Source organism: Nelumbo nucifera, chromosome 2 (assembly GCF_055504915.1).
Source record: "Nelumbo nucifera cultivar China Antique chromosome 2, China Antique-T2T, whole genome shotgun sequence".
NCBI classification, from domain to species: domain Eukaryota; kingdom Viridiplantae; phylum Streptophyta; class Magnoliopsida; order Proteales; family Nelumbonaceae; genus Nelumbo; species Nelumbo nucifera.
The window spans coordinates 28,728,583-28,800,671 of NC_142650.1; the positions used below are offsets into that span (position 1 = coordinate 28,728,583).

At 36.4% G+C, this 72,089-nt stretch overlaps 3 protein-coding genes across 3 annotated transcripts; 2 read left to right on the forward strand and 1 right to left on the reverse strand.

Moving 5' to 3' along the window:
- Nucleotides 1–6,013: 6,013 nt before the first annotated feature.
- Nucleotides 6,014–14,155, forward strand: LOC104586155 (uncharacterized). The gene is made up of 7 exons (XM_088899005.1): nucleotides 6,014–6,154; nucleotides 8,094–8,220; nucleotides 9,176–9,625; nucleotides 9,824–10,584; nucleotides 11,236–11,389; nucleotides 13,070–13,255; nucleotides 13,714–14,155. The coding sequence occupies exons 2-7, from the start codon at nucleotides 8,182–8,184 to the stop codon at nucleotides 13,948–13,950; spliced, it is 1,827 nt and encodes a 608-aa protein (XP_088755131.1). The 5' UTR covers nucleotides 6,014–6,154; nucleotides 8,094–8,181; the 3' UTR covers nucleotides 13,951–14,155.
- Nucleotides 14,156–28,766: 14,611 nt separating this feature from the next.
- On the forward strand, nucleotides 28,767–39,214 carry LOC104586156 (putative transporter C405.03c). The gene is made up of 8 exons (XM_010243310.3): nucleotides 28,767–29,144; nucleotides 30,414–30,812; nucleotides 31,132–31,349; nucleotides 32,401–32,471; nucleotides 32,579–32,680; nucleotides 38,336–38,453; nucleotides 38,536–38,671; nucleotides 38,814–39,214. Exons 1-8 carry the CDS (start codon nucleotides 29,064–29,066, stop codon nucleotides 38,874–38,876), a joined length of 1,188 nt encoding a protein of 395 aa, XP_010241612.1. The 5' UTR covers nucleotides 28,767–29,063; the 3' UTR covers nucleotides 38,877–39,214.
- An 8,127-nt stretch (nucleotides 39,215–47,341) lies between these two features.
- Nucleotides 47,342–53,274, reverse strand: LOC104586157 (ubiquitin C-terminal hydrolase 22-like). Its single transcript, XM_010243311.3, has 3 exons — nucleotides 51,964–53,274; nucleotides 50,925–51,049; nucleotides 47,342–48,630 (listed from the first exon to the last, which is right to left on the reverse strand). Exons 1-3 carry the CDS (start codon nucleotides 52,851–52,853, stop codon nucleotides 47,858–47,860), a joined length of 1,788 nt encoding a protein of 595 aa, XP_010241613.1. The 5' UTR covers nucleotides 52,854–53,274; the 3' UTR covers nucleotides 47,342–47,857.
- Between the last annotated feature and the right edge of the window lie 18,815 nt (nucleotides 53,275–72,089).

Below are 72,089 nucleotides of genomic sequence, written 5' to 3' on the forward strand. Positions count from 1 at the left end.
CTTTGTCTACAACTGACATTGCTCCTCCTGTAGCCGCATCAAGTCGTGCGGCTGACAAAGGGAAGAGTGCAGCTTTCTCGACGTCTTCTTCAATGTCAGTGCCAGAACATACTTCTGATCCACTTCCTCGGAAGTTGGAGTTGCCTATTTTTGATGGGGAAAATCTAAACGACTGGCTTTTTCACGCGGAGCGCTATTTTGAGATTAATGGCTTGCTTCCGACGGAATGACTGCGGGTGGCCGTGGTCTGTTTAGAGGGTGATGCTTTGGCGTGGTATTATTGGAAGGATGGTCGGCGACCTTTTCGGAGTTGGGCAGAATTCAAGGAACTCCTCCTTGAACGTTTTCGATTGACTCAGGAAGGTAATTTACAGGAGCAGCTCTTCTTGTTACATCAGTCTTCTACTGTTAAGGAATATCGTCGCCAATTCGAGGTGCTCTCCGCTCTCTTACGTGACCTGCCAGAATCAGTCCTTGAAGCAGCCTTTGTTAATGGGTTGCGCCCAGATATCCAGGCCCAACTCCGACAGATGGAACCCGTTGGGCTGATCAGAAAAATGGTTGCAGCCCAGAAAATTGAGGAGAAGAATCAGGCCTTATGGGCTTATCAATCAGGTTCATTTCCTCTTGGGCCCACAACGTCCCTCTCTGGAACCCACTTTAACTCACGGGTTTCGCAAGTGACTACTCCTGCTGTCACCCGACCTGCACGTGCCGCAATCCCTCCTTCTTCATCAGCCCCTATTATTAAGGCCCCACCTCCTGCTTTCAAAAAGATGACCGGTAAAGAGATGCAGCAGAAACGTGCGAAAGGTCTATGCTTCCGTTGCGACAAGAAATACAGCCCGGGATACCGTTGTGCTCAAAAATCACTTCAGGTTTTATGGGTTCAAGATGATGTGGAGGAAATTACTTCTGATGCGTCTAATTTGGACTGCACTTCCGGGGACACTGAAATTGCTCCGGCTCCAGAATCAGTTGCGCTTTGTGTTTCGTCTCTTGTTGGGTTGTGTGTGGCAAATTCCCTTAAGGTACGTGGACGCATTTTGTCATGTGAGGTGGTCATATTGGTAGACTCAGGTGCATCCCACAACTTTATCTCCAAAACTTTAGCGGAAGAATTGAAATTACCCTGCACCCCTATACACGAATTTGGAGTTCAGGTGGGAAATGGTGAGGAGGTGAGAACTTCCGGAGTCTGCCGTCAAGTTTGCCTCAACTTACCCGAATTGGATGTCATTGCTGATTTCTTTCCTTTAAAGTTGGGCTCTACGGATGTCATTCTTGGTTTTCCTTGGTTAGCATTCCTCGGGGACTCAGTGATGAATTGGGGCAACATGTCTATGAAGCTCAATTTGGGAGGTGTCCGAGTGAAATTACAGGGCGATCCTTCTCTCTGTTCTTCTCAGGTATCTTTGCATGCTATGATACGTAACTTACAACATGAGGGACATAACAGGGGTTTTCCACCTGGATATGATTTTGATGTTTATATCCACTATGGGGCTGATGCTTACATTTGTGGAGAAGAGACGGCATTGTTGGAAAGCCTTGAAGGAAAACAAGGAAAACCAAGGTTGAAGCCTCCTTTTCCAGCTAAGGCAGGGCTATATGGAGGTCCAACAACTGTTACAAATGTTGAAACTGTGGCTGTTTCCCCCACCATGTTAAGGTGTGGTCCTGAATGGTTTTCTAGTTTTGGCAGGAAGAATAATTCCGGGACAAAGCTATTCTGTGTCTCAGGCCAAGTGAATTAGTCTTGTACAAATGAAGAGGAGATGAGTATTCCATTGAAGGAGCTGATAGAGAGGCACTGTGGAGGAGTTAGAGGTGGATGGGATAATTTGCTTGCAGTGATACCAGGGGGTTCTTCTGTTCCACTGATTCCAAAGCACATATGTGATGATGTGTTGATGGATTTTGATGCACTTCAGGCTGTCCAAACGGGTTTAGGGACAGCTGCTGCAATTATGATGGACGAGTCAGCTGATATTGTGGATGCAATTGCTAGGCTCTCTTACTTCTACAAGCCTGAAAGTTGGGGGCAGTACACACCATGTAGGGAGGGGACAGGATGGCTGTGGAGGATCATGGAGAGGGCTGAAGGTTGGAAACGTGAAGCTGGAGGAAATAGACATGCTTCAAGAGGTGACAAAGCAGACACACCATCTGTGCATTGGGCGATGCTGCTGCTTGGCCTGTGCAGGGACATATCAGTACGTGGTGTGCGTCCATCCACTATGCCTGGAGCTACTGGTTTGGGAGTTCTTATTCATTGGCTGGGCCTACCTGATTTTGAAGATTCTTGGGATTCTTTTGACTTACTTCGAGACCAGTTTCCTCATTTTAACCTTGAGGACAAGGTTAGACTTTGGGCGGCGGGTAATGATAGGCCCCAATTAATGCCAGGAAGAGGAAAGGTCAACAATCAGCTAAGGGGGGGAAATAATTGAACAATTAATCACATGAGGGCAATTATAGCTGGAGGGAATAAGGAGAGTCTTGGGGCATTTATAGCTATGTCAGGTATGCATAAGAAGAGTTTTTGGGCATTTATAACTAGGCCAGCTGGGCATTTATAGAGGGAGTCAGTTATGCTATCAGTAGAGTATAAGAAGGGGCTTTGGGGGATGGGGGTGGTATGTTTTCTTTGGGAGAGCCGGCGGTCTCTCGAAGAACCGACCAACTGTTAATGTTTTCTGCTGAATGAATACTAGTTTCTTTTGTTGATGTTCGAGTGTGTGAATGCTGCTGTAAGTCTGTGAATTGCGTGTCAAATTTCTGGGTCATATCAACACCCTGTTTCTCTTAACAAGTTTCCTGTAGGTCTCGACATCATTAGTGGTGTCCCAGGCTACAGCTTCTATCAAATCAATTTCTTGCCATAAAGACTTCAGTATTGAGAAATACACAACTAATGGTTTCTCCCCCTGTCTCAAATTCTTCACATCACTTCTCAACTTGTAAACCCTGGTCACATTTAATTTATGGGAATAGGTTTCAACAACACTATCCCAAATTTCCTTTGCTGAATTCATCCACAAATAGTGCTGACTAATATGCGGTTGCATTGAGTTTACAAGCCATCCAATAACAGTATAATTTTCTTGCATTCATTTTTCATATGATGGATCATCTTCCGAAGGAGCCTTCTTGCTCCCGGAGATAAAACCCCATTTGCCTCTATTGTAGATATGAATTTTTACTGATTGTGATCAAGCCAGATAATTGGTTTCATCCAGCTTGGTTGTGGTCACAGCTAGTAGAGAGTCTACAGAGGATCCCGAAACCTGTCTGGATTCAGCAACATGCTTGTTTTCAACTTCTGAAGGGTTCATCTTCTTAAATACTTTGAAAATGACTTTTCACAACTTCAAATAACAACAAATGAGACATAACAAAAACTGTGTTGTGAGCCAACCTCTGTGCAGCCGTACTAGCTACCTGTGTCACACCCGGAAGCCGGGAGAAACAGAGAAATTTCAGCCGTTCCTTGTAGATTTCACAGAACACCAATCCACTTGGTTCGATCTTCAAGATGAAGGATGAGAAGACCTTCAGTCACTGAGCGCCCGGGTCAAACACCCTGTGGGGCCCGCAATCAGATTTCTCTAGAAAATTAGGGTTTCGGGCAACACACTTGAAGCTGTCAGGAGGACGACAAAACCAGTCCCCTTCTCTCTAGAAACCACTAACAACTGGGCTGAAATAGGTTTCTTTTAACTATTCATACGATTCAGTTCTCCATACACTGCTTATGGGAAAAAAGAGGTGAAAAGAGGGAAAAGTCGAGCCTTCTCTGATACCAAGAAGAAAAACAGCCTTTTGAAAAGAAAGGACTGTTTAAAAAGTTGCAGAAAATCAAAAGAAAGTAGCAAAAATCAGGTTTCAAGAAGAGAGAAGAAGAAGAAGGTGGCGGCAACTAGGGTTCAGAGAGAGATTTTCGAACATAACCTTCTCTCTTACACCCCTAATTCCATTTCATTAAGTTAAACTTTAATAATTTACAGAGAGGCCCCTAGTTGGGCAGAAAATTAAAAACATAACACAAGAAAGAATAAAGCCCAGATTAAGGCCCATTACAGCAAAGAACATAAAAAATAAAGAAGGATAAACAGCCTATGGGCCATTCATCCGATCTTCTCTACAATCACCAAGCACATAAAGCTGTCCAGTTCACACACCAAGAAAATATGCATAAAGAAAACTGATTACAGCCAATTGAAACATGCCACATCTATCATCAATCAGAATCCCTCTTGGTAGCTACCAAATAGAGGGGAAAATTAAACCATCACATCACCACCAAATCTGTCTTACATGGTGACTAACTAACCAAATGAGGGACTTATTGCAGCCTTCTTCAGAGAAGATTACAGTCCTTTAATGCGCTGATTCCATGCAATAATGGTTCATATCTATTCTGCCCAGAAGTTGAAGTAGAAGACAGCTACATTGGAGTGTTTTCCAAGAAGAAAAGAAGCAGAAGAAGAAAAAGGAGAAGATGGGAGAAAGAATGTTTGACTGGAGAGAAGAATATCTCTCCACTTCCCCAGTCCAGTCAGCCAATATTTATACATTACTAAAAGCAAATACAATGACAACTATGCACCTAATTAAGTATGGGCCACACAACTTAAAAAGGAGAAAAAAAGACTAATGACACTGTAATAAATAAAAAGGAAAAGACTAAAACGCCCTTAATGGGTTGGCTGTTAACAAGATAAAATGACTAGTTTTTTGTGACAGGTAATATTTTACTAATTACATATGTTTCTTGCTACTTATAGGTTATATTTTGGCTTCGTGCTCTTACTTGTCCTGTTGATTCCTCTGGAAGTAATGACAAGGGTCAATACGGTAACAATCTTATGTATAAACGGAGATTTGATCTGGGAATTGCCTTTCTTTTTCTTGTTCCTGGATTCCATGCTGGTCCATTGACAGAAAATCTGTTTCGTGATTGTGTCCATTTTTTTCTTGGATCTGCTATATCTAATCTGGTGTCTCATGAACAAAGATCAGTAATTGCTGTATGGCTTGTTGTTCAACTCCTATTGCAGTGCTATGATCAAGTTTGCAAGGTATTATGCATAACATTATCTTAATGTTCTTTTTAATTTTTGTTGCTAATGCTGCTATGGTTATTGTTGTTGTTTTTATTGTTAGCATAGCTGTTTTTCTTCTTGTTAAGGAATCCACCAATTAGTGGACAGATATTGGTTACCTGGCATTGTTTCAGATTCCACTTTGCCAAAGCACAATTTTGTACACACATGCATATTAGTGCCTGTCTTTTCAAAGCATAACTTGTGATATATTCACTAAGGGCATGCCCCCTTATAAAAAATGGGATGTTTTCTAATCACAACTCGATTATATAAATCATGAGTAAAGTAATGCTTTGATGTGCCAAATGCAGATACTCTGCTCTTTGAACTAGGGTGATCAGGGGCCAGACTTAGCACTATAATAAGGGTCAGCCTGAGCACCTGAGCCTGGCTTCTGGGCCTACAACCTTAAATATATTATATGTAATATATCAAATGTACCATATCATAATATATAATATATAATATATAATATATTAAGCTGCAAAACTGTGCCTGGGCCCTGGATGGACTTGGACACAAAATGTAGGCCCAAGCCCAGTAATTTGCAGGCTGTGCCAAGCTAGAAATGATTACCCCTAGCATGAACTGTATCTGTTACTTTGTCAGATTTATGCTTAATGTGATGGGATTTTCTGGCAATGACTTCATTTTATCATATGCAGTTTAAATAGAGTAATGAACTTCTCCTTTTAATTTCTGTCTTTAATATTTCATAAGATTCTTGATTGGTATAGATTGAAAATTAAAGCCTACTGTTTATTTGGTGCCTCCATAAGCCCAGATACACTTTTAGAGAAAAAAAATAAAAAGGTTACTACCTATTTAAGTACACATGGTATTTGCTTATTCAAGTTAGGTTGCTGAAGATTTTACTTGGTTGCCTGATTAGTATTGCAGCAAAGCCATTGGGATGAATATAAGAATTGCCAGTATGTGTTGGGAAGATATTTGTTGTGTTGCCAATGAGACTGGAATAATATCAGATGCCAAAAGTGTAATTGAAGCTGCAAGTTCTCTCCAACCCACTGGTCCTATCTGTAGTAGGTTGATGCCAATTCCTCTTCATTTTGTTCTTTCCTTTGGTTTGCTTTATTACTCTAGCTGTGTATTGGTTCCTCAACTTTGTTCTAGTGCATGTGATTTCTTGCTATCCATGTTCTTTTACATCTGCATCTGTCAAAGGATTATAAAAATGTGCCTTGAGATGACTAAAGATCACAAAGAGAGCCTGTGGTTTGCACTTCGCAATTAAGATTACTGGATGGTAATAAGTACATTGACATGGAGATGGAGATGCGGTTCTCTATTTCCTACAAATATAGGGCATGAATTTCTCAGAAATGTTTGGGGAACTCCATGACTGGGGGGAAATTTGTACAGAAGTGGAAATGTATATATAACTTGGGTGGCAGCCATGAGCTGTTTTTTTTACTGGATACATATGTGTAAGATACTATACATATTTGTAAGATATTATGCCAAATATACAAGATATTATACTATATGGAGCCTAGGGCTTGCATGGACCGGGCCATCCAGGCTAGGCCATAAATGACCATCCCTACTTGAAACTGTTTTATAAAGTTTTCCTTGAGTGGTAGTTTCCTATCACACAAGACTTTGGATGCACTCCTCCATTTTGCCTATCCTGCTCTAATTCTATGGATGACATCCTCCTCAATTCTTCCCTTGTATGTAGGGGTGTATAAAATGATGGTTTTATAATTGAACCTGATGGTAGGAATAAAAAGAACCCAGATCATAGTTGGGCTATACAGTTGATTATCAAAGCTCTTCACTTAGCCTACTCTGCCTTTTTTGGCACTTGAGTAATATAGGTTTGCCTGAATTTTATATCTTATAGTACATAGATGAAAAGTTGTCCAATATCTGTTTTTGATGAGAATGCTTCTGAGCCTCCCTCTGCCTTCTTTTGTAAGTATAAGGACATCTAATATCATATAAGGACATCTAATATTTGTTTTAGGAAAATAAATACTTCTTTGAGGATCATGGTTAATACAGGACTCTCATTTTTTTTTCAGTAAAAAGAGCAAATTTGTTAATAAAAGAAAGGTGTCTTTACAACATTTGAGTAGCCTCGGCTACCCCTTACAGCAGAAAAAGAAAAAACCCCAGTGGCTTTGCTCTTCAAGGTTACAGCTGTGCCCAAAAAACTTGAACACCGTTTACACCTTGGTTTGCTAACTGATCGGCTAGATTGTTGGCTGACCTTGGAACCCAATAAATTAATAGCTGCATGTCTTTTGACAATTTTCTAATTTTTTTATCTCATTTCTGAACCACCATGGGTGCTGTTCTTCTTTTCTCAGCCAGCTTAGAATCACTTTGGAATCACCTTCAATTATCAGCTTCTAAATACCTGACTCCACAACTTTCTGTAAACCAAACATCACAACCTTCAGCTCTGCTCTTGTGTAGTCTCCTTACAGGATTATGCAATCATCTGTATCATATCTTTAGTGGTATTTAAATTGTTTATAAGTTATAAATGAGCAATCATCTGTCAGATTTTACAGAATTTACATTCCACTTAAAAATCTTGATGTTGTAGAAATAATGACTTTAGATTCATCAATCATCACTATTTTTTTTTTAATTTTCTTGACACCCTAAGTGTTTTACTTTCCAATATATTTTGGAGACTAAGGCCCTACTGGATACAGTAATTTGTAAACTATCACCGACTCTATTCATGGAAAACCTTACAAACTTGAGTATGTTTTTTGATGAAGAACTTTTTCATCACAGTCTGTCCAACTAATATGACTTTATGCTTTCTATATTGTTGCACCAAAAATTTATTTATGTCACAGAAAATGTGTCTTCATATTGGATGAACAGCTCTGAAACTATACCTTGGAATAGTAATACCCGAGTAGTTCATTTTTTAAATTATTTCGCATGCTAAAACTCTGTTTCCTTAAGTTACAATGTCAGATGCTCTTCTCTGTACAGGAGCGATCAGTTGGAGCTTGAATGCTTATTTCAACTTCTCAAATCAGGTCACTTTATTCGCTTCAGGGTTGACATAACTGAATCCATTATGCAATGCATTCTTTTCTCTGTGGAGCCTATTCATCCAGTATGTTGTTCTTTTCACATAAATATTTTATTTTTGCTCTCGGGAAAGTTTAGATATATTAAAGTCTCAGAAGATTGAGGATTATTTTCTTTCACAGGAATTTCTTCATCATCTTTACCTTATACCAAGTTACCAACCATTTAGGGCTCGCCTTGTTAAGACAAGTGGAACAGATGGTTGTATTCCTTTGAGTTTGTCGATTTAATAAACCTTTTGGTTTGGTTACCTATGATACATACATACATGTTCTATTAGATGATGAATTTAACAGAATATGGTGGGGTCTTCTATTAGATGACAAATCTTCTAGGTTATCCTATTACTTCAAGTCTTCAAGCTCCTAGGTGCTGTAATCAGTCCCCTTTGTTTGATCCATGTGCTATCATTGGTCTGCATTGCACATGAAATGTAAAAAGAAAATTCTCAGTTGATCTTTCTTTGATTTTGTCTTCTGTTGGGGTTCCTAAGATCCCTTGAGTGCATATATATTTTTGTTAGGTTTCCACTTATCCATCTCAAGTTCTCAACATCCTCAACTTAGCTGAGCTCATCATTTGAAAATCTCGTGTCCTCTCTTGCAGTGATGCCTTGATGAATTGCTGTTTCACATTTTCTCTGTCTGCTTACTTTTGAAGCCCATAGATTTTAAGTGCCTTACCATAGTTCTAGCTTTACAATTACACACTCCTTCAACTCCAAACAACGACACTGCAGTAGTAAGGTTCCCAAATTCCAAGAATATCTTCTATTGTTAACTTTACTTTTCATTAGTGTCTCCCAATATTACTTTTGTTTTGGTTGAGGTCTTGACAAGTTTCCTCAAGAGTTTGTCATAAAATTCATTACAATGAAATGACATCAAATTATAACATAGAAATTATGTTTCATTCTTTTATATATATATTGATGTTCTGGAGTCTTGACAATCAATGAACATGAATTCTTGTGAATGCAGATGTTAGTAGAAGTGATAGAGATTTTTGCTGAAGCTTCTTGTACTTCAGCCTCTGTAAATTCATCAGATACATATAAGATGAAACCTCTCCCTTGTAACTTCGTGGCCGCTGCTATCAAGCCATTTTCTTCATGTTCCATGCTTTTTGATCCAACACTTATGGAGATCACAGTAGGATATTCTTGTGAATCAACTGGTGGAAGAAATTATTTCTCAGATTTTGTCAGAACTAAATCAGCTGCCCCTTCTATATTGGCTTCTTTTTATGTACTTTGTAGGGGGCATTTTCTCCAGAGCCAAGGGCACTTCCTGGGAGATTCTTGGTACAATCTAAACAATAGAAGTGATGAGGAGATCTCATGGTTGAGGCTTCTGAGATTTTTACCTGTAGACAAATTACTTGCATATATGGAATCTCACTCTCATTCTTGTGAGCATATATATCCTCGGGTTGGCATTTTACATCCTCTTCTTTTACTAGATAACCTTAAGTAAATATTTTTCTTGTAATGTCCACTTTTCTTGTTCTTTTTCTGTACCTTGGTCATTTGAAGTTGTTGAAAGCTTGCACATATCATCACCTTGAACATTATTTCAATGGACAAGATACATTTTCTCATCTTTCAAACAACTTCTCTTCTATTTCAGTGGGTTGGTCTTGCAATATCCATCTTTCCAGAACGTTTCCGTGTTGCTCATATGGCTCAAATATTGGAAGCGCCAGAAGGAGATCTTCTTTGTAAACAGGAGTTTTATCAGTTAGAAGGAAAAACACATGTGCATGACAATATTCTTTCCCAAGTTTTTCAGAATGGGGAAAATAACTGCAAGGTTAGTTCTTTTGATGAGAATTCCTCAATTAGGTTTGCACGGGAGATCTTCAGGAATTCTTTTGCAGATCCTGTTCCCACTATTAAACTTCTCAAGGCAATTCGCATGGGCAATTTCTCTGGCGAAAAAAAACTTGAGTTGCATGTAGCAGTTGTGGAATGCATGGTTCCGTTGCTTCTAGAAAAGTTTTGTTCAGACTTGCTCTATGAGGCCTTTTGTGATTGGTGGTATAGTCTGGACCAAGTTAATATTGAACACCTTATACCATTTTTCTGTCGCCATATAACAGTTTCAGCCATGAACATTGATGAAGGAAGCTTGACACAAATACAGAGTATTGGAACTACTAGTGCTGATGAGTTATTATCAGCATCAAATTTATATCATCAGCTCATTGAACAACCTCTGTCTATACTTGCATGTAGAACAGAAATATATCACACTCCTCTTTTATCAATCCTTTTAGATATTCTGATGCAACTTTTAGTTAGAAACAGAAGGATGTGCCTTATTGCTTCAATGAGTGATGGAGAAAGGAAGAAACAAGAAACCTTGAGAGCCCTTGATACTCGAGATAGGTATGTCAGATTATATCTGTAGCCACACGAAAAGCATGTGATTGATGCACATCCTTTTTCTTGGTTTCTACATCACAGTTATACTTAATAAGAAAACTAGGCAATTGATGGCTGGACAGTTGGATGTATATGTAAGGCATGCAAGGGGTCAGTTCAATTTGATGGTTCTTATTGAACATTTTCTGCTGGGTTATTTGACAACTGCTAAGATAGGTGCTGAAAGTAGAATGCTAAAATATTCCAAACTTGAAAAATCCAGGGATATTGTTGGTATATGGTAAAAATTTTAGGGGTAGCATAATCACCACAATAACTGTGCTTCATAATTTTGCAGTTAAGTAGGTCTTGGTATCAAATGCTGAATGACACATTTTTCAAAAATTTCAGCATTCTACTTTCAGCACCAGCAGTTATACCTCCTGTCATAGTTGGTAAATAGCTATTTTCTTGCACTCTTTTCTGGACCATTTTCTAAAGTGATTGGATTATTATTGTCATCCAATTGGGCTGATTTTGGCGTTAATCCCTTGGATGCATCCTCTCAATTCTGGCCTACCTTCTTTCATGTGAATTGTGTCCATGACATATTAGAATTGACTGCTGTTTTGCTCTACTCAAAAGGTGCTTCAGATTTTGACTTGTATTTGGTAGTGCAATCTGTCAGGTATTACTTGAGAATTGGTCAAAGATGTCTTCTCTCGATATCACTACAGTTTCGGTACTTAAGACAGGGTCACTTATCTGTGGGTTCATTTCGTCATTGTTTTATTCAAGTCCTTTCATTTTCCGGGTTGTCCATTTCCAGGTAATCATTCTTAACTTGGTTGCTTGATTTCAATGTGACATCTTTCTTGAATTTTAGTTCTTAAAACTACACATTGCTGCTTGAGCAAATGTATATACCTTTGTGTTCCTGAAATTGTGAGTTGTTGTCTGAATCAGAAAATGTAATGTGTTGGTACTTTTCTTTAAACTATGCATATTTTTGCTTTGTTCTTACCAGTTCCACTACAGGAAGCATTGGTTTGCTTTTAAAATTCTTCTGTGTTATTTCTGATTTTCAATATGACATTCTTCATTATTTTTTGTTTAGTTAATTCTTCTCACGTTTAATTAATTTGTTGGCTATATACTTTTACATCAAGTAGTGTCACATGAATAGCTAAATACTTTCATTTCTAGCTTTTGCAGTTTCTATTTATGCATAACCGTTTTGTAATGCCAATCGGTTATTGAATTTTTATGTACATTTTAGTGTTATTTTATCACGTGCCTGGGACTTCCCTTTGTTGAATTTGATCTTTTGCTCCAATTTGAAACCTTCTAAACTCTGATTCAATGTTGTCATTTCTTACTCTTCAGTCTTCACCTAACCATGTTCCATTACAATGATCTAGAGCTTTTCTAATAAGTTGATTGAGATCAGTATTGAAGCCTACTGCAATTATGAATATGGGCTTTGACATATTTTAAAGATAAAATTCAGCCATACTCATCACTGGTGTAAATATAACCTCTATATAACAAATTAAATAATTGAAGTTCTAAACACCACATTTTACAGTCTTTACCATGATCCACTGTATGAAAATCAAATGAACTCCATTTTGTGATGCCTATTTATGCAATCACATATACCCACCAAACGATGGTGAATAAAAGTAAGTGTTTATTCTTTCCATTTGTCATCCTAATATGTTTTGGTTACTATACATAAGTTATGCTTTAAAATATCATTAAAATCTATGCCATTGCTGTAACAAAACCATAAAATTTGTGGATATGGATCCTTCTGATCTTATATATTCTCCAGATGAACCAGATCCCTGACTATATGGAGTCAGCCACATGAATCCTGCTTTTCCATTTCATTCTGTTCAGTGCCATATAGGATGGCCCTTGCAAGCTAGCAAAAAAGTCTATTATTCTTTTAGTTTCTTTCAGATCATAATTTACATCAAGTTTCAAATAAGTTCCTAAATGTATCAATTTATTTACAGGTTATCCTCTAACGTCCTGCATTCTGAAACCCTCATCAACATGTAGTGGGTGATGGGAGAAGAATCATTGACAACCACAAGCCTTTGAATTCCAAGCTATACGTGGTTGTTGTAGGCAGAATGCAAATATCTCCCCATGTTTCACACTGCATTGATTTGTTGGCTTGTTTTTACATTTCTCATCACTTCCATTGGTACTCGATTTGTGTTATTGCTTCACTCTGTAGCTTGAGGAAGCATTTTATACTGTCCATTGTATTAGACTGATGTTGATAATGACAATTTACTTGTCCTGCTATTTAGGATCTCCTTGTCAATTTTATTTATGATATGGATTTCCAACGTCATTCTTTGTATGAATTTGCTACTTCGGAAAATAATGATGTTTGGGATGCTATCCACTCTTTTGGTGTCTCTGTATTCAAGTTTGTATTTTTTTTTATATATACTTTTATAATACCTAACAACTTCATGTTGGATGCCAGGGGTATGAGATGAAGTTGATACCTTCTGTGGTTAAAGGTGTTAACTTGATTATTCACTTTCTTGAATTCTTTGAAGATTCTCCCAAATTTTTTGAGTTGTCAGTGCTTCCTTTCACAGTCATCCTTCTCTCAAATATAATCAGAAAGTATCCTAATCATTCTCGAAGTTTATCTGCTGCTCGAAAGGTACTTTTATTTGATACAAATGGATATTATAAAATCTGTTACTACCATATCTCAGGATTTCTTTGAGGTACCATTATGTCATTTTTACATGTGTATCAACTTTATGCATGGTAACTTTTCATGATTATATTGCTAGAAGAAAATATTTGATGTTGTTTCTGGTTGTAATTGACCCATCAAATTGTGTTGATGAAAATAACTATGTTGCAGCTTAAACAGTTAAACTATTGCTAGAAACTTGTTTTGTGGTTGGTGCACTTTGAACAGAAGTTCAATTTGATATAAGGAACAACAGTAACTATTATTTTTTCTGATGAGGCAATCAGTGGACTACATTCCAATGCACGTGGAAGTTCAGATGTTTATACTCTTCTCTTTGTAGAAACTTCAAATATGTTGACAAGCGAGAATAACTCTGGGCTCTGCCTTACCATATTCTCTGTTGTGTTATAACTCAGGCTGTAATGCACATCAGATGCATCAATTTGGAGGTGGCTATCAGCTTCTTGGAAGGGATCTTAGAGCCTCTGGCATGGTTTGCCATTACATTCCCATCATTAGAGCAGGAAGTAAGAGAAGTCCTAGAAGGCTATTTGATCACGATGGGTTCAGGTAAAATCTCTCCTGGAGTTAATTTTGAAGGATTCCATTCTTCTGTGGTCTCAGCTCTTGATCTACTTCCAAAAGGTGGTTGACATAGCATAAGGTTTTCACAGTTATGCCCTAATCACACTTGGCTATGAGCTAATGCTTTTCCATCATATTTTCATATTTTTTGCATTCAAAATGGTTCTCGGAATTACCTATGTTCCGAAGTCCCAAGGTATGGATAGGACTCAGTTAAAAACTTTCTCAAATTTTTCTGAGAAAATATTGTAAATATATAGTTTCATGCACCAATACGGACCCTCCAAAGGAAATCCAAATGTGCATTCCATCCCCATGAGAAAGCAATACTATGTTCGGCAAAGGAACTACATTGCTATTATACATCTTGTGAAGTTTGTGCTAGGTGTAGTCAGGGGCTAAGCAGAATGGCTAAGACTCAATTGTTTGGTGCAAATTCATGCATACCCGGGCAAGCACTTGGTATAGGGTGCGACCCACCATGAACAGTCATGTGGCTACATCCAGACTTTGAACAGGGTTGAACCTTTCAAATGTTAGGTTACCTCTTTGATTTACATTGCCCACAAAAAATAACAATGGCTATTAGTTTAAACTTAATGAGCTAAAGGTACTGCTGTACCATCCATACATGATCAAAATCGCCTCCATTTTCGATTTGAGGGTTCTAGGCATCTCAAGTAAATGTCAAATGTTTTCATGTTTCATAGCTTCAGTTACAAAATGGAAAGACTTGTATGATAGCCCCACAGATGAGATGCAATTAGCCTTGTCAGTTGGGTATTCTATTCATCCAAGTTCTTTAATTGTTGACTTCATGGCTAATGCTGAAGAACAATACATAGAAGAATCGCATTGATAAGATGAGAAAAACTTGATTTGACCATCCTGCCCTTGAGCATCATCCTCTTATTGAGGGAGACTGGCTAATCTTTCTTGGGTTTGGGTTACTACTTGCACAAATGAAATGTCAGCGGAGTTGCGTTGAGCATTCTCCAACCGATACTTGGCCTCTGTTTGGGATGACTATTGGTACCACAAACTGCTTTTAATAGATACATTGGTAAACCAACTTTCATTAAAGAGGGCAAACAGATTCAAAGAGTAACATCCATACTAAAAAGATTAAGATGGCGTTTGATAACATTTTTTCAGACCTCTGAAGTCTGAAAACATTTGTTTTTCAGACCTCGAGCACCATTCAATTTCTCTACTTGACGCAGCGGCGGTGAGCTTCCTCCTCCGGTGAACACTGTTCACCTTCTCGGGCACCATTCTTCTATAGACTTCTTCTTCCTCCTCCTCTCTGGTCCTGTGGCTTCCACCTTCTCTACTTTTTCATTTTCGATTGCCGTTTCAACTCTCAGCAGTGGCAATCTATTTTCTTCTCTTTGGCGGCAAGCTTCCTCCTTCAGGGGCGAGATTCCTCCTTCAGTTGCAATCTATTTTCTTCTCTTTGGTGGCGAGCTTCCTCTGCCTCTTCTTCCTCTTCTCTTGTCCCATAGTTTTTGCCTTTGCATTTTCGTTTTCAATCACTGTTGCAACTCCCAGCAGTAGCAATTTATTTTCTCCTTTCCGGTGGCAAGCTTCCTCCTTTGGTGGTGAGCTTCTTCATTGACCTGTCTTCCTGCCACCGCTGTTGCAACTCTTGACAGTGGCGATCCTGTCTTTAACCATGGCTCTGCAACTCTTGGGCGTTTGATTTCTTGACCAACTTTTGGCTCTCTCTCTCTCTCTCCCCCCTCTCTTGACCACTATTGTTGTCTAACCCATTCTTTGCATCTGCAACTAATGTAAAATAGAACATGCTACAACTGATGTAAAATTAATTATTAATTATTTTAGTTTCTATTAATTATTAAATGTTTTAATAGTTGTTTAGATATTAATTTGCTAATTATTAAATATTTTATTCTTATTTTAATAAATAACATATTAATAATTTGCTAATTATTAAATATCCTAATAATTTATTTTTAATTTATAAGTTTATATGTATTTTTCAATTTTATTCTTATTTTAATAAATTATTATTTTTTTTTATAAATTACTCATATCTTTTAAATTATTTTGAATTTAACAAATTATTTTTTATGAAATAATGCAAATTGAACTCAAAATTACCAAACAGTCTGTTTTAGGGGTAAAATAATAAAACCAAGGAATTTCAGATATGAAGGGTTGATTTAACACAAACAACTTTATGTATTCAGAGTAGAAAAGCATTTATGTTTCTTTTTCGGATTTCAGACATTTTTTATATCTTTTTAACTCTTTACATTTATCAAACGCTACCCAATTGCAAGTTGGCAACAAAGCAGAGGAAACAAAGGAGCAAGGACTACAAGAAGACAGCGCAACCTAAAAGCAACACAAAAGCCAAAAAAGCAGACCAAAAGAGCCAACCAGGCCCATCAACCACGGGCCCACAAAATGTCAAAAACCATCCATACAAAGCCAATTCAACGCCCAATCAAGCTGGTTGTCCACGCACCCTCCATCCAAACCTTTCTCGGTCACAGTGGGTTACTTGATTCCCTTCTCGACCGACCAGTAAAAGAGAATTGAAAATGCCCGCTATTCTTGAAAGCTGTAAAATGTCTGTAGTAGTAAACCAACTTTCCCCATCACAAAGATTATCCGATTACGATAAACATTTTATCAAACTTTTACAATATCCTACTATTGTGACCCTATCTGCCGGGGCGTTCCCGAAAGGCATCATGTTGATGCTTACAGTGTAGTAGTGACATATGGGCTTTTATGTATAGGCTTCTGGCTTTGTACGGTAGGCATTACTTACAAGGAAAGCCTAGAAACTATGGTGAAAAACCCAGGAAATCCAAATATATTTTCATTCACCTCAAATTTTGAAGAATCATCGACTGTTCTCTTTGAGGTTGAGCATGAACCCATGAACCTCTGCTCTCTTATTATAAAAAGCTTGATTAAGGGCCCGTTTGGCACATTTTTCTGCGTGGTCTTTCGGATGTTTACAAGTCAAGAAGACTGAAAATCGGTCTATTTTCATTTGACATGTGGAAGATTTAGCCCCAAAAGACGGAACGCCGAAAAGACGCAAGAAGCCCATTTTAGGCTGATTTTGGGAAGCTCCAAACAAGGTTCAAAGTATCGACACGTATTGACCCGTATTGGCTGATACATATTGTTTCGGGACCCCTCCGATACGCCCCTACAGTGGGTGTATCGGGGGTCTGACCGGTTCAGGGTGTAGAGGAGGCCTAAACCGGCTCCCCTGAACCAGTTGCGAAAAAAAATAAAAAAAAAGAGCACCAAAAGTTTTATTGATTCACCCGATACACCCATACTGACATATCGGGAACATTGGCTCCAAATGAAGTTTCTTGCATCTTTTACATTTTAATCTTGCACGGAAACCCAAAACGACGCACGAAAATATGCACATTTGCTAAACGGTCTTCAAACTCAATATGTTTTTTGATTGTTAGAACTACAAGAAGATCTTCTAAAAAAATTTGTCGAACGGGCCTAATTTTCTTTGAGTTGATCTAGGAATACCACAAACTGAATTTTGATCGGGTCAGATATGTTATTCTCCAGCTCGGAGTCCCGTGCACAGGACGCAGGTGTCAATGTCTTCTACAGAGCCCTCGTACATTTGAAAGCATCTTCGGAGTATCTCCTGTCAAAATATTAACAAAATAATATTTGGTGACCGACACTCTTACATGGTTTTAATTTAATTGAATAAGACTTTGGAAGCTGGAATATCGCATCAAATCCTTTTGGCATCAAACTTGAGACAAGGAGCATTGTACAGGAGGACTGTACAATGTCATTGTCATTTCTGATGGGGTTGACTCTGTGGACCTACCATTGTCCATTATATTGTTAGTTTCTTATTTGTTCTCATTTTTTAATTATGGGAATATTTGGTGTAGCGGCGTTGCATTTCCATATTGTTTTGGGCTCATCAATATAAATTTATGAGAAATATGTGTTGCTACAAATGTCATTTCAACTAAAAAAGTAAAATTTAATGTTTTAGACAGAAATAGTAATTTGTTTTGATAAAATCAAAACGCAACCATATTTTGATGAGAACCCCCTGTACAAGAGGGGGTTATTTGTTGTTGGATTGGAATCTACTTCACTACCTATATGCCACCCTGTATTATCTTTGACACCAAATATCCCCCCTCCTCCCAACTCCCAAGCTCCCCTGATGAGTGAACAAGTTCATTTGGAAACCATCCTCTACAAGTCATCTATAGTGAGGAACTTAGGATCGTTTGTTCTAATATAATCTGAGTATATATGAGATTCATGGGTGTTAAATCCCTCAAAAACCATCTAATGTGGATAGAGATTTGAGAGCAGGCGAATACTGAGATATTATCAAACAGGACAAATCAGTAGCTTGGATGGTCATTCGATATCCCTCCAAATATGAAGATGTGGGATTAACCCCATAAATGCATATTTTCTATGTTAGAATCAATGGACCTTATATGCACCCTACTCTTTATTCTCACCCCATAACCCTCCAGTAAAGTGTGATCTGTGATATTAAATAATAATAATAATAATAATAATAATAATAATAATAATAATAATAGGGCAAACCAATCATTCAACATGTTTCAATCAATTCTTTATAAAGAATTGATGTTTGAAAAGCATTTTTGCTGAAGACTTGTATATTAGTACTCTTTGTCCAACAGATTTCAATTTAAAATTTCAAATTTAGGGGAAATTATTAATAGGGAAAATTCCCGATTAGTACTCTGTACTTTAAGACTAGTGCCACTTTGGTCTTTGAACTTTAAAATGCGACAATTCAGTATCTGAGCGTCATCTAATTATCTTTATCAACCATCTAAATGTTGATTAAAAATGAACAGTATCAGATCCTTGCCTATTCAAGAAAGATGGGGTTTTTTCAAATGTCACTAAAAGGGCATTTGGAGCTGTTCATTTTTTATCAACGTTTGGATGGTTGATAAAGATAATTAGATGACACTAAAAGGACATTTGTGTTTTTTCAAATACCACTTAACGGCTGATTAATAGGCTAGCTAACGACAGATACTAGATCGACATGTTTTAATAGTTCAAGTACTAAATTATCACATTTTAAAATTTGAAAACAAAATGACACTAGGCCCAAAATACAGAGTACTAATTGAAAATTTTCCCTTATTAGATATCCTGGGTAGGAAATACTGTCCTTTTTGTTCCGTGGTTATACTTCAAATTTGTTGAAGTTATTATTTAGATTTTAGACTTCAAATAAACATTGTCATTCAGAATCAGAGTTGACTTTGATTGTCAGATATTTCATATCATTAATAAATTAAATTGAAAAGCAAGCAACATATTATATATCTATACTATATAAAGCTGATATTTTTATTGGGTTCCATGGATCGAGGTTGGAGAAGTTAAATCCAAATAACATATCTCATATACAGTTAATACTTACTTGTATATGTATATAGCATGCATTCTTACATAAATTATTAATAAAATAGATTGAAAATTACTGTAATACTATATATACTTCTATATAGGGATGTATTGATTAATTTAGATAGATTTGAGACTGAACCCTACTCATTGATATAGTGAAAATCATCATCATCATCATCATTATCATCTAATCCTTGTCACAACTATATGGCATTCGCTACATTGAAAATTTATAAAATTGTTATCAATAGAGATACTGTTTATGAGTTTATTGATGGGGTGGATTGGGTTTGTTAACCCTATACCAACTAGTCAGGTTAGGTTGGGTCGGAGTGAATTCAAATCAAATTCAAATTTTGATCTAAGCCAAATACCCATACGGAACCCAACCCATTTGCATCCTTATTGGGATCCAATAAGATCGGGTTGGAAGTTGGAACAGACCCAGATTTGATCTTATAAGAACCCATTCAATATTGGACAAACAAATATCCTTTTGCAGCGGTGCAGCCCTATCACACAACTCATCGATCATCATCTCTAGAAAATATTCGCAATATGGTCGTTCCACTCCACATCAAAGTAGCGAGCATGTCCACTCATGAGAAGCTGATCAACTAAATGCCTTAAACTTAGTGGACTGGATTCAAAGATCAAATATTTAGACAAGGCTCAGTTTGGTTGCAGTATAAATTTTCATTTACATTAGTGTAAATGTATGAGAGTGCAAACAGGTTTAATGTAAATTCTGGCTTACTTTTGCTTTATATTTGACTTTATCTTAGGAATGGCAATGGAGTGGGTTTGGAGTAGGGACCATACTCCCTATCTCTAATCATGACTTTGAAACAAATACCCATCCCAAACCCCGATCCCCATCGAGTATAAAAATGACCCTCCAACCCTTATCCTAATGAAGACGGATTCTCCATTGGGGACCCAAATCCCCAAAATTTTCAAATTAAAAGTTTTTTACTTTACTTAAAATAAGGGAAGGTTTTTAAAATATAAAAACATTTTAAATATATTTTGATATATATATACACTATCATAAATAATATAAATAATACTATATATGGTATATATTTAATACATAATATATATTCAATATACATAATCGGGATTAGGGCAGGGTGGGGAATTCACTCCCCATCCCCATCCCTATCACCAGCCAGGTGCCACTATCAATCCCCATCTCCGCTCCCATTCCCACCAAGGCAATCTCCGTCCTTGAGCCCATTGGATCGGGGAAGCCAGGTATGTGACGGGGAAGAGAAAATAGCCACTACTTTATCTTGTTTATTGTTGAGAAGTAAAATAGGAAGTAAGATGATGCTGTCCCTATATGCTAGAGAGTGGACGTAGGAGGAGAATTATTTGTTGATTATGAGGTGGGAAGCTAGATAACAATGTGACCCCCACTTTATATGAGGGAGAATTGAGATTGTTGGAACTTGGAAGGTAGTATAAAATTTGTATCAATTTTTGAGATACAAAATTTAGTAATACCAATAAATATAAAAGAGATAAAAAGTACAAATTTTGTGTTAGATAAGAGTGCAGATCATGATTACAAATAAATGGATTCAGAACTGACCTAGGTGCAAAATTTGTGTCTGGTTCAAATTTGCATTGAAAACAAAAAGAGCTTTGGAATACTTTATTCATGTTAGATGCTACATTAGAATTTTTTTGCCTTTTTTGGTAGACAAATGGGCTATATAACAGAAGTCTAGATCTCTAGCCAAAAAAAAAAAATCCCTTCCAATATATATACATATATATAAACGGAACGTGGTCAAGCAACAATCCCATTCAGACACATGGCATTCTAATTTTTTAGAAAAGAGGATCTCAAAAATTCAAAGTGGTTAATTCCACTTTCAAAGAATAACCACCTTAGAAGTGGTTTATTCAAACACAATATTCAATCCGAGGTTCAAAGTTTTGATACATATGGGCCTGTATCGGCCTATACGTATCATGCCAGTGGCTTCCCGATACACCCCTATAGGGGTTGTATCGGGTCAGCCACTGATTTAGAGGGTAACCGGGCCTTAAATCAGCCCCTCTGAACCAACTTCAAAATTTGAAATGATATAAACGTAGCTATTTATCAAAAAAAAAATCAAAATAAATTTATCAAATAAATAGTAAATACTAATTAAAATGGGCTACTATTTACAAATAAAACATCACCTCTTAAGTCATATTAAGAACAATATAAATTAATATTGATTTTCAAACAAAATAGCTCATAATAGATTGAGAATTAAAAAGATGTAAAACCCATATTAATTTTTATAATTAAATAGTAAATTTCAAACTAAATGATACTGTAGTTGCTCCGTACTTAGTACGGGTTATTTTCTAATTATATATTTATATTGGAAGAGATTTTTGTTGATAGGAGATTCCAACTTACACAACAGGTAGCCTTTCACAAATTCTTAGACCCCACAACCCGGGTGAAACTGATTCAATCCCAAGTCCCCACAACAAATAGGCAAGTAGAGAGACCTTACCACCTTGAGAAAGCTTTTGCGTTTAAACTCAAAATTATCAATACATACATATCTAATATATTTATAATAAAAATATAAAGACTGATCACCCATAACATGGATTGGATTCGGGTTAACCCGATCCGGGTTAATCTACTTCAATCATCACGGCACGAAATTCTTGTGATGACTGATCACCCATAACACACAAATATGGCGGCAATTCAACTCTTGATGGTAGTGTGGCCCACAACCAACTCACTAACCAAACCAATGGTGTGTCATTCAGGTCTGGTTAGCGGTTGGCTGGTTCAAATACTGTGACCCACCAAGCAGCTGTACCTTATCAGATTTCTTCTAATTTTCCACCATTTGTGATTTGCCTTTGCAAAAATAGAAAAACCACAAAACCTCCTTAACTTTAATTGGTGGGTCAGTGATTCACTCATGAATTGCAGGACTGACGCCAATTACTAAAACAACCCTTTATATTTTCACTGATTTGTCAAAACACCCCTAATATATATATATATTGTTCTTTCCCCTAATAAAACATCGGCAATTAGGGGTATTTATCAAAAACCAAAAGAAAACAAATCAAATCGATGAAATCAAACTGAATAATTCGGTTAACTGAATCGATCAGTTCAATTTTGATTCAGGAAAAGCTGAAGGTATTAGTTTGGTTTTACTTAATAAATATGAAAATAAGCAGTTAATCAAACTTATTTATAATATATATTATAAATTAAAAAACCCAAAAGCCAAACCAATTAAAAATAGAACAAATTACCGGCTAATTGTTTGGTTTTGGTTTAATTTCAATTTTTTATTTTTCAAAGCCCAAAGGATTAATTCATTTTGGACAAAAGACCCACAGTTCGGTTAATTGAATTGTAAGCACCCCTACCAGCAACCACTATATTTTGTCGATCTTGTTCTTTATTCAAAGAAAGAAGATGCATTGTTGTAGACGAAAAACACATGTGCCATTCTTCTCTCATTCTTTTTCATTCAACAGAAACCAAATATTGTTTGATAGATTTGAAAACTAAGGCCCCATTTGGTTCGTAGGAATAAGGGTCTGGAATTAGAATCGTAATGAGCTATTTGATTCCAACTATTTGGTTGGGTGGAATCGGAATCCCATTTCCAGCCTTGTTAGAATGACATTCCCCTATTTGAGGGAACTATGTGCTTTGCACATGGCAATTCTAAATGATGATAATGATAGGATTAATGTATCCAAATTTTTCTACAAAATTCATGTATTTTTTATTTTTTATATTTTTTGTTTTTCACTATTAATCGGATGCAGATTGCAAAATCTGTATCTGATTACATAAGCACCTCATATTGGGCTACAAAGTTTTGAGTATCATTGGCAAGCCTACCTATTTGGCTGGACTCTTCTTTTTTGTAATGGTTTACCTTCTTAGTGTATTTTTTTGTTTATTTATAAAAAAAAAAATGTAAGATTTAAAGAGAAGTAATTGAATGGGGTGAAAATTATAGTTTAAACTACATTTTAAACCTCACAATTAAATAGGGATTAAATTTAAAAAATGGGTATTTTAGTCAAAAAGAAAGTTCCACAATTTGATTCATATTTTTAATAGTAGTGTAAATATGGAGTTATAAGTGTGTTAAATTTTTTTATTTCTATGTGTGTAAGAATAATATTATTATTTACACTTATTTTTTTGTTTAATATGTTAAATATATGATATTGTACATATGCCCAAATGTTTTTTTCTATAAAATTTATGTACTTTTTATTTTTGTGTTTTTTATATTTTATTAATTTTTATTATTTAATTATGACATTCAAGGTTAATACATTTGACCCAAAAGTTGAACTATTGATCTCTGCCAAATAGGAAAATAATTTCATTTTTGTTAATTTTAGATTATGTATTTCATTTTCATCATCAATAAAAATAATTCTTGTTTATTACACTTGTTTTTTTTAATTTTATTAATAAAAAATATCATAAATGTGTCTATTTTTTCTATATTTTTGTAATTTTTTATATTTATTTCTATTTAAAAATTTTATTATCTAACTATGATTTCATGAGTTGGCCAATTTGATTTGGATAGTTGAATTGCTTAGTCATCACTTGGATAAAGAATAATTTTGTTTTTGAGTAAATTTTAAATATATGAGTTTATATTGTTAAAAGTATCGGACATAAAACTAATTAGTAGCATTTATTAGTGAAAAAATAACTTAAATATGGAATTTAATAAGAGAGAATGAGCGTTAATACCTAAATACAAGAATTAATGAGAGGGGATTAAATAAAGTGAAAATCATTAATTGAAATTATATTTTCAACATTCATAATTAGAGATGGACTAAATAACAAATGTGGGCATTTTAGTCAAAAAAAAATCCACACCCTCATTCATACTTTTTATAGTAGTATAGATGGTCATTCCATACCCCTCACTTGGGAATGAAATCTCATTTCTGTTGATTCTAGTTCCCATTCCCATTCCCATTCTTGTCTGAACAAACAGATAAGGGGAACAAACTATTCCAATTCCAATTCCAATTCCAATTCCAATTACGATTGTGAACCAAATGGACCATTAACAGTATTTCTTTGTAAAAGGTTAAAAGCTTAATATTTTCAGTTGGTTTAAGTGGTAATGTGGCCATTCCTAGACGTTCATACAAATCGGTTGCATTTAAGTGGTAATGTGGTAATGTGACCATGTTCTTAATATAAGGTCAATAAATTAAATCGGTTGCAAAATATAGGGAGGGTTTTAGTATAGCACAAACTATATGGCAGTTTTTATTAAATCTACAAATTTATAGGAGCCTTTTAATAAATGACCCATAGTTTATTCATGGGTTAATTACTAAAATGCAATTTCACAAAACTAATTAATTCTAATACCCTGTTCGCTTTTAGGCAATTTACTTATCCGGGTAAATGCAATTATTTAGGTAAGTTTTTTCTAAGAAACACTTATCCAGGTAAGTGCATTTACCCATTCTTTTTATTTCTCAGGCAAATAAAGTAATGACCATTTTAGTCATAAAAATCCATTATTAAAAGGGGCATTTTTGTCTCATTCAAGTGTTAGCAACTCTCCTAGGTGGGAAAGTTATTTGTCCACCTAGGAGATGGGTATGGGTATCACTTACATACCCAGGAAAATAAACTTTCCTTGGTCCCCACATTAATCTTAAAAATGAACATGGGATTCTTGGTCAACCAACTTTCCCTCGTCTCAAAATCCAAGAAAGAAATGCCCCCTAAAACTACTTCTATACCTTATTTAGCCGCTAAGCTAGACAAAAAAAATTGGAAGACAAAAATGCCCTTGCTGTTCTTTAAATTTTCAAAGTATGCATTTTAAGGTTTTAACTCGATAAATAACCCAGCATTTCTGATACCTGTGATTTTCAAAACTATCAGTATATGTATGAAAATTCAACGAATCAATCACTTTTATTGCCTCCTAGGCCATGAATTTTGATTGCACGTTGAATAAATTGGGGTGAACACCCAAATGTGTATTTGAAAATTTTTGGAGCTAATGATATCCAATCTCTCTCTATTACTGTGTTGGGGGAGAGGTTGAAGACGATGAAGGATGAATAAGGAAAAAAAAAAAAAAAGGATGAGAGGAGAGAAGATGGGTAAAACTGGAATTATGTAAACCTTCAACGGACATGTGAAAGTGAAATGGGCATCAGCAGATGGTCTATTTGTGTTATGTGGGGCCATCTTACAAAGTATGTTCAAGTAGTTTTGCAAATATACTTTAGGGAAATTGTTTAAAACTCGCAATGACTTTTCAGCATTTCTCTTAAATTCACTATAATTTTTCAAAACATCCACAGAACCCCGTGTCAGTAGCTTGACGTTAAACAGACTAAATGGTTTTAATAGATTACCATTTTATCCTTTGTTAAATTCGATCCATTTTTCAATATTCTAGAAGTGCCCTATTATTATTCGACCCAAAATCCATTTTTTAGCTTCCTTAGAATACTTTCAAGGAGCACAATGAGAGCAAAATGTCTCTCAACAAGTAAAAATCTTATATATAACTATACTAGCAAGACACCCATGCAATGCACATGATTATTTATATAACAATGAAGAATAGATCTGAGATTGAGTAATTTAAATTTATAGAAGAAAAATAATAAACATGATAATTAGCTATTGCTTTGGAAGCATCATCATCATCATCATAATAATAATAATAATGATGATGATGATGATGATGATAATAATAATAATAATAATAATAATAATAATAATAATAATAATAATAATAATAATAATAATAGTGACTAAAAAATCATCATATGCCAAAATTAAAGCATTCAAGCTATCTTCCTCCCTCCCTCACTCTATCTATACAGGGGAGATCTCAAGTCTTGTATGGTGTATGGTCATTACTTTTTTCACCACTAAAAGAAGAAAAGGCTTATTCATTCCACTTTATCACTAATACAATAGAACAAAAGGATTCGACAGTCCAACTAATGGACCCAACTATTCAGCATGAAATCACCTTCTCACCCCTTGTCTGCATTTCTATTTAACCATTTGATAAATGCAATAAATAAGATGATTAAAAATAGAAATACTCAGTCCATTAGATTATAGATAAAAAGGTCCACAGGATTGAGCTCAGTGATTGATTGTGTGTCTCAATTCTCATTGTGATTGTAACAGATGTTTCGTAGGAACTCATAGGAAATGTAAGTCATCATAACTTTCAAGGCATGCAACAAACAGAATTACCAAATAATTTATTGTAACTTTCTGCATATTTACATGTTTGTTCAAATTTCTCTATCTTTCTTTTTTTTTCTATCATTTTTTTCCTGGGGTTTGGGGGAATTTCTATTGCTACCTATTTATGATAAGGTGCTTTGGGGATCTTACATACCATTGGCACATGCATCAGTAAAAGAAGTTTCCAATGCAGTGTTGCATTTGAAATCATGCGATTTTAGTTTTAGGTGGAAAACCTGGTTATAACCCAAGTTAATTATTAAAATAATCCCATAAAAAGAAAAAAAAAACTTAGATATTAAAAGAAACACAACATAAGAAAAAGATACATAATATTCAACATACTTGCAAAGATTTCATAGGCTTGAATCTTTGGGAAATCCAATGACCTACAAGTCAAATCAAAGAGAAGACCTCATCAAGGAAGAATGGCATTAGGAAAAGTTGCAATTATATTAAGTATGGCCTCCTAGAAACACATGGAGATAGAGACAATAGAATTGTTTTTGGAACCTAAATAAGGAAAAAAAGTCATTGACCCCTTCACAATTTGAGAAATGCTAGAGACAGAGAGGGTGAGGTGTATATGAAAAAATAAGGAAGACATTGAAAAGAGAATGTAACAGTCGTTTGAGAGAAACAAATGGAAGAAAACTTGATATCCATTTGATTTGAGATATTGTGATAGTTGTTACATGGAGATATTTTAGGTGATGGGGCAATGTAGCAACCGTTTGAGAGACTCATGAAAAAGAACTTGATATCCATCTAATTCGAGATATTGTGACAATCGTTACATTGACAACTATTAAAACTTAAGAAGCTTTTAGGACAAAATTTATCAAGAGGAGAACTGTTTATACAAAGGGAGAATCTATGATGTGGGAAAGATATGGTATGGAAAAAGTTTTGGTCAATTAAAATTCATTCATGAATTTTGACAAATAATACCTGATTCGCTTTCAAGTTTATGATTCCAGTTTATTAATCAGTTATTTTCCAGATATCATATTTTTTCCATATCATAGTTGAACCTTTATACAAAATATAACCACACGTGTAAAAATCGTGAGGAAAGAGGCCTACGTGTGAAGAATGTGGTGAAAGATAGTTAGCCTCCCCATGTTCCTCTTTATTATATAGATATAGATAAGGTAGTTGAGTGCTTAAGGGCATTTTAATCATAAAGATATGTTTAATAAGACTGACTTGCCATTCAGGGGCAATTTGATCATGAAAATTGTATTTATGTTGACGTGTACAATTACTGTCAATGAATGCTAACGGTGATTTAATGGATAGTGAGTTTTGGAAAACATAAAAACTCATTCACATGGGATTACCAATGGTGAGTTTAAGGGGGTATTCTTTTTTCGGATTTTGAGGGGGAAAATTGGTCAATGGGATTTTGATTCTCATTGACCAAGAATCCTTTTTTGTTTTTTAGATTTATGTAGGAATTGGGAAAAGTTTATTTTCCTGGGTATCATTTACCCTAGGTGGGTAAATAACTTTCCCACTTAGGGGGAAGTTGCCAATACCTAAATGGGACAAAAATGCCCCTTTTAATATTGAATTTTTATGATTAAAATGGTCATTACCTTATTTAAATAAAAAATAAAAGAACATGAATAAATGCACTTACCGAATAAATCTTTCATGGGAAATAAGGTAACTGCATAAGGGGAAGGAGGCCTAAGAGGAATGCTAAAGTGTTATGGTGGATTTTAGACAATTTTCCCATATTTTATATTTAAGTAATTAACCTTTATTTAATGCACTGCTCTCAACAAAAAAAAAAGAGAAAAAAACTTTATTTAATGAACTGGAATTGAAGAATTTATTCTACCTGTTTGTTTGGCGGGTACCCGAAAATGAACTGATTCCTGATAGGGATATATCTGTGCTAGTTTGACCTGACCCTATTAGGGTTTGATTCGAACAGTATAACCGGACCCAATTTAGTACTGGCGGGTATATGGGTCAACCCCATAACCAGATAAAGTACTTTAAGACAGCACAAAATTACGACCGTTATGTTCCTGGTTATTGGTCCTAAATTGGAAGATCAAATCAACGGCAAGGATCAGACATGACGTTGGTGGGCCACGTTCGTAATATATTTAACCACCAAAACTTACATTTAACGTCTTCTTCCCTCTCTTCTCTTCTTTTAGCGTTTCTTTTGAGCGATGCTCCGTTTGTGAGGTGGCCGTCACAATTCCTTTCAAGCCCGAACCTTTTCTCTCTGTCTCTCTGGAGTCTGGACTCGTACACAGAAAGAGATTGGTTTCGGAACCGGTAAGCTAAGATCTATGTGCCTTTGAATCTCGGATTCCATGTCGGTGAGGAGTGAAATGAAGACGAGTTGAAGATCTGTGGAAGGAAGGAAAAAGATCCATTCGCTGTTCCGCCTTCTTATTTCTCGATTTCTTGCTCTAATTCGCAATGGGTTGGAGATATAACGCTGGGTTGTTTCTTATCGTGACTGTTGTCATCATATGGGTCACCTCTGCAGAAGTCACGCAGGCCAGTTTTCACTGATACTTTTTGATACGTTGATAGAGTTAATGGAATTTAATTTGGCAACTACATGTTTTCTTGGCTGCAACTTCATGTTTTTGGTTCTAGAATTCAATTTGTATTTCTACCTTTTCTTAAAAATTAGAATGATTGCGCTCACCAACAAAGAATTTAAAGAGAGTATTTAGCATTTACGTTGTTGGTTATTTATTTATTTATTTTTCTTGGGGAGGGGGATCCTTACCATAAATTAATTAGGAAACATGTATACTTCTTGCCCTTCTTTATTTTTAGTTCTAATTTAATCCAAAACCAAAGAACCAAGAGCTTCATCCATGTCGGGCATTTGGTTCTGATTTTTCAGATCTTGCTGTCTTGCTGTTAAAAATAATCTTTATGTAAGTAATTAATCATTTAACTGAAAAGTTGATGCTTTTTTGTATTTGTTTTCCTTTTCTTTCTTTCTTTCTCTCTCGCTCTCTCTCTTTTTTTTTTTTTTTTTTTGGGGGGGGGGGGGGGGGGGGGGATGGTAATGTTTATTAATGTATGTAAGATTCATGTTTACATCAAATGATAATATTTGCTTCTTTTTTAAATCATTGTTAAACAAACTGATAGCCAAGACAAAATCTGGATATCCTAGTGGCTGAGGCTTGGTTATTTCATATAGTTATCTCCTCTGGTCTAGGTTGTGGCAAAAGAGTTAAAACTGTGTTCTATAGCTATCCTTTTGCATGAGAAAGAACTCATGGTCATCTTTGGGCTTATTCCAGGACAGTGGGACCTAATACCTTTCCATATACTTAGTTGAAAAATGGACAGACTCATCTTTTTGCTCATTGTATTTCATACTATGAGCTTTCTACATGATTTTCTGCTCTCTTCTAAACTTCATTCCATGTTTGCCTCTTGTTCTTGTGCCTAAAGAACTAATAGAAAGTCAAAGCATGTATAAATCTGCAGTAAGCTTTTTTCTTATGCAATTATATTTTATCAACATTTCTACCAAATAAAATAAATTTTGAATAAGGTAGTGAACTCCTTATGTACCAATTGTGTAATATGAAAACACTTATACTTCAAATTGTAGCCAAATGTGGTCAATTGTCTTCTAATTGTTTATAAAAAGTGTGCTTTCCAAAATTTAGCTCTTTAGCATGGTTTGATTCTGTTCTTTGTGTTAAAAGGATCTATTATATCCATGCCTAGTTTTCTTTTATTTTATCATGTTATATCCATCCCTGAGTTTCCTATTAACTATTACTTGTTGAACAGGGAATATTTACAGACTACAAACAGCCATTTGCAGTAACATATCTAGGAGCCTCTCTTATGGTAGTATATCTCCCAATAGCATTCATCAAGGACTGGTTATGTAATTCACTGAGAAGTGACTCTTCTAAAAATGGAAAGCCTTCGAAAACTGTTGACAGGTCCTGTGCTGGACTTGGCTCTCCTCTAAAATTCAATGGGTTACAGAAAATTGAAATGGAACTTCAGGGCTCTTTGCCTAGAAAAGACAGCGAAACTGACCTTTCTGCTCATGAAGAGGGAAGACCTTTAGTGCCTAAGCATGAAGAAGAAATGGATCCGCTGAAACATGACAGAGAGCTTCCCACAAAGGAAATTGCTAAGTATGGATTTTATATTGCACCTATCTGGTTCGTAACAGAGGTGAGGCACTACCATGGTTGTCATTTACTTTTTTTTTTTTCTTTTACTTTTTCCAGATCATTCCAGATTGCATTGGTCGTAATTTTTATGCTATATTATGGAAAAAAATGATCATGGGTTCTACTTTCTAGTGAGATATATTGTAGTTATGGTCTAACTTTATCTTGATATTGTATTAAAATTTGTTTTCCCCAGTAATTAGATATTTTAACATCCTCATCTTTGTTTACTAGAGAGGTCTATTCCATCTGCAGTTCTGGGCAGTTTTCCTAAAAGAATTACATAGTGCAAATGCTTATCAATGACTTTTTTCACACAGTATTTATCTAATGCTGCACTGGCACGTACAAGTGTTGCAAGTACAACAGTGTTGTCCTCAACTTCAGGACTTTTTACTCTTTTCATTGGTGTGTTCATGGGAGAAGACTCTCTAAACATGGCAAAAGTAGTTGCTGTCTTTGTCAGCATGGCTGGTGTTGCCATGACAACTCTAGGGAAGACTTGGGCTACAGATGAGGCACAATTAAGTGCTGCTGTGTAAGTCTCTTCTGCCCATATTTCTTATCACATTTATTTTTAATCTACGCTTTTTGGTGCACAAATATCTGTTGGAACAAAACATGAAGCAACTACAACTACCATTATGTTTCTACTTTTAGCAATAGTTTGAGAACTTGACTTGGGCGTTCAGATTTTAAACCAGAAGTTCACTTTTTTACTTGCTTCTTTTGGAACAATGCCCATGAGAAGTAAATTTCATCCCAAAACTTAGGTGCTAAAAACCACCAAAAAAAGTTTAGAAAGATTAAAAAAAATGAACAGAAAGCTAGACAGGGATAAAATTGCCCCTTAGAGTTGTCAATGGCATCTTTTGTGAACCTTAAGTACTAAAGTCATTGCCCCAATTTAGGGTGTCAAAACAATTATGGCCAGAAGAAGCTATTTTTGTAGTTCATGTTACACATAAAATCTCGTGCAGATCATTAAAAAAATTGCAGTTTATTCAGTCAGTTTTCAATACATGCCATGTTGTCACTTTAACTTTCCCAGTCATTTTCATGTTTTTGTTATGTTGGAATAAGTTGGATCAGTGTTTTAAAAGTGAGAAGGGCAACTAAAGTGCAAAAGATTCCTAGAGCGTGAGGAACAAGTTGCATGGAGAGGCATGCACCTAAACAAAGTGAGGGCCACTTTCGAAAAAATGAAGAAAAAAAATAACATCTAAATTTTGAAAGAAGTTAAATATTTCAAGAAGTCTACTAGCTTAATTAGTTGGAGTACCATTTTAGTAACATAAAGATTGTAGACTGTACATTGAAGTCCTACATAGACTCAACCGTTTGTACTATAAGCATCATAGATGCAACATACAATATAATAAAATATATAATCAACTTATCAACATTAATTCAAGGTTAATGTCAAAATATGGCAACAAGCCAGGTTATGGTCCCTAGGTTGAAGCAAGATGTGTTCCATAAAATGAGCCTTGCTTATGAGCCGAAGGGTGCCTTTTTGAAAACTAGGTTGGACTTTCATAATGCATGTTTCAGAGCATCAGTAATTGGTATTTCTTTTATATATGCAGCAACGGAAAGCGTTCTTTTGTTGGAGATCTTTTTGGCCTTCTCTCAGCTGTGACATATGGGTTGTTTACTGGTTAGTGATTGTTTGCAGTATATTAACTGCTTGATTTGAAATAATTTTATTTATCTACTGTTATGAACTATGATTAAATACTCATCTTGAAAACAATCATGGCATAGTGCTCCTGAAAAAGTTTGCGGGAGAGGAAGGAGAAAGAGTTGATGTTCAAAAGTTATTTGGATATATAGGACTTTTCACACTCGTTGCCCTTTGGTGGCTTGGTAAGGCTTTCCTCATAAGCAGCCTTTTCCACAGTCAGCACTCAAATTGTTATACAATTCATTAGAACCTGTATTATGTTAATTATTTTGCAGTAGATGCATTGTTTTCTATCTTCTCCTTGCACTTTGTTTTTCTTAATATAAACTGATGTGAAATGCTTTGTGGCGAGGGTTTTATCATTCTCATCCATCTGTAACACACCTATCCCAAAACTAAATGAACACAGCATCATTTCAGAAATAAAAAAGGAATAATATGTTCTATAAGATATCAACTTGGTTATTGACCAACCATCTCTGCTGATAACATCAAGTTTTCTCAATTGGAAACATCTTTCTAGACCAAACATTGATTATTCTGAACAAAAATTAGTTTGGAAGAAAATATTTGTTTATCCATATATATGAAACCTCTGATTTGTGATAATGACAGGAACATCCATAGAGTAGTTAAAGAAGTTTTTGTTAGTCATACTAGTGGTTGATCAAGGAATAAAAGTTATACAAAGATAAATTTCTTCTTTATATTATCTAGTTAAAGCAAGAATAGTAATATTAGTGGTGAACAAGGTTTCTAAAGGCATTTGAGGTGTATGCCTGGAAGTGTGCCTCCAGGTGAAGTGCACTCAAAACTCCTCGAGGTGTGGATGCCTCTTAGTTGCATGAAGCGTACACCTCATGCATGCCTAATGCAGAAAGGAAGGAATGAAGAAAGAGAACAACTCCTCCTCCTCATTTTGTTTTTGTTTTTTTTGTTTTTGTTTTGATCAGCCTCCTCCTCTCCTCTTGAGGAAGCCTCCTCATGCTTGGGAGGCATATGCCTCTTGCATTCTGAACTATGTGCCTCATACCTCTGGGTAGTGGATTATAAAACATTAGTGATGAGTTATAAAACATTAGTTGCATGAGGCGTACACCTCATGCATGCCTACTGCAGAAAGGAAGGAATGAAGAAAGAGAACAACTCCTCCTCCTCCTCCTCCTCCACCTCTCCTCCTGAGGAAGCCTCCTCATGCTTGGGAGGCATATGCCTCTTGCATTCTGAACTATGCCTCAACATTAGTGATGAGTTATAGAGAGGAGCAATTTGAAGAAAAAAGGATTGAAAAGCACCTACGGTGCTATGCTAACCAGATATGGCAAGGACATCACTGGACATGGTGTTTGAGACAGGATTTACACTAAAAATTGAACTATTCAACACAATATGATGCCCCTATATGAGTATCTGGGACTCTGGGTATCATAGCTGTTCTTTTAGAATTTATACTTATCCAGTGAATTTGAACTGTCCTCCTTCCAAGACATCCAATATGATACCTTTTAGGCATGATAATATCATTGTGTCATCAGCGGGCAAGAGATTAAGTTTATAACCAAACTCAATTTTAATGGTTGTTCCATTGGAAGCAAGAGAAGATCTGGAGTAGGTGCTGAAAATCACAACAGAGACATTTTACTGGTCTACTCATGTCTGTTTGGGAAGGGAATGTCTGAGATCTTAGTTACTATTTCTCCTTCTTAAACTTCAGATTTGACCAATCCACTTTATTTCAAGTTGGTTGTTGTAAGGCATCCCTCATATTGAGGAGGCACTGGTTCAAACCGTGGAAAGGCAAGTTCTCCATGTTGAGAAGGGGATTACCTGTAGAAACTAGAAAGGATGTGGTTGGTTCAAGAAAGATGGGGCCTGTCCAGGGAGAATCCTAGAAGCAGAAAAGGGGTTGAGAAGGCAAATCAGGTGTTTGAGAAAAATGCAGTGTAAGGAGATTAAAATTTCAGAGAACGGCCATTCTGCAGTTAGAAGATTCAGAAGACAGCAGAACCTAAGAACAGTTCAGGTTTCAAAGGTGTTTGCAAGGCTGAAAGGGGGTCTATTTGGATTGAGTCCCGTTAAGAAGAAAAAAACAAATAGAACCTTGGAAGAGACAATAATATTTCATTGCAAGAGGATGGGTTCAGTTGCAGTAGGTATAGAAGGGTTGAGGGTGGATGGCTAATGTCGAGTTCTGTTGGGCTCTGTAGTCTAGTGTTTTGTTTGCTTTGTATAGCTGTTTGGGTTTGGGTGGGCACTTTTTTCCTTTGTTTTGTTTTTCAGGAAGGTTAGCTGGGATTTGGTTTGATTTGTTTCAATGTTGGGGTGGCGTTTCAGTTTCTCTGGGGGCGGGTGATTTCTCATCATCATTCTGTATTTTTCTCCTCTTTTCTGAATAAATTTTATTTTTTATTTATCTTCAAAAAAAAGCTCTTCAAGTTGTATGTCAGTGGGCCTCATGTGTACCTTGTCACTAACCCACTAAATCACTGACTAGGTCCAGCATATGGCACCTAGCCCTTATAGGGGCTAAAGTTGCATCACCAACACCAAACAAAGACTTGTGATCTGTTACCATTACTTCTCTAGAGGTGAAGGGAGATCCTCAAGTTGTGATGGATTGATGCTGAATGAAGATCACTCCTAGGTTCTGCAACATGCAACTGGGGAGGTAAAATTTCAAGCTGCAAGCATGAATGCCTTGAGCCTTGTTCAGATGGATTAGAAGATCAGATGATTCTCATGCTGATTCATTGGCAGAAGGGCGACTTGTTAGGGCTAGATTGTATATGGGGTCTACCCTACCATGGTTGATTGTTGGACTTTGTTGTATATTGGGTGGGTAAGCCAAAAATAGCTGATCCTCTTCTCCTGCAAGGAGATCACTGTACTTGATTTTTTTTCTAAATAAAAGTATTATTGATTAGGGAAACTTAAAAGAGTTACTAAAGGTTTTACCCATACAGGTTATCAGTTTGTTGGTGTTTTCCTCCCTTTCTCTTCAATTCACTTGCTTTAAAAGATGTTGGGTGACCATCGATGTCATAAAAACTTGATTTAAAAGAAGTGGCAGAATTATGTGGAGATGCACTAGAGCAGCAGTGATCTGGACAATTTGGGAGGAAAGGAATCTAAGAATCTTTGAAGACAAATTCATAAAAAAAAAAAAAAAAGAATCTTTCAAGACAAGGAAATAAGTAAAGAAGCTGTGATTGAGGTGATTACTCTCAGAGTAGCACATTGGGTGAGCACTTTAAAGCTCTTTGCTGACTTTAAGGTTGAAGATTTCTGCATATCGTGGGGAATAATTGCAGGTTCTTCGTCTAGTAGACAGATTGTTCATGAGGCCTGGTCTCCTCCATGTGTTGGGTGGAAGAAATTAAACTTTGATGGTAGTTGTATGGGCAATCCTGGACCATCGGGTATTGGTGGGGTAATTAGGGAAGAAAATGGAAACATTCTAGCTTTGTACTCAGGTCCTATTCAGCATGGAGATGTGGTGAGATCAGAATTATTGGCAGCAGTCTATGGAGTACAGAAAGCTAAAGAAATGGGGATTACTAAGGTGATTCAAATGTAGTTGTGGTCTGGTTGAAAAAAGGGGAAAGAATCATATGGGAAGTTAAGGAATGAATTCAGGAGATTCAAGCAGATTTCTAAAGATATGATGATCCAAATAAGATGGATTAGGAGGTCTGCAAACAGTTTGGCTGATGGTCTGGCAAAGCAAGAACACAAATACATTATGTTCTGGGCAATTCTGTAAATAGTGAATAGTTTCTGGGTGGGCTTTGCTTTTGTGCCCACAAATCTTTGTTGTACCTCTCTTTTCTTTTTTTAATCTAATGTATCAATTTTGTGTTGCTGATAAAAAAAAAATGTCATAAAAACTTGATTGCAATTGATGGTTGAAGTTGAACTGTTCAGACCATCACCCAGTTGCCTCAACAGTTTGGACTAATACCCATCCTTTTTTTTTATGGATAATACCCATCCATTATTACACCTATTACAATTACATTTTCATGAGCTATTCAGAACATTAAATCATGAAATCAGTTAAAAGGTCTAGAGAACTAGATGGTTCCGAGTGGTTTTCCCCATCCGAGTGAAAGGAGCTACAATCTTCTGGAAGTGAATAATGTGATAACAGCCAACCTCTTTTTTCCTGAAATTAAGAGGTAAAGAGTCCTTGAAGGAACTGCCTTGTACGGTACTTATATCCTTCACAGGAAAACATTTTTACATGATAACTAAAAAATATCCATCTTCAAATTTTAATACAAACCCTATCTTACCACAATGTCTTTCCTGTAATCCTCATGATCTTATCTCTATTATGCTGTTCTTTTCTATATCTATCTGGAAGTTTGATTGGATGACTAGTCTTTTTCTTTTTCTTCCCTCACCAACCCACCTTCATGTGTATGTAAGTTTGTTTTGTGCACCTGACTATGTGAGTGTTTATTGTCACAGCAAATATATGAGTGTTTTTATATGGACTTATTCCCTATTTCCTTTCCTGCATTAATGTTTTAGTTTGTTGAATAACCCTTTTTGACAAATCTATTTACGATGCCACAGCTTGGACTTTCAACATTCTGAATCATAAAGCTAATTGCCTGATTTTATTGTTTGTTCAAAGTTCTGTTTAATTTTGGTCACTGTTATTCCAACTCTAATACAAGTTAAGTTCTATAGAGCAAAATTTAGAAGGCCTAATAATAGGAAGGAGATCTGATTCTAAAGGATATTTTACTGTTCAATTTGGAAAAAAAAAATCTCAATTTTCTTTTCAATGGTGGATTGCCTTGCTACCTATGGGGTTTCTTTTTCTTTTCTTTTTTTCTTTTGGGTGTTGGTGATGCTGCTTTAACCCCCATAGGGGCTAGGTGCTATACACACTAGACCTAGTCATTGGGTTATGTGTTAGTGACAGTGCACACGGGGCCCACTGGCACACAACATGGAGAGCCTGCCTTCTGCAGTTTAAAACTGTGCCTCCTCAATATAAGGGGTGCCTTATGAGTTACGACCAACTTGACACAAGTGGATTGGTGCTATCCTGGGGTTTGAAGAGAATTGTTGATGGCTGTTGGTTTCCTCAAGCTATTTTTGACTCACAATGTCATTGGGAACACCATGTATAAATTAAATAGAATAGGTATATAACCATATGAAATATCCTTGGCTAATTTGCTAACAAGGATGAAGTATAACTACTTAGTCATCGACATTTATCAAAGGTTCTTGATATTTGGATTATGGATGCAGAAAAGCTTTAAGATTTAAAAGCTTTCCTTCTTCTCCATACCTTGGATAACTCTATTCTCTGATTTATGTAGCAAGGCTATGCTGTTGATTGTTATTTCACATTTTTAGTTTTATATAAAAGGTTAAGTTATGCTTTTACCTAGTAAGAAATTATATTAAATAAGAGGGATGTTGAAGGAAGGAAGTTCTATACTTGGATTGCCTAAACTTTCCTTCCTTCATTTAGCTTTTCTTGGCATTTCTATGCCCATACAAACTATCATGGTCAATCTAATATCATCTTTATTAATATAGCATTTCCTTTTAGGGTCTCCTTCCAACTTCAAGATTTTTTAAGCATGAAGTGTGTAAACCCTGTGCTGGTTCAAGTTGAATGGTTCATTTGTTAGCAGAAAAATGTACGAACTAATACATCCAAAAGCATAATTCTCTGTAAAGGGTTGTACTTCACTAGATAGAACTATTATGCGGAAAATAGTGGCTTACAACATTTAATAAATAAAAGTAACATTAGTTCACAATGACTTATTTTGCATGTATTCTTGTCTGTTTATTTATATTTTCAGTGTGGCCATTAACTGCCCTGGGAATCGAGCCCAAGTTTACTATTCCTCACTCTGCCAAAACGGATGAAGTTGTTATTGCAAATGGTCTTATTGGAAGTGTCCTATCTGACTACTTTTGGTATGTGACATGCAATCCTTTCAAACTTACTCATCTCCAGGATGTTATTGTTCTCATCTTTTGAATTTATTCTACTCCTCAGGGCACTATCTGTTGTTTGGACAACTCCACTTGTAGCCACTTTAGGCATGTCTCTAACAATACCACTTGCTATGGTGGCTGATATGATGATTCATGGCCGTCACTATTCAGCAATTTATATCCTTGGCTCTGCTCAGGTAAAAGGATTCACTGTTTGACAATAGAAACACATGGTTTGTTGTGAGTTGTGACAACCATCCTGGCTTTCTGAGCAATAAAATGTTAGCCAAGTTGAATGCCATTCATCCTTCCTACTTTGGCCTTGGCTGTGTTGCACAGGTATTTGCAGGGTTCGTGATAGCAAATCTATCAGATTGGTTCTCCCAAAAGCTGGGATTATAGCATTCTATCAGGATCTTTGCAATTAAGCTGGCAATCATATTCTTTATCATGGCACATAAAAGATGCTACACGTATTCTTTGAATTGGTTATAGACCTCACCAAAGAAAGAGAACTGCAGGGAGGGAAAGAGATGGAACTTCGGCTTTGATCTAGCGATTTTTGTTCAAAAAAGTTTTGGTCTTTTGGGTTTTTGTACATGTGTGAGTTCTTGTTTGTTTCAACAGGGCCATGTTCATGTACTTGGTTCGGTGAGAAAGCCAAGCTTCTGCCTTGTAACCATTGTTGTCTGTTCAGAAAAAGATGGCCATTTCCAAAGTATCTTATGGTGAAAAAATAAGGTGCTAGTCTGCTGCTAGCATGCTACTGTTGTTGCCTCGGGTTGACAGGTCAACAGAGTCCATTTTTTAAGAATTGATTAGTCCAACCCTTTATCCAACCCAACTGAATAGTAATAATCAACCAGCAGCATCTCGTGGTACAACCCAAGTTTAGAGGTGTAAAGTGGGCCGTGCTGTACTGGCCCGCGGGCCGTCACGGGCAGTGCCGCCCTCCCCGGTGGAAATTTTGGGGGTCGGCCTGGCACGGCCCATGGCCTAGGTGGGCCTGTGCCGTGCTTAGGGGTGATCATTTCAGCCTGCCCGGAAATTCTGGGCTTGGGCTTAATACTTCAAGCCCAGCCCGGCCTGCATATATTTAAACTTACACATTTTATGTATAATGTGTACATATGTATACTGTTATTTTACATTATATTATATATTTTATATATAAATATTATTAACATGACATGTATAATTTATATTATATAATATATAAAATAAAAGTTTATATGCATGTTATGTCATTTAATATAAAATATTATAGATATATAATGTTTTATATATGAAAGACATTGGCCCGGAATTAGGCTCGACTCGGCCCGGCCCGGTGTGGACCTGGGCTAGGGCTTATGTTACAGGCCAAGAACCCCGGGTCGGGCTGGGCTTGAGCCTAAGCTTTAGCCCTTATCATAAGTGCAAAGCCCGGCCCGGCCCATGATCACCCCTAGTCGTGCTGCGGGCCTGGGCCAAGTCGGGTTGTAGGCCATGCCGGGTTGGGCCACAGGGCGGGCCTCAGGCCTGGCCCTGTGGGTCGAACTGGGCTAGACTTAATGGATTATGGATATCAGGATACGAATAATAACGAATTTACGAACGATTACCCAAAAAATAAATAAATAAAAGTATAAAACAATTCAAATATGAATTTAAGAATTTTATTTCATTTAAATTTGAATAAATAATGATACAAATTACAAAGCGTACAATTATACAAATATTGAAATTATGATTTATGAAATATACAATGGTTGGATACTTCATAAATCATACTTCATACTTGGATGAATGAAAAATGAAAATGGAATAAATTAATAAAATATAAAAAATACAATATAGGCTATATAGTTACAAATTGAAAATACAAAATTATATTGATAGCAAATAAATTAAATAAAATTAAAACAAAATTTACATATACATTATGATGAAAGCATTCACATACACTTTCATCATCTACTTCACGTGAAAAGTGAAATATCCAATGTATGTAGTAGTATCATGCCCTCCTTTGTCTTGTAATTGTAAAGTTGTAATCTATATTCTATATCATAATTCATGATTGCATCTAACCAACCCTGGTACAATGGTAGTGTGGTACCTATAGGTCCTACACTAAAACAACTAAACAAGACTCCGATAGAACTGTAGCCTGTATACAACGGAGGGGTTAGTAGATCACGAATCACGTGCCATGGCGGGATTGGTGGCGAGAAATGTTCTCTGAGACTCCGACTTCTCCCAATATTTTTAAAATTTATTTTCCATTATTTCAGAAATTCATTTTAATTGTGGGTTATTTCTTCTTCCTTCTCATGTGTGAGAAAATGTCTAGTCAAATGGCCAATACCACCCTTGCTACAATAGCTAAAGCATTTTCTACATTTTTGACAAACTGCTCTTTTCCCCTTTCCCTCAACATCCTCTATTTTAAATACTCTCCAAATTGGGCTATTAAACTTGGGGTTTTGGGAAGAGCTGGCCATTTTTTTTTCAAATTCTAAAAAAAATAAAATTAATTTAATTGGACTTACCCCAGATTACCGATTTAGAATCCTAACTTGATTTCAACGGTTAAAGCCTTTCAACGTGACAATCTCCAAGGCTCCAAACCTCCCAAATTGCCAACTTGGAGAATTAGACAATCAGTCAATCAGACTATGAGACTATTAGAGTTCACTCAGATTGCAGAGAATGTATGAGATACTGAGAGAGGAAAGACTGAAGAGATTAAGAGAATAACTTAATAAGAGAATTGTTGAATTGGTGTGATGAGAATGGAGGATAAGGCTATTTATAGGAATTGAACATAATTCAATTGCCCAAAATACCCAAAAAAACTAGTTGTTATTTAGTTGTTGGGAGGGGTATTTTGGTCATTGTAAAGTTATTTATAACTTTACCGAAAAAGCTCCCTTAAACTAGTTGTTATATACCTATTGGGGGCATTTATGTCATTTTCTTAACCACCCATGAGCAAAATACACAAATACCCCCCTAATATGGCTATTTATAGTTGTTTGGGGGTATTTTTGTAACCCACCCCCAAAAAAGCTAAAACTAGCCGTTGGGCCCCTTTGGGGAGGGGGGGCCAATAGCTATATCCCGGGCAGGCCACGCACGGCCCGCCCTACGGGCAGCACAGCACCCAACCCAGCACTGCACGGACCTTCGTGCTGGGCTTGGCACGGCCTAACTTACATCTCTACCCAAGTTCCAACTGCCCCAGTATAATAGTGTTTGCTTCTGTTGCCGCTTATTTGTGTGAGAGCAGCCATTGGGGAAACTTTAATTTTTAATGTTTATCTCAACACCAAGGGAGTTCGGATCTCCTACCCATGACAATTCTACCCACACCTATCCACATGAGATCACAGCCACACATGTGGAACATCTCACGCTTTTACATGTTATTATGTATGGGATGTTCCTAATGCACGGAGGTAGTGTTTTTTGGGTAGTGCGAATAGAATTCTTGTGGGTAGGAAATCTGTAATCCACTAAGGTGTTTATTTACTATTCAACTTATATGGTGCCTAATGGCATCCAATGGTGCTTAGCCGTAAAACAACATCAAAAAATGCTTATCAACCACTTTTCTTGTTTTTCAAGATAAATCCCATACAAAATATTTATTAAATAAATGACCACATTACAAACAACCCTTGTATGTTTGGTAGTGTGACTGTTCCTCACATGGTGTTTTTCCAAGGAAACAGCCACACCTTGACACATGCCGTGGGCTCGTGGCTAAAGCAGTTTCCTATGCTTTTTTGTTTGACCAGCTAGGCAAAAGTAATAACAGTTAAAAGGGTTTTGACCCTTTTTTTGGGTGTCACACCAGCACCAAGTCAGCAAATCATGGTCAGCAATGCAGGGGTGAGGCAAGAAATGCCATTGCCATTGAGGCATTGCTGCTTTCCTCAGAGAAGCGTCACTCCTGAATTTTGAGACATAGCTGCTTTTCACATTTTTACAAAAACTTGTGTGAACAAAACAGTGGAAACGGCATGAAAACCTGAGGTGATGTTTGGTACTGTTTATGTTTATTCAGTAAACATTTATTGATGGTGCCACATAGGTGCCATCTCAGCATTTTCTCTCTCTTGCTCTTCTGCATATATTGAAAATGTAAAAAGTGAACTTTGGTTTATATGCATGCCAGCTGTTTGTAGAAGTTATTTTTTGAATCTTCCACAAACGGCTAGGTGTTTATTCACTGTTATGCTGAAGTGGCACCCAGTTGTCATAAAGGGTTGCAATTATTTCATTTCTCAGTTTTACCAGCAAATAAAGTACAAACATTTATTTAATAAACATAAACGATACTAAACACATACCGAATTGGCACTATTTTTCTGAGAAACAGTATTGATACCAAACAACACCTTAGTAGTTCAGTATTGATACCGCGTCTGTTAAGATTGTGTTTAGTTTGATTGAAACTGAAAGAGAAACAGGAAGGGAAAGTTATTAACTTTATTATTTTCTATCAACCAAACATAGCCTGTGTCAAGTGAATAGGCTTGGAAACTCACCACCGACAAATTGCAATCATCGACGATGCAGAGTGCAGATCCAGGTCCAAACACACCAACTTTGAAGTTCTGGTGAAGTAGTGAGCATCCACAGCTAACATTTCGATTGCTGTCAGAAAACTGATCAAAAATTCAAAATCATTAACTACTTAAATATTTCTCTCTCTCTCTGCAAGTAATAAAAATTTATGGCATCGTACCCCAGAGATATTTGGCCTTTTCCCCTGTATATTTGCGAAGTTTCATGGCTCAAGTGTGATTGTACCTACTCTATTATAGTATCATCCATCCCCCATCCAAACGAACAAACAAAATTGGTTAATTGCTTGGACAAAATAAAATAAAAGGGTTAGCAGAAATACACAAGGTTGCCGGCCAAGACCTTTTTTAGCTTCTTTCTGTTTGGACAAAGCCGTTGGAATTGGAAAATGGAAACCTAAAATATTATACAGCACTTTCTAGCTAATATGGCAATGAGGCTGATAATGGGGCATCTTGATTCTTGCAATTGCAGTGGGTGGGAATCGAAGCGATTTAGATGGCCATAACTGAAAATAGCAATGTATTACTTTGTTCTTCACAATAACTACCTTTCAATTACAACAAGCAAGTTCACTAATTTCTGGGTATTTTTGTTAACTAGGGTTTTTGAAACCTTAGGTTGCATTTGGAAATAACGCAAATGGAATGTAAATCTCAGTTTATGATAAATTTGCACTCTGGTTCATTTTTGCCTGTATTTGGTAATATTATATTTTTGCATTGATAAATGATAGATCAATGCATATTTACATTGATAATAAGATGTAAAAGTACATCAACAAAAAAGAAGTAAATTTGTATTCAAGTGGGCTTTTGATAAAAAAAAAAAAAAAGCATATAATTTATTGTTTGCATCTATTACAACTAAGGAAGTGTTTTGTAGTGTGGACGAAAAATTGGTGGGTATGGACTAGTCCACACCACACCTTGTGGCAGGGACCAATTCCACACCACACCACAGCCCACAACTATTCTGAACTGTGGACAAATTGTGTGGACCAGACTAGTCCACACCCACAGTGGCGTTCTGTAGTCCACACCACACTTTTTTGATTCTATGTATCTCATGTACATTTTATGAATGATCTACACCAACATTTTAAAAAACAACTCAGAAACGGAACCGTTCTGGCCACCGGTTTCTAGGTCGACAGTCCGACCCTCCGATTTGAATGGATGGCCCATTCTGACAAACAAATTAAAAAATAAAAAAATAATTAAAAATAAAAAACGATAAAAAACCGTTGAATGGGTTGATGGTTTGACTGTTCGAGTCATCGGGTTGTTGACTTTCTCAACGATTTTTAGCCAAAAACCGTAAAATGGAACCGCTTGCCTGGACGGTTCCCTAGCTAAATGGTATGACTGTTCGGATCAATGGTGGTTTGAAAACCTTGATCTACATAGTTAGTCATAAATATCTAATTTTTGCATTTTATATGATAAATATATTGAAAAATGCATCAATGAATTAATATTAACCAAATATTATTTTTTTTATAAAACAATAGTAAAATAATTAAAATTTTAAAGAATATATTTTAAATACTTAAAATATAATTTTATTGATAAAACATTAAAATTAAAAAAAAATAAGTAAAAATTAATATTTTATTGACAAAAATATTAAAATGTGAAATAGACAATAGGGTAACATTTTAGGGAAAGTGTGAAGGGGATCAAAAATCAAGTGTGGACAGTCCCCAACCACGAGATTTTACTAGGGATGAGAAATTGGGGTGTAGACGGGACCTGTCCACGCTATATTGGGGTGTGAACAGGACCGATCCCGTCCACACCCAACTGAACGCAACCAAATCCCATGGATGAGACCAAAACAATCCCGTCCACGAGAATTAAGCGGTTCTGAACACCGCCTGAAAACCTATTTGGTAAGAAGATAAATTTGTCAATACAAAACTAACCCAATTTTGTAATTTATATGAACTATTTTACATTCTACATATTTGCATCGTTTATAAATGCAGCCTTAGGAGTTAAAAAGAAGAATAAATGATTACCATGGAAGGGTTCAACTGTGCATTGTGCAATACATTATGACACCGTTGGAATTTGGAAACTTGGAATAGAGATGATAAGTATAACCACAAATGATCAACCAACCGACGATACAAATTATTAATCCAATCCAAATGGCAGAAAAAGTGGGAAAATGGGAGTCATATAGCGAAGGGAATTGGTAATAGATAGGGCTTAGAAGAGAGTCCGTTATCTGGCTGTCTGCTAAGCCCGTTATCTGGCAACTTGGGAAGAAATCTATCAAATCATTTTATCACTAATTCACTACTTAAATCTAATGTTTCAAAGCCCAATTGTAGGTACCCGTTTGGGAGGAATTTCATTCCTGCAGTGGCTTATGGCTATGCAAGGTGGGGCCCACGTGGCTTTAATTGGCCAAGATATCAACTTTGTAATGAGGATGGTTCTAGTAACTTCTTCAAAGTGGCTCAGTGCCCGTTTGAGAGGCTTCCGAGCCACAGCTTTTCGCATTCAGAGCTGGGCCCAACATGGATTTGATTTTGATATAAGTCGTGTTTGGTGAAAATCCAGAAAGCCAGATTTGGCGTCCCAAAAAAAAACGACTATAAAGTGAATCTACTGCAAATAGTTTGTCCCGAACAGAGTGATTCCCGACTGCGGCTCAATCACCGTAACTCAACGCACAAGCCCTCCCAGGCGTGGTATGGCATCAGTACGTTCTCATACAAAATGATATAGCTCAAAGCCTTTTGTTACATGGATATGGCATCAAGACCTTCAAAATTCTTACACCATTCTATTCCTCGTTACTAAACCACAATACATTTTGTACAATGAAATATGAAGATTCTGGATTTTGATAGGAGATAAAGTTGGTTAATGTGATTTTGGTTCCCATTGATCAATATACCTATATTATTTTTTCAGGTTAATGTAAGGCCTACAAAAAATTTATTTTCTCTACATAGGCCCTGTTTGATGATTAAGTAATTGTTTCAAATCACAAGTGCTTCTTAGAAATACTTGTTTTAACAACCCTTTAGACTGTTTGGTAACCCACTTTTTCAAATCACTTATTATATTTTTAAGTACTTATTGGGGTGGGAATGTTTGGTAAACTATTTTTCTCATAAGTGTTTATATTTATTCAAATGATAATTTTAACCCTCACTTCTCTCATACATATATACAATATTTTTTAATAATAATAATACGATGAACTCCCCTATTCTCCCTTCGAGCGATAGAGAGCGTCAACAACCTCTCCTTAGTCTCTCTCTCTCTCTCTCTCTCTCCTTTGTTTTTGTTCTTCTATAACCACTGAACCACGAACAAGACACTGTTCATCTTCCTCTCCAAAAGAGAACCAACGGCGGCTAAACGTCTCTCTTTCGATTCTTCGACACCCGAACGACAATGGCAACTAGATCGAGCTCTATTTCAGAGATCTGAGATCAAACTATGAGCTTTGTTTCAAAGATTTGAGATCGAGCTACAAGCTTTGTTTCAAAGATTTGAGATCGAGCTACAAGCTTTGTTTCAAAGATCTGAGATTGAACTACAAGCTATGATTCAAAGGTCTGACTTCAAAGCATAGAGGAAAGAAACCAAACGACATGTCCACTGGCCACGGTTCCTCGCCGTCGATCATCGCTGGTGGACCTACAACTGGTGCGCCACTGCTGCTAGGGTTTAAGGATCGGATGAGTGGAGAAGGGGGAGGTATAACCTTGCAAGGGTATTTTAGTCATTATGTAAATTTGTCAGGGACTAGTTCGTCTCAATATTTTGGAGAAGTACTTAAAAAAAAAAAAAAAGCCAACTTGAAGTCACTTAACGTGTGGTCCCATGTCTTAAAAGAAATACTTACTAAAAGTATTCTCAAATAAGGCCGTAAGTGGGTAAATGATACTCTGATACCCATCTCCCTAGTGCATAAATAACTTTTTCACTTGTGAAGAAAATTGTCAAAACTTGGATGAAACAAAATTGCTCCTTTTAATAATGACTTTTTATGGATAAAATGGTTATTTTCTTAATTACCTGAGAACTAAAAGAACATGGGTAAATGCACTAACACTTGTACCTTCTTACATTCTCTTCGGAACAGCCATTGTTCCCACCATACTTGTATAAAAAAAAAAATAAACAATTGCGGACACAATAGGCCTTAAATAGGCATAACATAACCAACAACTTTTCCTTGGAATGTGCTGCTGTTGATTCATATACTTTGTGCTTAATCAAATATCAACCTCATTGCCAAGGGAGGGGGAACAGTGGTGAGAATATAGAACTCGTTAAGAATCTAAAAATGGATTTAGAATGGAAAAGAATCAGTACAGAAGTAAACTACATCTCCCAAGTATTGCCACTTTTGAGACGAACCAAGGGAATAAAAAAGAATCAACCCCGCTATAAGATGTGGATATGCAAAAAAAGAATAAAAAAAATTAAACACCATTTAAGGAATCCATACCTTCATGGAAGAAAATTCTTTACTGCCGGAAAATGCCTAAAAAATTCAGGCTTACCTTACTCCCCCAACTGAAAATTACAAATAATCTTAGAGATATCATAATTGAAGAGATCACAGAGACCTTAGCTCATTTCCCAATGATCATCAGCAACCAACGGTATTGGAAACCCAATATGGGATATATTGGTTCAATGAGAGTAAAAAGTCAGCATCGAAATTTTATTCGACGAGAAATGATGGATATGATGGTTGTCTGTCTCAAAAATTCCAAACATCCAGCCCAACATGCTATTTATTCGCCAAATTCTGTTTCTGTCATGGCATTAGGAAGCAACCGGTTTCTCACTTGCTTTATAGTTCAGCACCTTCTGCACATAGAACATCATGTACCCCTGTGCAGCCCTCACAATGTTCTCATTAACTTGAGTAATCCATGCATCATCACATTTGTACCATTGATTACTTAACCGTAGGTAAGTCACATAGTGACCAGCATCCAGTTTACCTGTGTGAGTTACCACAGCTAACAACTCAAACTCTGAAGATAACTCATTGGAAGCATCAGGCTCATCTCCATCAAAAGCAAAAATCCGATTGCCAAATCTACTTCTCAAGATAGAAGAAGAGAGGTAAGGTGCCATGTCCAAAGAAAATGGGAACTGTAAATAGCGGTCAACCTTCCTTGACATATTTCGAGTAGATGAATGCTCAAATCTTTTTATGTGGAAACATGAAACTAGGGGAAGCTTTCTTATGGACATCTGCTTCAGAGATTCCTGCCTCACCTGACACTGTTGGCAGAAGAATTTCTGGTCTGAGCCTAATCTCTCAGGTCTTGTGAAGTGATCTAGGCACCCATTGAGGGTGGATATTCCACAATTTTGGCTTGAAATCATGGAATCCGGCTCACTATTGCAAGCATGATGAGATTTTGTAGAGACCATCTTTGCAGAACCCCCTTGACTGGGTTCCAAGTCCAGTGAAATGTCTACACATGGATCATAAGTCGTAGATGTGAAACCACAGGCTGTACAAGTGACATCAGATCTCAAGATACCGGAGAATACTCTATGAGCAATACAACAGTCTCCACTGCCTGTGCTGCCAACACCAAATAAGCTTGTCAAAATATCTAATAGGATTTCAAAGAACAAAAGCTCAAATAAATCATTTTGGCATATAATTTAAACCACTGACTTGTTAACAAAGATTTCTACAATAAAATAGTTGAAATAGTTTTTTAATAAGCAGGTGATCACAAATTTACTCAGAGAACTATTCCTCATGTCTTGATATGAATAGAAAACCACGAAATACCATCTGAAAAAAGACTGTAAGCAAGCAATTTTACAAGAACAATGGAAAAAAACAAAAACATTGTGCTAGAAAACATGAACAATCACCTATACCCCACACAACTTGATGAACTTGCCTTCTACTGATTGTAACAATGAGGCAAAGAATAGCTAAACAAATCAAAATGAATGCCACGTGATACGAGGGATCAGACTTCTCTCAAACTGATATAATTCATATTTGGATGTTCTCCTTTTTCCCCTTTGCATCTTGCTCATGGTAAAATGTGGCAATCCCTGATGGAACTGAACTCATTTACTTTCTGATAATAGCAATAGTGCACCAGCATATAATTCATCCATATTCACTTTAAATCAAGTAAACCATCATCTCTACGAGATGCTGGCAGATAATTTTCTCATTTCCAGAAGTTGAAAAGAAAATTATTTTCCTTACCCTTCTGACCAAGAAAAACTTATTCCACACTATCCAGAAAATATCCTAGGCCATTTTAGGATTGTGATTTTAGTCTATTGTAACTAAAAAACTCTTCCCCCTCACTTTGTTATAAGTGATAAGATATCTAAGGAGTCTTTTGCAGCCTGATCAGATCTGATAGTAAGATGCTTCAATGCCCATTTTCAAGTTTTTAATTTTAAATTTGTAAATCCAAGTGCCAATTGTGGAGCAAGGGCATGGCATCCCTTAGTTCAAGCAGCAGTATAACCAAATTTATAGGGAAGCAAAAGATTTGTCCATGTCTTCAACAAAATAAGATGCTTCAAGGAATCCACCATGTGGAGCATATCCAAATGCAGAAACCACAAGAAAATCCTATGATGTAACAACATAAACTAAGGAAAAGTATACTTACTGGAGGAAAGGAGATGACATCTTAAGCCTGCCCAGTGAATACTAGCCCATGAGTTTGAAGAGAACTTGCCAATGTCCTAAGGCCACAAACTAGATATACAGACCCTCACCCTGCAGTTGAATATTGTTGTTATCTCGTTTTTCACAATATTGTGGAGCACTATGAACAATTAAAAAAAAATATGGGGTGGGGAAGACTCTAGGCCCTCGTTAAGTATATTTCACTTATTCTGATAGATCAACTATCATTGTCTGTAGAGACATCATTTGCTTTTAATTAAAGCACAGCTATATTATGAGTTAAAACAATATAAGAGCATGTACCTCCTGTGTTCTGCTTATGTCATTTGGAACCTAACAATCTTTGGCTGACTAGATCAGAGTGATCACTAACGCCTCACCAAGGTCAGTCTTGTTTCTTTTGGTGTTATTTGAGTGCTCCAGGGATATATCAGCAATCCTTTCTATGCCTAAATGGTTCTCAATACAAAACTAGGTTTGAAAAAAAAAATCTTGAAGGTTGACAGCTTCCTACACTTCAATGCAGTAAAAAAGTATGGTTTTTTGAAGGTACAAGCGCCCCACATACTCAATAAAAACTTCATAAATCACATTAAGAAAGCTTTGCTCGAACATCCAAAATGGTTCAAACACATCTAAGAGACAAATTTAGGGCCTATGACACCCGAATATGACCATGTTCATTGTATAAATTTCCCTTTAAGAATTGCAGCACAAGCAGTACCAAGAACAAGACAACCAAAGAGCAATAAGAAACAGAAAATGTACCATCCAAGTGGTAAGACTGTTCATCCAATAATGCATGGTATACATGTGAACAGTACCATCAAAAGATAGATCAAATCAACAAGACTTCCCATGTTGAATATTGACTGGATGACACAATATATAAACCATCCATTCTATATATTTTTAATTTTTCTCTTTCTGGACACGCATCCTGAATATCAAAACACAATAAAGTAGATTCTAGCATAGACAGCCTCCATGACGAGACCTGTCTAATGGAATATTTACAGATGCCACATGTATACCATTTATACTGGTGTTTTTCATTTGTCGTTTTCTCCTTATTCTCCCTGATAAAACCTACAATATCTTAATATTCAATCAAAAGTAAACCACAAAATAGGCAGAAAGAGTTGGCAATAATCAAAAGACAGAGAAAACAGAGGGGCCTAAATGTTTTAAGGAATTTACCTTGGCTATGGGGCCTACTTTGATCCTTCTCCACCTTTTCATGGATACCATCAAGCATGGAAATGAAAAATTCATGGGCATCTTGCTGTTCATAACTTGCTAGATTTGCTGCATGTTGCCACCAACTGCAAGAAACCACAGTTTTCAACAATCAGAAAACTGCTACTTCATCATCACAACACTTTCAAAATTCCATCTGTAAAGTAGAATCCATTTGACTTTTTTGGTTTTTTTTTTTTTTTTTTTTGCATACATGAGTGATTAGGCTAGACAACCCTGGAGACAGGAATATCCCAAGACCGAGAGTGGCTAGAGCAATAAGATGGTTATTAAAATCAGATTAAATTTCTAAGATGCTCCTCGAGTGTCCACTGGATGCTAGGTGATGAGCTAACTGGTTGGCTTCACTGTACATGTGATCATAAAAGACTTCTAGTTCTTCCCCAGTTGCTATCTCCCAGCAATCTTCAACAAGGGTTTTGATGTTCCACGGATTTTTTTTTCAAGCAATCAATAACTAGCTTCATATCTCCCTCAATCTTCACTTTCTATCGCTCACTTCTTCTTGCTAGCATCCAGAGGTAGCAACTGAGAAAATCTACTGATTTGATATTCAAGAAAATCTACTGATGCAACAAAAAAGAATCAAGTATACAACTTAGAAGTGTTCATCAAGAAGATCATCGGCAAGATATGACCATGAATAACAAAAACCCCAAATTGCAGTATCAGGTTGGTAGAGACCACCTGTACTATAAACGTATCCCTCATGTATTCAACTTTTTCTGACAAAATATGAAAAAAGAAAAACAAATGTAAGATCGTATTTTTATAATGGTGACTTCTGCAGTGAAGAATCCGTCTAACAGTTAAATTATCACCACCACATACGATTATATTGAACATTGGATGCACAGAGAAAACAAACTGAAGCACATAATATCTACGCAAACTCATAATTCCTTAACTGAAACAACAAACAGTTAAAACTAACTAAGATGACGAGATCAAAGAACAACACTTTGATATCGAACCAAACCTATGTAGAAATTTTGCAGGGCTGAACGGCGTCCGACCACCCGAAAAAACAGCAGAGAACATTGCATCCATGTCGCAAGCCAGACACAACCGCAAATTCTTACTGCTATCAATTCCAGTGGCTTTCTTCCTAGGGACATTGTTGGCATTGTTCTTCTGCTGACAGACGTAACGATTATGGCGATCGCTCAAGAAATAGTTTCTCAGAGGCGGCGTATGAAGCAGTGCTTGCAAGACCGAATTCATGAAACAAGTGTTGCCAAGATTGTTCAGACCACGCAATCCCCATGGCAAGCCAGCAGAAAGATCGCCATCTCCCTTCTGTAATGGACTCGAATACTTTCCCATCAAAATGCGTTCTCTCGGATCGGGAGTCCACGGCCGATAATCCACTCTCCTCCGTTTCCTCAGATTCTCCGGTGGCGCCGCGCGCATTGTTGATCCGCCAAGCGTCGATGCCGCCGTCTGAGCAAGAACAACCGCGGCATCGAAGTCTCGATCGTAGACCTGGTCGCGACACGTGCAGCAAAAAAGTTCAGCGCGATCGACGTCGATGGCGATCTCGTGACCCGGCAGTATCGACTCGGCATGAGCCGCCGCGTGTGATGACTCAGGCGGTGAGTGGCAGAAAACGGCGGCGCAAGTGACGCATGCATAGAGGCGAGGACGAGATGATTCGCCGCAAGAGCTACAACGAGGTACCTCGCCGGGATCGCGGCGGATCGCAGCGCGGCCGAGCGGCTTGACTCGTAGACACTCCTGTAGGGCTCGGAAGGGCTTGTGGCCGTGTCTGGACTTGAAGTCGGAGAGGTGAGGACATGGCTGGGGAAGCTGACCATTATAGTGATTGTTCTTCGATGACGTGGGAAGAGATGCAGTTGCTGATGACATTTTGCGAAAGCGTACCAGACAAAACCCTAGACTTGGAAAAGATAAGCTTCATCGATCGATTGAATCAGTTTAGAAGGGATAAATAAATACTGATATTGGAAATCGGAGGAATGCAGAGCCGAAACTAAATCAAAATCTGTTCTTTTTTTATTTTTATTTGAGGTTCCAAGAGTCTTTCTGGGGTTCCCTCTTCGTCTTTAAGGAAATCGAAACTCATCTTTGGCGTCGTTTTAATTTTGATTTCGAAGAGAATAAAATATAAAAAAAAAAGGTTTCAATTTTATATGTTGTTTCGTTTAGATTTTGATTTTTCCCTGTTTTCGTTGTATTGGATCCAATCATCCAAGCAGAAAGAAATTTGTGTTTGTGGGGAGAGAGAGAGAGAGAGGGATTTGTTCGTTCGTCGAAATTCCCACGAGCTTGGTCATTGGTGGGTTTTGTTTAATTTTCAGCAAATGACAAACGCCGACCCCCTTGTACCTAGGACATTTGACAGTTAATCCCTATATTATTTTTTTTTGACAGTTACTCCTTATGGTTTTGCATAAATTGAACCGTGAACATGGGGAGTGGTCGTGGAAAATTGGATTCTCATGTCAAGTTGTCAGTCTCATACATGCTTAGCCTTCTCTACGCTTGCCCAATTTACGTTAAAGGACATCATCGTCATTTTTACCTATAAGATTTTTAGGAAAAGTGATGTTATCTTCAGTCAGACCTTCAAAAGCTTAATGTACTCTTTGAGGGGTGGTCGACCTCTTTGAGTGCCTAACCTTGGCACTCCTAGACCAACATCCCTTGTAGGGCAGCCCTAATTAATGGCTAACATGGCTACCAAGGTTCTTCATGGGCGCACACATACTCATGGGGACAGTGCATAGACTAGCACTACGCCACTGACACTCAAGGGAAGCTTGGCATGCGGGCTTGGCCTAAGCATGACCCTTCACCATGCCAGTCCCTTGCCTAAGTTGAATGAGCTATCCCATTGCCCATAGTGCATGGGTGTGTTCCGGCCCAACAGTTACCTATCATCATTGGCACTCAAGTGCCTACATCATCGGCATACAGGAGACCCTTCACATCGGTGCCAAGTCATCTCTCATCATGGCCTTCCCCCTTTAGTATGTAAGCAGCACCTCCCACGGACCGGCCAGAGCCAGCAGAGAGCCCCAGCCATGCGACTTGAGGTCATATGATCCAATGCTGCTGACCTTGGTGGAGCCATCTCATCGAGAAACTCCTAGCCTCGCATCACACACAAGGCTTGTTCTGGCCTACCTTGGCCTGGACACCGCACGAGTTTCTTCCGCTGCAGAACTACCCCCGTGACAATTGGTACCAGAGCCAGGTTAGCATAGAGCCAATTGAAGCGGTTATCACGACAAGCAGCACATCGTGGGGTGCGGTCCCTAGGCACTTCCACTTGGGTACAAGCAAGCATACACATCAGGCCTGGCAAGAGACCATTCATCGTGTCCCCATTCCAATGACCCCAAAACAGCGCCCTTGCAGGGGCAGACGCATTGGTCGTTGTGTTCATGCGGGAACAGACGCATAAGCCATTACATGGAAGGCATATTGTGGCAATTTGAGTGGGGGAGTGCCATGCTTCCTTACAAACATCAATTGCCATTCATTTTGGTGAGGTGTGGGTGGTGCGCCTACATCTTGTTTTCATGACGGATGAGCCATTGTTCCGTAGCTTTGTCTGAGGCACTACTAAGGCGGGGGCAACAGTCCGGAATTGGTTGGTGTCGACAGTTGGTCAAGGAATATCACTAAGGTGGTTGTTTTGCATCATGGGTCATTGGTTGAAATCACAATATTGGAATGATAGGAATGTGGGTACACTGGCCGTTGAGCATGGCAGCCCTACACCGGCAATGCATCGAAGGACATGCTCAACTCATCACAAGGAAAAGCATTCACAGCAGACAACAACACATTACACAAGGTGACTGCATGTTCGGCAACATCATGGGAAAAAGTTGCCACACTTGCGCACAACTCGATCAGATCTCCTTGAAGCAGCAACACATTGGGCCCCCTCGGAGCGAAGATGTAGCCCGAACCGGCAAGGTGAAGTGTAGTTTCGAGGGCCAAAAGAGCATAAGCCATGGCTAGGTTTGAGTAACCCGAACATAGCAATGTGAAATCTGTAGGCTAGCATGGTGAAAGGGTACACCCATGACACACGCCAACAACAGGAGTATAACCATCACATCGTGTTCGGTAGCACCACCAAAAAGCTACCATGAAGACCGTCGAGCCTTGAGGTAAAGATGATACATGAGGCGGACCTTCGCGAAGCATCACACACAATTTCTTCAAGGGCCCTTCTCACACATTTCAACGGCATAGGCATTGTGCGGTTTGAGTAACCTCAACATAAGGGGTGAAATCCAAGCAGGTCGGCATGGTGAAATGGTTTCATCCCCATAAATGGACACCAATATAGGCGAGACCCGGATTGGCTAGGCGAGCCCAGGAACTGGCACACAAGTGGATGAGGCGAGACACAGACACCCATTCACAGAAGGACCATTGTCGAGGACGATAATAGGTTGAGTGGGGGAGCCTATCACGATCTGACACAGGCTTAGCCTTGCCTACGCTTGGTGGGCTTACGTTAAGGGACACCATCATTAGGCAGACGTCCAAAAGCTTAACGTACTCTTTGAGGAGGGGTTGTCGACCTCCTTGGTTGCCTAACCTTGGCACTCCTAGACTAATATCCCTTGCGGAGCGGCCCTGGTTAATGGCTAGCATGGCTACCAGGGTTCCTCATGGGTGCACACATGCTCATGGGGATAGTGCATGGACCGACACTACGCCACTGACACTCAAGGGAGGCTTGGCATGCGGGCATGGCCTAAGCATGACCCTTCACCACACCAGCCCCTTGGCACTCAGGTGCCTATATATATTCGGACTTTAAGGGCTCAAATCTTAGAAGCTTCTCCAAGCATAACCTAATTTGGCACTAGTCATGTTATAATGAGAATGGTGGAAAAGAAGGTCAAGGTGAAAGGGAAGATCAAACAAGTGGTGGTATGTTGGCAATGTTGGAGGTAAAATAGATGAATATGCAACAATGTTGAGGATTCTAATTGTAGGCATGGTGGCAGACTGAAAGTAGTTGAAATCATGGTTTTCAAAACTGGATGGTCGGACCAGAAAAACTGGGAACTGGTCACCTGATCGATCCCATTTTACCCCATAGAACCATCTTTTTGGCAAAAACCCGTTGATTTGGTCAACAAACTGTTGAATCGGGCAATCGAACCATTTGAATTATCCAACGGTTTTGGCTATTATTTATTTAATTTTTAATTTGTTTTTATCATAATGGGTCGTCTATTCGATTCAAATGATCGGACTGTTTGACTGAAAACTGGGGACCCCTGAATGTTTCGTTGTCCGGTTTGATTTTAAAAACCTTGGTTGAAATGATGGTTAAGTATTTTCCCAAAGAAGTATTGGAATGGCAAATTAATTTTACTGGTCTTAGGTAAAATGGCTATAGTTGGCAAAGGCGTTAAGGCAAGCATACAACTAGAAACAATGAGTTGGTCTTTATAGAAGTGGCAGTTCAGAAAACCATTAGGTATTAAGAGAACTACCACGTAGTGGAAGTGAAGATAGACGCAGATGTGAATCGAAATAACTGCTACATTAGCAAAAACAACATATTCTTGTTGATGTGGCCATTGTTTTTGTTTTTGAAAACAAAACAAACCACGTTGTTGCCCCCTAGATTACTAATACCACATGACACGAGGAGTTGTTTTGATGGTTGACATTTTTGGAGTTGGTGGAAGCAAGTGAACTAATAGAAGTAATGAGTAATGTAGTGATTTTACTTTGATGATCATGTTATGGATTTTGCTTCAATGATCTTAAGAAACCATTTTGATTTATTAAAATTTTCTTTGATCTAATGCATCACTTGTATGGCTTGGATCTTTTAGTACATTACTTTTTCTTTTTTCTTTTTTTAGTCAATTTGTGTTAGAAGTGTAAAGTGGGCTGTGCCAGGATGTGCTGGCCCACGAGCGGCCCGTGCAAAGTATGGGTCATGTTGTGCTGGCCTGCGGACTGTTACAGATTGTACCGCCCTTCCCAGTGAAAATTTTGGGGTTTGGCCCAACATGGCCCACGGCCCAGGCCCATGCTATGGTGTGCCGTGCCACAGGCCAGGTTGGCCCGTGGGCCAAGCCTTGGGCCAGGTCAAGTCGTGCATCGGGCCAAAGCTATTTATTTAAAAAAATTGACAAAAAAATTTAAAATGTTAATTTTATATGAATTTTGTGTATACAATTGCTTATATATAATAATTAAATAAATTAGTATAATAAAATTAAAAAAATTATTTATTTTATTAATATATTATATACTATTTATTACTATATAATTATAATTTATATAATATTATATATATATATATATATATATATAATATGAGATATATATAAATAACATATATGGGCTGTGCCGCGAGATGGGTCGTACCGGCCCGCGGGCCATGGGCGGCACGGCCCGCTCGGTCGTGCCATGCCGTGCCATGTCGACCCGTGGACCTAAAACCCCAGGCCCAACATTTCAGGCTTGGCACGGCCCACAGACTGTTGTGTCAAGCCATCCTAGGGGTGTCAATTGGATTGGATTTGGTCCAATCCGATAGAGTCCAATGTGAGTCCATTATAAATGGACCACCAATCCAATAAATGTTTTTGATCAATTTGAACCAATCCAATTTAGTGTTTGGACCGTTCAATCTGCTCAAATTCACTTTGATTTAGATTGGTCCATTGATACATATATTCTTATTTTAGATATTGACTTAATCTAACCCAATCTAATATAAATTTATTACGGACGGACCAGGTCCAATCCAAATCTATTAAATATTTTGGACCGGATTGGACCCATCCAATATGTCTTATTGGTCAATCCAATCCATCCAATTTGATTTTGAACGGGACAGGGTCCAATCCAAAACCGGTCCATTGACACCCTAACTGTTCCCACATGTTTACCTACGGGAAATACACGGCTGTGGTGTTTGTGGGTAGAGTGGGTTGGTTCGTTTTGTCCTGCTATCCACGCAATTCTCTGTCTTCGTTCGTGAGGGCGAAAGGTAGTTGTAGAGGGGCGGCTGTGAAACGGCAATTTCCCCCTTTCCATTGAAGTAGGGACGGCCTCCTTCCCCACCATTCCGACCTATTATTGATAGGGATTTGACCGATGCTGAAGGTAGCTTGCTTCCAAGCCACCCACTGGAGAAGCTAGTCGCCAGAAAGAAGCGACGAGGAAGGGAAGCTGTCTACGAAGCTTTGCTTCCCCCCCTGTAGTCGTAGTACTCGGCTCGTCGCTACTTTGATTCAAAAGGTAACCGACGGTTCCCGACTTTCTCCGGTTTCCGGGCGCCGCAAGCGCTGCAAAGCCGAAGCGCGCCCAAGCTGAAAAACTTGGGAACAATTTGTGTATAGCATATCCCTAATGGCACCAATAGGGAATTAGGGATAGCCTAGCATAGCATGCTTTCTTTCTTTCTTTACAAAGAAAAGGAATGGAAGAGAGGGAAAAAAAACAAAGGGAGGCCTGGGCCTGGACCTGGTTTCATCCGTTTCAACTTTTTTTATTTTTTTGTTGCCTTATATTTCCGAACCGTAGGATTTCGAGCTGGAAAGAGCGTGATCCAGATCTCCTCTGATCAAGATTAATGACTTTTGGAAGGATGATCCACCTTATAAGTTCCCATCTTATGGGTGAACTGAAGCTGAAAGACAGACAGGGACTGCTTCCATTTCATCTGAAGGAAAATCATGGTAGATCTTCTTGCCAGGTGGGACCCATTCAAATTTGTTTTTATCTTTTGTGTATGGATAATCTCCGACATATAAGATAAAAGAAGAGTCTACAGATCAGATGGCAGAATTCAGAAAATCGTAAAAGTTGATGATTCTTTGCAATAGGGAAACGTGGGCCCGATCCTGTGAGAGGAATGCAAGCCAAGAATCCAATTCATCTTTACGAAGCAACGTTAATTTGCTATTTGTCGTAGCACTACCATAAATAGTTCTTGTTTCACGGGGGAACATTACTACATTAGTAAACGGATATTGGACAGTGGAACATTTGATCTAAAAGATCTGAAGCTTCCAACCGTCAGATTGGTGCATCTTTTTTTTAGAAGTTGTAGCATCTAAGCCAATCTCTGATTCAAATAAATTATATTTTGTTTAGAAATTTTCAAGATGGAATTGCGAAGACCAAATTAAAACTGTGAACATGTTGTTCTAAGTGTCAATGTTTATATTTGATTTTTTGCACTGAATTTAGGAAAATGTGAAGTTTTGGCATGTAATATAAGGAATAAATATTTTATTGCATTTTTTAAATTAGAATTATCACTTCATGCCACTGGAAATCATAAGTACATCACAAGTGGAAATACCCATTTGATGGGGGAATCCTTTCTATTAAACGCCCAAAGGCAAATTCATTCAAACTAATTAAAGAATAAGTTACATTGGATTCCAGAAATAGGATAAATAATATAACAGGTATAAAGAGAATTAGCAAGCAAACCCATGTAAATGCATATGACTGAATAGAAGTTTGAATAGGTTTGGGTTGACCAATTTAAGTTTTGATATCTATTGATTCCAATCCAAGGTTGGTCTAAGGTTGGCCCTTAACCCCACCCAATTCATCTAATTTATGTTCATGTTTTATTAGAGAGGGTCAAAAGTGTTTCAGAGACAATAAGAAATAGGGGATTTGAAGGGGGAGGGATATTACAAATATTGACTATTGAAGAGAGAGGGGGAAAAATTAAAAAAACAATTTTATTAGAGAAGAGTAACAACATATTTTAATAAAGAAAGTTTAGACATAAAAGAGTCTTATAAGGAGACATAAGAGGATTTTTCATATCTTACATGTGTTAATAATGAGAGAAGGGGAGACCCATGAGCCGGTGATGAGAGACTCTTGGCCTCCACACACTCCTCTTTCTATTACATATATATAGATATAAATTACAAGAGAGCAAACTGGACCAGTTTTCTATAGCCCGATTGTAAATTCTTGAGGCAAATGTAACTAAGTAGACGGGAAAGTGTGAAAGAAGGCTCTTAAGTTTGCAATGAATGTGTACACATTCCATGGAGGTTGAGAACTTTCCTCCAAACAAGAGCTTGACCAAAGGTTCAGCATCACCTTCAATAATGGCTCCTATGTCAAGGTTTGTTGGTAATAACATTTTGAAACTTAAGGCATGCTTGTTTCCTCTTAATTCTTATTTTTTAAAGTGCAATTGTACAATTTTTTGTTTTCTAATGATTCTTCCAAAAAAGATAAACAAAAATTATCATATATGGAGTCAATATATATATATATATATATATATATATATATATATATATATATATATTTGATTATTTTCATAATTCAAAACAACATTTTTCATATTTAGAGTTCATAAAATAGAAAAATTCACCAATACCAATATACCTTTTAATGTAATTATTTCACTTTCAGATGTCAGACTTGAGCAAACAAACAGACCCTTACTTGACAACACTAGGTACTTCCCTACATAAATAACTTTAAGCAAAGGGTAGTACATGTACTTGATTCTCCTCAACCAAATATGATCTTTCTCTTTTTTAAAAGTAAAGTCAAAACATGTTGGATAGACTAAGATGGTTTGGTCATGTACAAGTTGAAGGGATCAAACGGCAAGGGATAGAAATAGCAACAAATGGTTTAAACTCCAATAGTTTAACAATGTATATGGCATTAAATAGGACATATTGATAAAACAATGTATATGGCATGATGACGAACATAGTGATAAAAGTCAAACGCCTATAAGGTGTAGTGGAGACTTGAATTAACTGATTGACTCCACCCTTCATCAAATTCAAAGGGTTTAGGGCAGAGTTTTTAACACATAATCAAATCAAATGATTGGACTGCTTCATTTGCAACTCAACAACTTTTAGAGGGTTGTTCACCCTAATTGTTTGTCATCATCATCATCCAAGCCTTATCCCAATTATATTGGGTCAGATACATGAATTCTATTTCATCATTCCATTATTCACTTTGAACATCCAGTAATAAAAAAATAAAAATTAACTTGATCAATGGCCCAATGACCTAGTCAATTGAACTGTTTTCTTCAATGTTTTAAAAACTGACCTAGAACCTGAACAACTTTGGCCACCGGTTTTCAGGTCAGTGGTTCAACCATATGGTCTAAATAGATAGTTCGTTGCAATTTAAAAAAAAAAAAAAACAAAAAACAAAAAACATTGTTTGGGTCAAATGGGTCAACAACTCAACCGCCTAGGTTAGCAGGCCACTAACAAAGTCAACAGTTTTTTGCAAAGGACGGGTTCAAAGGTGAAACAAAACCAGTTGCCTAGACAGTTTCTAGAACAAACAGTCCAATCATTTGGGTCCACAACAATTTAAAAACCATGGTTTTCTTTTCCTTTTTCTTTTTTTTTGGTATTTTTAGCCAGTAATTCTTATTTATATCAATTATTTCTGTTTGATTATATGATATTAAAAACATGCTCAAGTATTTCTACATATTTTCTCTAATTATTTTATTTGTTAAATATTTTGTTTTTTTATAAAGCTAAATCTATGATGGGAGAAACGTATGATACCAAAAGAGCTTTGACAAATCAAAACCTGTAAATTTTGCTGAATACCCCACCTGATTGGTTACCACTTAACGACACTAGTCAATTGGTTATAAGCTTTTCCGTGTCCTTGGTATTATAATCAAACCCTTCTATATATTTTATTTGGTTTTTGACACCATGAATTAATCCATTTGACTCGACTGATTGGGTTATTGACCTGAACAGAAAATGGTTCTATTTCCAACTCAATTTTTCAAACACTGGTTTAGGGAAAGCTGCTCCCATTTGTAGTCCATTTACCTCAAAAAAAAAAAAAAAGAAAAGAATTTATAGTCCATTTACCTCAAAAAAAAGAAAAGAAAAGAAAAGAAAAAAAAACACTCTGAACGGAGTCTCCAGACTCCAGCTAACCCAAATCACTTTTAACCCTACTTGCTTCCAAGCTTCTTTAATTTGGCAAACACCGGGCTAGCAGTCCTTTATTGCCTAGATTTCAAGGCAATGAGCAATAAACATCAAAGGGTTTTCCCCGATTGCATGTTAATTATGTCTACAAACGTCTACCATTTCATTATATTGACAAGAAAGTGTGGAAGAATGAAATTCCTTGATCAGAGGAAGGAAAACGGAACGAGGAATGAAATTGAGGAAATTCAATTCCATAACTTTTCAAACCTTTATGTTTTGGTTCATTTCAATGCAGCAGCAAAATTCAGTCTCATGGATTTTAAGCATTCAAATCCTTGCTTCTGAAGATTTCATACATGTGCACACATGTATATAATTAGGGGTGTCAATGGATCGGTTTTGGGTTGGATTCCATCCAAATCAAAATTCATTTGGATGAATTAGACGAATCAATAAGATATATTGAATTTGGACATATTGGATTGGACCTGGTCCATCCACAATGAAATTATATTGGAATGAGACAATATCTAGTCCATTGATAGAAGATAAAAACACAAGTGTCAATGGACCAGATTTGAGTTGAAACCAATCTAAATTAACAGAAATTTGAACAGATTGGACAGTCTCTAGACCAGTCCAAAATGGTCTAAAAATATTCATTAGACTGGATTGAACCAGGTCCATTTGTAATGGACTCACATTGGACTGGACCGGATTAGACCAAATCCAGTCCAATTGACACCCCTATATGTAATGCCCAAAGTTGGACTTGGGAAATTTTCCTTGGGAAGCGGCATTGTGCTGAAACTTCTATTGTTATCTAATTTTTCTTACTTTATTTCTAAATTTGAATGTGGAGAAAGGCAAAAACACCAAACATGTGCAAAAAAGACTAGCTTTCAAGCCCACCTGGGCCTAACCAAGCGTGCCTAAGGCATGAGTATGGCCCAAGTCTAGCTCAATCTAAGATTGGGCTGGCCAACTTGGGCATTAGCCATTGGGTCAGGCCAAGGAGAATGGTCCATATCCAAGGGCTGGCTATATATGAAGCCCAATTTGCATCCTACTTTAAAACAAACTATAAGCATTTTGTTTTTACCCCCCCCCCCCCCCCCCCAAAAAAAAAAAAAAAAAAAAAAAAAAAAAACTATAAGCCTTTTGGTTTAACCATACTTGTGTAAGAGCGCTAGAATGGCTTCGAGCCTTCAATATCGGACATGAGCCTTCCATCATCTAAGAACTCTTTGCAGTTGAACGTAATCACAGGCGCTATTATTTTGTCTTTTGCCAAGAAGGCGTGGCCCCTTTGCCACTGCTACTTCCTTCAACTACATCTTTGATTTTGAAAATTTAAAGAACAATCATGGGCGGTTTTGTCCTTTACGCTGTGATTGGTTGCAGTATAAATTTATTTATACTAGTACAAATGCATAGGAGTTCAAATGTAAAAAATGCAAATTATTGTTTAATTTTGTTTTGAATTTTAATTTATTCTGCTTCTTGTCTTAATTTATTTCATTTGTACTGCCATCAAATAAAATAAGCTAAAATTTGAAGTAAGAATAGACCAGAATTTACAAATCATTTGCACTGCCATGGTTTTGCACCAGTGCAAATTTACTTGCATTGCAACCAAACACAGCCTTAATGTTTTTTCATTAATCTTGACGATTAAAAACTTCAACAATGCATATTTAAGTAGTTTTAGAAATCATATATACTATATATTTAAGTGATTAATCCATTAACTTATACCCTTCATAGTTAGAGTTAAGTACCCGTGTCATTAGTTTGTGAAGAAGTGTTCAAATACATCTAAAACTTGTCGAAGTCCATTGCACTAACCATTTTAAACATTCTTTTATTTCAAGTAATGAATCTCTTCCACTACAATGTCAAGGTGGGAGAATACCCCTATTTATATGGATAAGAATATCCTTATTTATTTACAAGTATTTTTTAAGAAAAAATTACAAGTACTTGAACATTTACATGGACTGGATTTGGATTTTTTTATCATGAGTCTAGTTGGGCCCAATCTAGCTCTTAGGTAGCCCAAACCTTGTCCACTCTGAACCCAACCCATGCCCGACCTTACTACACAAACACATGTATACATATGTGCATACATATATACTTACATAATTAGTAGCAGAGGGGCCCTACATTGCAGAGCTTGCAAAAGCTAAATTATTGTATAGCTAAAAAATGAATTTGCAAAAGGTAAATTTTTAATTAATTTTTTTTAGGAAAAAAGATTTACTAAAAGCAAGTAGAAACTTATGGATAATAATATATTTAATTTAATAAAATAAAACAATAAATAAATGCACCCCTCGTAAAAAATTCCTAGCTTTGGTCCTGCCCAACCCAAACCTAACCTATTGATAGCACTAAATTACCCCCCAATCCACTTAGATTTTAGCCCCCTCATATAAAATTCCTAGCTCTGCCCCTGCCCAACGCAGACCTAACCTATTGATAGCCTTAAATTATTAGGCTCGGGGAGAAAGAGAAATAATTTGTTAGTAAAATAAATTATTACTTAATTGAATAATTTAATAAATTAAATAAATAGAAATCTATGGATAATAATTTACTTAATTTTGCAAAATAAATAAAACATTTATTTAATGTAATAAAATAAATAAGTAAATATTCATTTATTGTTGGGGCATGACTAGTCCAAGTTATCTAGAACCAAACCCGACCAATTGACAAACCTAAATATTGGGTGCATGTTCAATTAAATAAATAAAAGTTTATGGATAATAATATATTTAATTTAATAAAATAAAATAATAAATAAATAAAATATTCACTTTTGAAATCAATTTAATATAAATAAATCAACTTTATTGTTAAATAAAGAATACAAATCTTTTTTCTCAAATTCTTGGTTGGGCATTGGGCTTTATATGGGGGTCAGGCTTGGGCTCAAGATCTAGGGGCAGTGGTCTGGTCATGCTTAGGTTTAAGCTTGAATATGTTTTATTGATATAAAGGCAAAGCCCAGTGTGGCCAATGAATAGGTTTAATCCCAACCCCAGGAGCGGAGCTAGGGGCCATGGCCCCCCTATGGCCCAGCAAATCCCCACTCTTCATGTATATTTTCCCCCTCCCCCCTCCCCCTCCCCCCCTAATGGCCACCCATATTTATTCCCCCTAGCCCCAATCCACTTAGATTTTGGTCCCCTCATAAAAAACTTCCTAGCTCCACCCCTACCCAAGCCAAACCTAACCTATTGATAGCCCTATTAGACTTAGGCAAAGAAAGAAATAATTTGTTAGTAAAATAAATTATTAATTAATTGAATATTTAATAAATTAAATAAGTAGAAATCTATGGATAATAATTTACTTAATTTTATAAAATAAATAAATAAATTATTTAATTTAATTAAATAAATAAATAAATATTCATTTATTATTGGGACATGATTGGTCTAAGTTAATATAAATAAATAATTAATTAATTAAAATTTTCACTTTTGAAGACAATTTAATATAAATAAATAAATTTTGTTGTTAAATAAAGAATACAAGTCTTTTTTCTCAATTTCTTGCTCGGGATTTGGGCTCAAGATTTAGGCCCAATGGTCTGGTCATGCTCAGACTTGAACTTGAATATGTTCTATTGATATAAATGCAAAGCCCAATGTGACCTGTGAATAGGTTTAATCCCAACCCCAGGGGTGGAGCCAAGGGGACATAGGGAAGCCACGGCCCCCCATTCCACTTACATTTTGGCCCTCCTTATAAATGATAGCCCTAAATATTGGGCTCAAGGGGAGAGAATAATTTGTTAGTAATTTATTTTTAAATAATTTAGTAATATAAATAATAAATCTCTATTAAAATATTTTTCTCAATGTCAAATCTCCTTTATTTTACTTATTTATAAAAAATATTTATTTTTATTAAATAAATAAATGCTTAGATAATAATAATAAATTAAATAAATAATCTAGTAAAATAAATAAATAAATGTCTATTAAATCTTTATCTCAATGTCAAATATCCTTTATTTTACTGATTTATAAATAATTTTATTAAATAAATAAATACTTAGATAATAATAAAAAATAAATGAATAAATAAATAAAAATTGAGATAAAGAAAAGGAGGAGAGAGAGAATTAGGTGAGAGAAAAGATGGATGATGTTTTATTTTATAGGATGGCATAATCATAAATAATTATGTATGGCACTCATGTAATTTTTGAAGGTTTATACTTTAGAGGGATATTTATAAAGATTCTTAGTGAAGTCCATAAAATGAAACAAGACCAGATAATATCATGATCATCACCCTCTAGAGCCTTAACAACAACTATAAAATGATCATTGAATACCAATTATTAGGGTTTGCCCTGGGTTGACCTTAATCCTGGCCAGCCCACCCAAGTTGCATCTCTACTAAGGGAGATTTAAATTATTATTGCTTAAAGCTTGTCCCAACTATATGGAGTCTGGCAGTCTGCTACCTGTTTTGTCATTCTATTTTGTTTAGTAACATACCCATTGTTAAATCTCGTGTGCTTAGACTATTTTTTATTACTTTAATCCATGTCTAGTTCCTCCAACTTGCAACTGATAGCTTTTGCTTATAGATGTGGCAGATGGTCTTCTATGCACATTACTGATCATCTTAGTTTGCATTATCTCATTTTACCATCTATTTGAGTTACTCTCAGATAGACCTGTTCACGGGTCAAGCACATTCAAATCTTGTCAAAAGCTAAACCCAAGACCAACCCATAAAATGGTTTTCTCCAAGATTCCTTCAAATGATTTTATTTTTACCTTGTAAATGAATTATCAAAAAGAAAAGAAAGGAAAAAAAAAAGAAAAGAAAAAAACCTTTTCTATTTCAACTTATCATTCTGTCACGTCTTTTATGATTTTTTTTTATTTGATAAATTTAATCTTATTGATTTCTAAAGATGATTAATACCAAAAAGAAATTCTAAAGATGATGGTGGATATTTCTTTATATTTTCACAAGCTTTACATAATATAGAAATACAAGGTGAATCGCAAGACTTTATACAGTTTAAAAGCACAATTTTTTCCAACCTCCTTCCAATAACCACATCCTTTTAACCAACAATAGGTTTGTTGCTTCCCTTTCTTGCCCTTTCTCCTTTTCGTTATTGTTGACACCCATCCATTTCTTCCTCTATTTCTTTCTCATTCTTATCATTGTTGTACAGGGACCATATAGAGTAAAGGGAGGTGCAATTGAATATGAAATAAGGGCTATTATTGGAAGTAGTGTTATTTGCGAGGAGTCAAAATCTTTTGTGTATAGTTGTTTTGTCTGACTTTCTTCAAGCAGTTAAGGCCATAAATGAGCATGATGTTTCTTTTCTTTTTTCACTCCATGGGACTATACAACCGGGGTAGTAGAAAAGACAATTTGATGTGGGATCTGCCCTACCCTGCCCTAGTCGGGGTAGTAATAGCATATAAGGGCAATTTTTGGGGTTTAATATTAAGAAAAGTAATATTTAAAAAAATTAAAAATAGGTTAATTTTTTAAAAATAATATCAATAAAAAGCAAAAACATTATTCATCATCTTCTTCTTGCCATTTGTTCACTAGTGTTGCCGTTCGCCGCTGCTCGCCACCGCCACCTATCTTCACAGCTGCATCTGGCAACGTTGCCGGAGGTGGCACTGGTGGTCATTTCTCTGCCCAACGCCACCACCTCCGCCTCCGCCTCCGACAGCGTTGTCGGAGGTGGGTAGAGATAAAGGTGGCGATGGTGACGCTGGGCAGAGGAATGACCACTAGTGCCGCCACCACCACGTATGCCTCTGGCCACCTTTGGCAACGTTATTGGAGGCGGAGGCAGAGATGGGCGGTGGCGGCGGACAGCGGCACTGGTGAACAAATGGCAAGAAGAAGATGATGAATAGTGTTTTTGTCCTTTATTGATATTATTTTTAAAAAGTTAACATATTTTTGAATTTTTTTTTAAAATATTGTTTTTATTGATATTAAACCCCAAAAGTTGCCCTTATATGCTATTACCCCTTTTTTTTATCACTGATTAGGTTCGGGGTAGGTTTTGGGGAAACCCGAAACTCTAAGGAGTGAGGGCAAGGTGAAAAGTGCGTTTGATTATTTTTGAAAATCTCAAAGAAAATGAAAAGTAAAAGAGTCACGCAATATATGTTTAAATCTACTTAAAAAACTTGGGGTATGCTTAAGTCAATTTATGAAATCCCAAGGTATGTTTAAGTCTTTTACCCATTACAAAAATATAAGATATAAGAAGTTACAAAAAAACCTCCTAGGTATTAATTTTCTCTAATAAAATCCATTATTACTCTCTAATGGGTAAAAGACTTAAAACATGCCCTAAGGTTCTAAAATAGATTTAAATATACCTTGTGGATTGAGCTCATTGAACTTAAAGATACCCTGTAAGATACCCTCCATTCTTGTATTTCATGGCTGCCAGAAAATCTTGTGTTGCTCGTCACAAGGAAATCAGACTCCTTTTCAAGCCATGGCATGCTAAGAATATTATAGGCTAAAATTAGTGGAAAAACACTTTCCAATTAACCACTTTGTTTTGCTCTTGTGATTCACTTATTTGTCAAGTAATATGGAAACGTTGCTATTTTCTTTGGAAAAAAAGAATAATCTTTAAGTGTAACTTAGAAAGGAATGGACGGTTTTGTTTCTTCTAATAGTAAGATGATATCTTCTAGTAGTCACAAAATCCAAAAACAAGTGATAGAGGTTTGTTTCTTCAAATGTAAAACTTTACAGTCTTATCACCAATGAAGATTTTTTGTAAGACTAGGATGAATTTCATTTTTTTTTTCTCCTGCTTTCTTCTTTTCTTAGGAAACTAGTAAAGCTGGATAACAACCTAATCCAAAACTTAAGTTTGTCATAATGGAGCTATAAGATAAAAGAGACAATTCATGTTCATTGAAAACATTTTTAGAAAAATAGCAGTGAAAATTTCTCATAATTTATAAAAATGTGATTTTTTTAACAAATCTTTTTGAAATTTTAACAAAAACATTTTTTTGAAGAATTAAAATTTTAACACCAACATGTTAATTAATAGTATTTCCAATATTTATTTTTAAGATATATTTTTTAAAAATCATATAGCATATTTGGCAAACCAAATTGGATCAATTAAGATTTGTTTAAAATGGTAACTAAAAATTCATATTTTCTTGATTCATCTTCTTGCTGTAGTGTTTGCGAAATTTCAGCATCAATACAAATAGTGATGTGTGCGGCCCAAAAATGTTATAATGATAAATTTTAAATATTATTTTATAATTATAATGACATTTTTAATTAATTATTAAATTCTTTAATTTACTTTGCTTTTATCATTTGTCTTGTTGTATTATCTATTTTTTTTCTCTTATTAGTATTTTAGATATTTTTTACTCATCTTATTTCAACATCTAGGTTTTAGCTTAAATTGTTTTTTAAAAAAAGTTTTTAACTTAAACATTAATATTTTAATACACTAATGAAAGACTAAATGCATGTATTTGCAAGGTGAAGAGAGATATAAATACAAATAGATAGAAAGATATAGGGGAGGGAAAGAGATATTCAAATTAGATATTTTATTGGACATATGAGATTGAGGATATGCTTCATGAGGATGTTTTAGGTGGGGAAGATATTTTTGGAGAAATTTTAGAAGAGGAGATGATTTAGGTGTTTGGGAATATTAGAGAGACAAAGAGGTTCAGGAAAACATGTGTTGAGGTGGCAAGTTGGGAGTGTTAGGAACAATATTTTGAGGAAAAAGAGGCAACCAAGGAGAAGACTTGGTTGGAAAGGTGACCATCTCACGTGGCCAGTTTGGTTTTGTTTTGATATATACTCATCTATATATATAATAGAAAGAGGAAAGAAGGGAGGTAACCCATATAGCATAATAAAAAGGAGATACCATCTCATGTAGCTCATCTACTTTCTCATACATGTGCATATTTATTTTTATATTAAATCATTAAGTATACGTTTGGCACTAGTGCATTTTACGACTATTCCATTTTTGTTGATGTGTCATGCACACCAAGAAAAAAAACGGAATTGGCAAGAAAATCGCATTTGGCAAGGGTGTTTCTAAAAAAATGTTTTGGTAATGATTACCATTGGAATTCGGAAAAAGGTGGGGTTTCTTGAAACATCAAATTGATGTTTCTTGAATCGCCTGGGTGATCTTAAATCACCCTAATGGCATGCTACATTGAAATTTGAAAAAGCTGACTACTTTTTCAGATGCCACACAATTCTCATTATAAATATATTATAATATTAAGCTAAATTACTTTAAACACCTAGTCATCTTGCATCCCTTTTTTTGTGTGTTAAAAAAAATAGGTGAAATGAATCACTTGTGAATTGGGGCCCATTGGTGAAACAAAACACTTGTGAAATGATCTAGTGCCAAACAACTGCTAAAAACCTCACGAGTCTTTATTGTCTTTCATAAAATCCATATTTACTCTAATAAATCTCTCTCTCTCTCTCTCTCTCTTTCTCTCTCTCTCTCTGTCACACACACACATAGACCTTAATAGTCATTGTTTGTAACATCTCCCCTCCCCATTAAGTTTAAAACCTTATTATCCTCTTAAATATCCTCCAATCCCTTTTGGCTCTCTCTAATAAAGTAAGGTGTAAATTACTTGCATTGGGTTAGGTTAAGGGTCAACCTAAATATGAACCGTAGCTTGGACCCAACTTTGCCCACCAATTTATGGGGTGAACCAATCTAAACAAATCATTGCTCATTTCCTTGGGTAATCAAGTTTTTCCTTTTATTTTACTCCTTTCCTTGGGTTTAAGTTTTTCTCTTTGTTTCTATTATTTTACTTCAATGTAGATTTGTTTAATGGATTGTTCTTGGTTCAATAATAAAATGTAGTAAGAAAGAACTTAATGTGACTTTTTAGTTATCTTCATCGGTTCAATTTTGAAATTATTTTTTCTTTTTTTTTTTTTACTTGGTTATTAATCTCATGTTAAGCACATTTTTTGGGCTTTATAGGGTTACACAATGCAAGGTAACCCATTGGTATGGAAAGGTAAAAGAGTCACAAAACATATGTTTTAAGTCCAATTAAAAAACCCAGGGTATGCTTAAGTTAATTTATGAAAACCTAGTGTATGTTTAAGTCTTTTACCCGTTATAAAAATATAAGATACAAGAAGTTACAAGAAAAAAACCTCCTAGGTATTAATTTTCTCCAATAGTATCCATTATTACTCTCTATTGGGTAAAAGACTTAAAAAATTGACTTAAACATGCCCTAAGGTTCTAAAGTAGACTTAAATATAACTTATGGACTGAGCCCACTAACATAAAGATACCCTCTAAGATTAGTGAAACATTACATGCAAATTCATTTAAATTTTTTAAATCCTATTTTTTTTCCATTGTAAGATACCCTCCATTCTTGTATTTCATGGATGCCAGAAAATCATCTAATCACAAGGAAACCAGTTTCCTTTTCAAGCCATGGCATGCTAACAATATTATAAGCTTAAAATTAGGGGAAAACATTGCCTAATTAACCACTTTGTTTTGATCTTGTTATTCACTTATTTGTCAAGCATTATGGAAACATTTTTCTTTGATCTTAGAAAAAATAAAGAATAATCTTCGAATATAACTCAAAAAGGAATGAATGGTTTTATTTCTTCTAATAGTAAGATGAAATCTTCCAGTAGTCACAAAATCCAAGAACACGTTATTGAGGTTTGTTTCTTCTAATATAAAATGTTACATTATTGTGAGGTTTGTTGGGTTTAATCCAATAATGAGGTGATGAGTTACCTTGACACCAAAAGGAAGAAGTTACAACTGAGGAGAGAGAGAGAGAATGGTTTAAACGTGATCCTAACGGGACGAGTCATAAGGAGAGAGAGAATATGATTTAAGCGTGATCGTGATATATAGAAAGTGCATTAGTGCCTTTCATTTGGTTTTTTCTTTTTTTTTTTTTGTTTTGAAAATTTGAATGAAAATAAAGGATAAAAAAGTCACAAGATATGTTTAAGTCAATTTATGAAAACTTAAGATAATTTAAGTCTTTTACCCTAAAATCATTATTACCCCCCTCGCCCCAGAAATTTATTTATTTATTGT

Bases quoted from the DNA above. Each gene is read 5' to 3' on its own strand.
- LOC104586155 (XM_088899005.1), top strand. From the start codon at position 8,182: ATGCAATGCATTCTTTTCTCTGTGGAGCCTATTCATCCA. The intron at 10,585-11,235 runs GTATGTCAGATT...TGTATTTGGTAG, and splicing joins GCCCTTGATACTCGAGATAG to TGCAATCTGTCAGGTATTAC. The intron at 13,256-13,713 runs GTACTTTTATTT...GTTATAACTCAG, and splicing joins GTTTATCTGCTGCTCGAAAG to GCTGTAATGCACATCAGATG.
- LOC104586156 (XM_010243310.3), top strand. From the start codon at position 29,064: ATGGGTTGGAGATATAACGCTGGGTTGTTTCTTATCGTGACTGTTGTC. The intron at 29,145-30,413 runs GCCAGTTTTCAC...CTTGTTGAACAG, and splicing joins CCTCTGCAGAAGTCACGCAG to GGAATATTTACAGACTACAA. The intron at 38,454-38,535 runs GTATGTGACATG...TCTACTCCTCAG, and splicing joins GTCCTATCTGACTACTTTTG to GGCACTATCTGTTGTTTGGA.
- LOC104586157 (XM_010243311.3), bottom strand. From the start codon at position 52,853: ATGTCATCAGCAACTGCATCTCTTCCCACGTCATCGAAGAACAATCAC. The intron at 51,050-51,963 runs GTTTGGTTCGAT...GGTTTCTTGCAG, and splicing joins CCTGCAAAATTTCTACATAG to TTGGTGGCAACATGCAGCAA. The intron at 48,631-50,924 runs GTAAATTCCTTA...TTGGCAGCACAG, and splicing joins AAGTAGGCCCCATAGCCAAG to GCAGTGGAGACTGTTGTATT.